This window comes from Haemaphysalis longicornis, unplaced genomic scaffold (genome assembly GCF_048455015.1).
Source record: "Haemaphysalis longicornis isolate Haplotype H1 unplaced genomic scaffold, Haemaphysalis longicornis Haplotype H1 scaffold_1, whole genome shotgun sequence".
NCBI classification, from domain to species: Eukaryota; Metazoa; Arthropoda; class Arachnida; order Ixodida; family Ixodidae; genus Haemaphysalis; species Haemaphysalis longicornis.
This window is the reverse complement of record NW_027526203.1, coordinates 18,507,299-18,568,246: the sequence shown is the minus strand read 5'-3', so window position 1 is coordinate 18,568,246 and position 60,948 is coordinate 18,507,299. Positions and strand designations below refer to the sequence as shown.

The following is a 60,948-nucleotide window of genomic DNA, read 5'->3' as shown; positions in this document are numbered from 1 at the left end:
GAGGGGCTCGTTAGGAAATACAGAAAGAAATGCCGGCAGTCTACAACGCCAAAGAAGGCATAGGGGAACAGTTAGACGATTTATTACTTTTTATTTTTATTATTAATTACGTGGGGAAGAAAGAAAGAAAAACACGCACCCAGAGGGGGACCGAACCCACGCCTTTCGATTAGATCTCGAATGCCTTACCAATTCGGCTATCTGGGCGACTGTGTTCTCCTTCGCTTTCTGGGGTATTTATATTTACTACAACTGTATCTGACGCTTGAGGGTGGTAGCCAGCGCCACTCAGACTACACGGGGAGAAGGGGACCTTCTTTTTAACCCCCGGGGCGTGACGCGAAGGTCTACAGCCTGTCATAAGCAGGTAACTGGCGGGAAACCCTCTTATGCTACGTTGGCATCAAGGCTGCCAGAACCCAGGCCCTCGTTCTGGCAGCCTTTCCCGCCAGTTACCTGCTTATGACAGGCTGTAGACCTTCGCGTCACGCCCCGGGGGTTAAAAAGAAGGTCCCCTTCTCCCCGTGTAGTCTGAGTGGCGCTGGCTACCACCCTCAAGCGTCAGATACAGTTGTAGTAAATATAAATACCCCAGAAAGCGAAGGAGAACACAGTCGCCCAGATAGCCGAATTGGTAAGGCATTCGAGATCTAATCGAAAGGCGTGGGTTCGGTCCCCACTCTGGGCGCGTGTTTTTCTTTCTTTCTTTCCCACGTAATTAATAATAAAAATAAAAAGTAATAAATCGTCTAACTGTTCCCCTATGCCTTCTTTGGCGTTGTAGACTGGCCGCATTTCTTTCTGTGTATATATATATATATATATATATATATATATATATATATATATATATATATATATATATATATATATAGTATAAGTAAAGAGTCGGATACACAGCAAGAACAATAACAAACAATGTTTACTTACGTAGCGGCAATGGGACTTGCCTTCATCAGAGTAAAGTTACATGATTATGGTGTCGCAAACATTGAACACATTTCTTATATAGGTTTGCATAAAACTGTAAGAAGGAATGGAAAATGTTTCGCAAATGGAGAGTGTGCATACAGTCAGGCTACGCCTACGTTACAACATCAACCAACAAAAAAAAAAAGGGGGGGGGGAGCAAGAGAGAGAAAAAGGGGTCGTGTTGAAGGCGGATTTCAAAACGCACCACGACCGCGAGGTTCGGGAATCTTATCTCATTTATAAGTTTGGGTCAGCCACACTTGGAATTAATGAAAGTTACGGAAAATTAACGTGCTTATCCCTCGAATAAACTTAGCGGCTTCATAATTTTTATAACTATGTTCATTATTCCTACCCTCGAGTTTGCCATCAGAATTCGCAGAAACTCTCCTAATACAGCAGCTTTGTTAGCTTAATGCGGCTCAACAATGCCATTTGTCCGGGAGAAGGAGGCCTCGTTCCCACCACCACTTAAGAATGTTTAACTCTTTGTGATCTATTCATGTATAACCTTTTGTGACCCTACCTATCTCCTGTTCGATTGCTAGCTTCTGTGAAATGCTCTTTTGTGCCCCCTATCTATTCTCTTCATCCGCGGGGGGCACATTCATCTTCGCTTTCCCTAGAACCAGTCTCCCCAGCCACTGAATACCTTGCTGTATACTCTTCCCTTTCTTTACAAACCGCGGTTGACCATTATCCCCCATTGTCTGCACTTGCAACCCGCGCGGCATACGTTGACCCGTCATGGTGCAACCTTGAACGCTGCATTGTTAACACGACCCCTTTTTCTCTCTCTTGCTCCCCCCCCCCCCCTTTTTTTTTTTTGTTGGTTGATGTTGTAACGTAGGCGTAGCCTGACTGTATGCACACTCTCCATTTGCGAAACATTTTCCATTCCTTCTTACAGTTTTATGCAAACCTATATAAGAAATGTGTTCAATGTTTGCGACACCATAATCATGTAACTTTACTCTGATGAAGGCAAGTCCCATTGCCGCTACGTAAGTAAACATTGTTTGTTATTGTTCTTGCTGTGTATCCGACTCTTTACTTATACTATTTCTGCGCGCTTTGTGAGTTTATCTTTCTCTAGATTTATATATATATATATATATAAAGGAACGTTCCTGCGTTTTTGCGCCTACCCTTTCCATAGGGGTGATTTCCTGTGCAAGCCGGGTGAACTTCCCAAGCGTTGTAGTCCCACACAAGGGCCGAGCGCCAGGCCGGGGAGTCGCTTGTACCTATTGTACCAGTAGGTGCTCGGCGCCAACAAGGCACACGAGTGCACATGGTGCCTTCCACAGCCACGGTGGATGCTCAACTCGCAACTGCCTGTGGCTGGACATGCCGCCAAACTCTTTCCCTCCCGGCAATGCGGCAACGCGGCATGATGGCCGGGGACCCCGCCAGATGGACAAGGGTCAGAAGACCCTAAAAAGGGTAAAGGCAGCTTTCCTGCCGTTGATTCTCCTTTCAAGGGTAGCACTCGAACAGGGACGCCTTCACCTGTTAAAGAAACCGGTGGGTACCCGGCGGTACGCAGATTCGAGCCCGGTACCCCACGCATACGAGGCAAGTGCTGTACAGTGCACGTCAGGCTTGTCTAGGGCAAGCGAGTGCGCGGCTTGGAAGCGTGCGGGCGACATCTGCTGATAGCGGCTGGGTTAGAGATAGCTTGCCATTGCGCGTGCGCCGATCTCGGACAGGGTCAGGCCGGTCTTCGTTTCGCATGTGCCGCTCGAATTTGCAGACGCCAGCACCCTCGAGGGGCGATTGTCTTTCCCAGTGGCAGCCGGGAGCGTTGACAGGCCAGATAGACCCGTCGTTCGACACGGTGCAATAATTCATCGGGCGGTTACGCAATGCTAGAAAACGACCTCCGCTAATCATCTGAATCTCATGTTTAGCAAACTAAAAGCACGCAAGAAGAACGCACTGCAACGCTTTCCGTCAAAACTTTTGTGTGATTAAGTAACGGCTGCACTCATAATGCATGGCGTCAAATTACGCGCTTACCCCGTGTCACCGCCTACGATTCCCACTTCAGAATAAAAGCGCCCCTTGTGGGGTGTGGTGTCTGTAAGTTTGAGAGGCCCATGCTATAAGATGACCGATCCGAGCCTGTCCGAGATCCACGCACGCGCAATGGCAAGCTATCTCCACCCCAGCAACTATCAGCAGATGTCGCCAGCATGCTCAAAAGCCGCACGTACGCTTGCCCTAGACAAGCCTGACGCGCACTGTAGCTCTCAGCCATCGCTGTGGTAGAATTTTCTGCGTTTTTACAGCCGCCCCTTTCTATAAGGCGATTTTCTGTGCAAGCCGGGTGAACTTCCTAAACGACGTGAACTTCCCAAGTGATGAAATCCCCAACAGTTGCATCTCGGTGGCCAATATCACGAAGCCACCAAGAATGCACTTGTACACTGCATGCTTCGCTCCCTCTAAGATGTCACAATATTGGAGGTGGCCCGGAATTAACGATAGTCTTTTTATATATTTATATATTATATATTATATAGGGGAGATGGCCCGGGATTCGAACCCAGTACCTCCCGCTTACAAGGCGAGTGCTGTACCTCCGAGCCATCGCTGCGTCCGTCCCATGGCGAGTTAACCCGTCGAAGGCCCAGACCTTTGTTCTAAATAACATACACGTGGTTTTCCCTTTCGCTGACCAGTCGTAGGCATCTTTTTGTCTGTGCAACACGCCGACCCAGTCCCATACGGCTCGATTGCGGAGGACAGCTGGCAGGGTGCTTTGAGCAATGAGACTTCCACGTTAAAATTTTTCACCACCACAACGGGTATGTCATCGGTAACCCTGCTATACGTGCATGACCTCTCCCCGCGCCCCTATGCCAGACACGCCTTAAAGGAGCCATGAAGAGAAAATACAACTTCGTTTAATTTGAAAGAACTAGGATTCAGTATCTCACTCAGCTCCATTAGAGCCACAAAAGATGTTTTTTAACGAAAAAAAAGCAAGAAGTATTTAAAAACTTTCAAATTTTGCGCCACAGTGACGTGTTGTGAGCAAGAATGACGTCATACGGGCCAACAATAAAACATAATTTTCAGTGCGTTAACGGCACGTTAGCATTCGAGTGATGCGGTCAAATGGAACTATAGGCCCCATTACAGACGCCAGTCGTGTGTCGTCGCGACAGGTCAGTTAGGCGGCCGCCAATCGCACAAACAAGGTTCCGTGACGTCATAGAAAAGTTGCGGGAAATTGGCTAGGGGGTCGCGACTGCTTCACACGTTTTCTTTTATATCTCCGTTATTTGTTCGAAGATTGCGATAATATTGGTATCATTGTTATCGGGACTAAGCAGTCTTTCTAATAAACCCAACTTGCATTTTGTCTTCATGGCTCCTTTAAGCTGGAGACACATGCCCGCTCGAGAAATCCGGTTTCCATCGGTTTCTAGCAGGTTGGATGCGCGAGAAAGCGGCTGATTCCGCGGGTCATCCGGCAGCCAAACCGGTTCTGAAGCCGGGGACGCATGTGGGTACGCGTGCTTTTGCGTTCATGTCTTCGACCTTTAAACCAAAAACAGGGAATGGGTGCATAACTAGTCGTTACATACACCGGCGGAAGGAGGGAGAAAAAAGCCGCCCGCATCTTCCCACGGGGGGAACTCGAGTAAATGCGTCGCATCTACTCGAGTCAAGCAAAGCGTCACGTCAAGCGAAAGCCAAGCAAAGACGCCCTTGACTGAATTCCGAACGCGCGCTCCGCCGGTTATATACGTTGAGGGGACTGCGTAAGCCGGTCCCAGTCGATGACGACGTTGGCGTACTGGTAAAGCGGCGTGGACTCAGGTGTTTGAGCCAAGCGCGGATGTTGCTTCGCCGGAGAACGGCACCCCGGTTATATGCGCAGTGCGCCCGAAGGAGAGGAAACCGCGGAAGAGAGAGTACTGCACATGCGCCGCCCCCAGCGCGTCTGCCGCGGCCATGACGCAACGTGCCACGGCTATGACGCAACACAATCCAACACAGTCCACTTTAATCCAATTCAATCCAATCCAAATCCAATCCAATCCAATCCAAGCATATCCAAGCCAATCCAATCCAAGCCAATCCAATCGAATCCAATCCAATGCCCCTCGCGAGAGAGTGTTCGTTATCGCCTCGACTCGACGCGCATGCGCAGTGAGCGTGTGGACGGCGCCGACGCCGACGCCGGACATCGTGCGACTAACAAATGCTTTGCATTTAATGTATCAGCAGCTTCTTGACGTAGTTTGAATGAGTCAAAGATATAAGGCGCGTTCGTAGCCTCCCATTCTGTGTCGGCTTTGTAGCGCAGTGGGTAGAGCACCATGTACATTGCGTTCCGCCCGCATGGTCGAGGGATCGAAACCGGGCGCCGGATAGTATTTTTTTATATAGTGTAGGGGGAGGGGTGCGGACTACGACTACGGACGTCAACGCGGGTGACATCGTGAGTTACTGAAATGCTCTGCATTTAATACTTTATATGCGGCCACACTATTCTTCCACCAGATTATTCTTCCACCAGAATAACTATAACCAGCTGGTCAACGAGGTCCGCCGACGCGACGATGTCGCTTGGAATGACTTTCCAGCCGGCGTTCCAACGGGGAAGGAGCTTTCAACCGGGACCAGCAGCTAGTGGGCGCGGTGGAATTTGAGGAGGCAATGGCCGCGACTACATAATGGAGAAAGAAATACAAATAAGAGAGGACATTCCCATAGAAGCCTGCGGCCGAATTGACTGGAGCCCACCGAGCAGCAGGGCAAAGAACTAACTGCTAACTTTCGGTTTCGGTTTTGCGGACAACGATTTTAGCGGGTAGTTTGAATGGCTGGAAAGCGCCGCTCATGGCGAAGGGCATTTCAATGGTATTCCGATGCGTTCATACCTTTGTTAGTGCGTCTGTATGAATATATTGCCGGGAACCATGCATTGGATTCATTTATTTATGTTTTTGCTTTGACCGCTCGGCTGAGCCGGGCTGTGTTATGTGTGTCCCACGTGGAGCGCATGTTCCATTCTTTTGTCTTGCTTAGCGGGGATAATCTCATTTGATAGGGATACTGTTTGGCCTAATGCCACTAGCCTAGAATAGTCTTCTTTCATCTAAAGTGTTTTCGATGTAATTCGACGGTTCAAGAAACACCCGCACCGCAAGATAAATTCTCGCAGAGCAGACGCCACGTCATTCGATTCGCCGACACTCGCCTGCGCACGTCACTTTGTTGGCTGCTGCTTCGCCGCCTGTGTATTCTTTGAGTTGTTAGGGGAGCACAAGTTCGCTCGAATAAACTTCTTTTTTCCATCAAGACAGCTGCGTCGTTTTGGCTAGGTGGCATCTGGTCAGGCCTTCGTCAAGCCGACAAGCAAGCCTAACTCGTGTCAGCCACCGACAGCAAGGTCTTCAGCCCGAGCTTGCACTGTTTCCGGATAAAGAAAAGAAAGAAGACATTGCGAAAACCACCGCTATCCGCGCGGGCACCATGAGAAGCGCTTCCAGTCCTGCCCTGTTCTTTAGCAACCCAGGGAGCCCCCATCATTCCATGGGTTACCTACGGAGGATCCCAAAGACTGCTCGAGCAAGACGAACGGGTCAGGCTGTTCAACCGATCGGACGATGCGGAGACACTCATGCAAGTGTTCTACCTTGAAGATTCAGCACGCATCTGATTTGAAAACCATCAGAGTTCCATGGAGTCCTGGAACGAACTCAGATGGCAATTGTTGACGACGTTTACTACAGTTATGAGAAAAGAGTGGGCTGAGGTATCGCTGCAGACGCGGACACAACACCCTAACGAAAGTCTTGTTGTGGTCATTAAAGAGATAAAAAGGCTTTTCAGGCATGGTCTTCCTTGCATGCCGGAAGAAACGAAGTTACCCTACTTGATGCGCGGTATGAAGGAGGAACTGCTTGCTGGACGTGACCGCAACCCTAAAAAAAAACCGTCGCCGGATTCATGACCGAAGCCAGCAAAATTAACAAGGACCTCGAAATCCGTGCTAAGCAGTATGACTTCAACTTTGTTGGCGCGGCCAATGCGAACTACGTCGACAGCATGCGGTTTCCGGCAGATAGCCTGCGCGAGACTATGCTCGCAGTAGTGAGAGAGGAGCTGCGGAAACTTTTTCCAACGCCACCGCAACCAAAGTCCCTTCGCTTTCTGAAATCATTAGCGAAGAATTGCAGCAGGCGCTGGTAACTACAATGACGCCAGAAGCACCCCGTGAGCCGCAAAACCATGGCCTACGTGACTGCTGTTTGTATACCTCACCCACCTGCACCCTATCGTCACGAGGCTCCGTACCGTCGTCCCCTGTCGTCGGCCCTACCATATGCGGTGCAACCTCCCCACCCAAAGGAAGACCGACGTGTGGGGAACGCCCGATAATCGCCCGCTGCGCTACCACTTTGGAGAGGCTGACCACATCTACCGTCGCTGCCCCTACAAGAGGCTCGTTTTGCGGGTTTGCGAGGGTTTTCCGTCTACACAACATGCCCCCGACACGGCCAGTGGCTTACTGAAATCGAAAAATACCTGTCCATCACCAACCGAGGTCCAGCGCGCTTCAACCGCTCGCCGTCGCCCTACCCATACCGATTGCAAAGCCGTCGAAACTACGCCTACTTAACGCGTGGGAGGTCCCCAAGCCTACGTAGGGGAAACCAAAAGCAGCAACTTCTGGAAGTAAAGTTGCACGATGGCCGAAAAATGAAAACCCTGCAACGACGCAACGATTCGATGAAGACCATGATCTACGACAACCCCTCAGCGCGACGACACAATCTAACCCTGATGCGACTCCCGAACACAACAGCCACACGGGGCGACGCGAACCCGACATGACCTGGGCTGTAGCTGAGAAGGCGAGGACAACAACGACCCATAGTGCCCAACCATTAACACGCGCAAACCGAAATACGACGCCCCGACGCACCCTGAACGCGAGGAAGGTGGCCCGCCGACATAGCTAAGAGTTAACGCGTCCGTTTAGTGTTCTGTAGGTCAATGGTTCGATTCCTCGTCGAACCCGTTTTTTTGTTGTTGTTTTTTTAGGTGAGGGTTTTATTAGCTCTTTTTTTTTACGACCAGGGTGAGCGCCTGTTCCTTGCTTTCTATCACGCCGACATTTACCGCCCTCTTCCTAAACCCAAAGTAGCTCGTTTTCTCGCACCTTCTCTCTTGAGAAGCCCGCCGTGAAAACAAAACCAAAACAAACGTCAAAACCTCTTTACAATATCAGTATATATGTCAATTACTTTATGTGTATTCAATTTTTGTGTTTAAAAACCTTAAATTTAAGTTATAAACACATTTCAGACTTTGAAAGCATAAAGGTAATTACCAACATTACAGTACTAACACAACTTTCGTCAAACATAGACGTGCTGCATTTGAAGTCCGGCAACTATCTCTCACTTTTTTGTGTTTTTTTATGGCGTTTTGTGCCGAGTGGTTGCTGGCGTAATTTGATAAGTTTTATTTATTTAAAGCTTAAATCATAGTTATAAAAGCTTTATGGGTGATGTCTACCCTTCCAACCTACGCGTGTGTTGAACATGGGGACCCCGGAAGAACGATCATCGCCGGATAAAAAAAAATTGCCCCCACCTCCCCGAAGGGAATCGTGAGGAAGTGCGAATGCATTTCTTGCGCCGAGAGTACACGTCGTAGTAATTCTGCCATCGCCTTGAGAGGCGCAGTACCGGCGAGGGGGAGCTGTCAGGCGAGGGGAGAGGCGCGCGCCGAGGGTGAGTGCAAACCTAACGGGGGGAGAGGCGCGCCAGCTGCAGAGCATGTGACGTCACGGCGCGAGGAGAGGGGGAGCAGACGCAAAGGCGCCAGCGATCGGTCACGTGGGAGTGTGACGTCACGGCGCGAGGAGCGGTGCGGGAGCCGGCGCGGGCGCGCGCAGCCACGGCGCGGGAGGTGGAGCGCGCGCGGGTCACGTGGGGTGTGACGTCGCTGCGCCGTTGCTACAGACGCTCCTCTCCGCTCCTCGCGCCGTTGCTAGGGGAGAGGAGGAGGAGCAATGCAGACGGCGGATTCAGGGTCGCTTATAAAGTGCATCGCACTTAATACTGCGCGTCAAAAGGGGATGACATTGCATCAGAACAAAGCGTGTTCGTGTGTCTGCGAGATGAAGACGACAGTGAAGGAGAATTGTACGTTGGAAACATCGTTTTTGCTCGGGTAAGTACGCATTTTTTATTATTCTGTATTTGGTTGGAACGAGTTCTGGTGTTTATGGGTCAGTAATTCGCTAGACCCCCATCTCGTTTGCTCTGAGAGCCTACGTGAGTTAGTATACTTGTGTGGCGCCCAGTCCACCGTTTCCGCAGAAGTCAGCATCAATTTACGCTGAAGCTAGACTTTGGCTACGATGCTCGCGCTGTGGTAGACGGCTGCTAATAATTTCACATCACGCAAGGCTCTTTAACACCGGGGCGTTTGTTTACGTGTCTCTCAAACAGTGCCTTTGCGGTTGCAGATCGCAGTCGCAATTTCGCGTGAGTGGCACAACGCTGTGATTAGTCCTCCCTCTTGAATACCCGCGGTATACCAAGAAATAACATGAACAGGAGGTTCCCTGGAAGTGCGTGTGAAAAAGCGTACACTTGATTCCTTGGCTGGCGTCTCGTAGGTGTTGTGAAATCTCCCCCCCACCCCTCCCCCCCCCCCCCTATACGAATTCCGTGCAGTGCGCTTCGCAGCTATTGCGCTCGCGAGACCGGCGACCGTACGCCTCGCGGTCTTCGGGCCGCGAAGAATTCACATACGTGCAAATTGAAGGTGAAATGCGTGCATGTGGTCTCGCAGGGAGTTAGCATAGTCTCTAGGTAGTGGGGGAGATCTCACAACGCCTACGAGGCGCCTGCCGAATCCGTCAGAGTAGCTCTCGGGAAGTCTGGGGCTTGATATCAGAGGCATATGTATTGTTTAGATTAGTGCAGAAAATTGAGTGAATTCGCAAGTTCTCATTTTCGCAAAACCGCAGGCCATACAGAGACTAACAAGAAAGCAGTAGGCACTCACTCAACTCGATTTATATTGGAGAATTGAACGTGCAGATACAACTCAGACATTGAAATGGAGGAGCCTCAACTATCACACACCAGTTCTGATTGAAAACAAGGGATACAGATGAGCTGCAGCATGCGTTCCATGCAAATTAGCTCAGCAGTGAGCTTTGCATATATCATGCATACCCCACTCACAGTACCTGTGGGTCTAATAAATACATTCTTACTGTGGCCTAAATTTCACTTGGGGTGTTCCGGAAGTGTTCTTATTAGTGCCTTGGAGGTTACTGTCTGTAAGGGTCGGGTGATCCCGTCATTATTGCCCTAATTTCATGCCCAGGCAGGCAACAGGGCAACGGCCTCGCGGGCGTAGAGCCCCCCCGCCCTTGAGCGCCGTGTTTCGGCCTTGCGTGCCAGATGGAGGCAGTCGAGGGAGCTGCTGGGTGGATGACCGCGCTTCGTATTTCGCGCGGCGGATGCAGTGTGCGGCCGGGCCGAAGCTAGCGCTAGGTTGAGGCGTCGGATATCGTTGTGCACGTGCGTTTGGTTTGAGTGGCGCGTATGGTTGCGCGCCCTTGGACGAAGGGCCCGCCACAGTGCAGGTGCGTGGGAACGCGGTCGGAGCGAGCGCGACCTCCTCCCCCGGATGCGAGGTTTCTTCGATTGCAAGCATGCGCTCATCGGACAGACCGGGTTGAGTTGTGGCTCGTCTCTGACGGGGTGCCGCGGGCACATAGCGACCAACGGCCTCAATGTATCCTCTTTGTAACCAACTGTAAAAAGTGTAAATACAAGTTTTCGTTTCGTCTCAACGGGTCGTCGCCTTCATCACAGCCGCAGCGCTGCACTAAACGCAGCACAGGGCTGGCAGGAACTCCAAGGGTCACCAACGCCCGCCTCGCAAGGAGGCGAATTGGAGAAGAACGAGACATTACTGGCGCAGTCGACAGGATCCTGCTGGGCGAGACGACCACGGAACGAGAACGGAGGATAGACGCATCGGCCACGGGCGGAGGGCTCTGCCAATCCAAGGAGCACGGGCCGAAGCGGGAAGGGCGAGTTAACCTGAACTTGCTGGGTGCGATCGACAGCACCGGAGTCGTCACGACGCCGACGGAGGAGCGACGACTGGGTTGCAGCCAGGTGAAGGAGCACCTGCAGGCAACCGGAAACTCCAGGCGACAGCCGAGCAGCAGGGAGAGTTGCGGAGGAGCGGCCGACGGAGACGGCGAGTCTTCGCGGTAGCGAAGGAGGCTGGCAGTCACCGCAGACCGACGGACTGTGAACGACACCGCCTCGGCGAAGGCGAAGGAGCGCCAACAGGCATCGCAGACCTGCCGAATCTGAGGGAGAAGTAGGACAGTCGCGCGGAAACGGCGGACGAAACAGGCGGCCACATCGGATCGACACTGGGTGAGTCCTTTTTGTCTTCCGCTGGGTCGCGATCACTGCCGCCCAACAAGAGCCCGTAAAACGCATGATCACGCGTTTTGCCCACTTGAATCCGGACAAACGAGGGGAGCCCATCATGGGTAACGAAGATGAAGGTGCGGAAGGGCGGAGTCCACCTGAGCCAGTGGCGTCCGAAGCGGAAATGCAAATGAAAAAATTGGAAACTGAACTCAAAATCGAACAGGAGAGACGCTTGGTACTCGAGCGGCAGATCGAGCTTGAGAAACTGAAAAGGAGTTCTGAACCAGGCGTGAGCTCCGGCGACTCAGGCGGACAGGACACACGCAGCGAACTCAGGCATTTTTTAAAACTCGTCTCGGGAGTAGTGCCGAAATTCCCTTCAGAAGCGGAAGTGCCGATCTGGTTTGAGTCCGTGGCAAATACGCTTGAGGCATACGCCGCGCCGAGGGAGTTGTGGGGCAAAATTGTCTTTCCGCTAATAGCGGAAAAGGTTCCCTTTGTTTCGACGCGGCTCACTCCATCCCAGCATAGTGAGTATGAGGTTCTCAAAAAGACAGTGCTGGAGGAGCTGAAATTGTCAGCCGGGGAGTACCAGCGGAGGTTTCTTGGGGCGAGGAAACGCGCGAGTGAAGGGTGGAGACAATTCGCGACGCGACTCCAGAGTTACCTTCATTTCTACCTCGAGGCCAGAAACGTGAAGTCGTTCGAGGAGGTGATCGAGCTGCTGGTGGCCGACCAGCTAAAAAATAACCTAGCCGAGTCCGCGCTGCGCTACGTAACCCTTCAAGAAGGGGAAGGCTGGAAGAAGGCCTCAGCTTTGGCAAGCCTACTGCAGACTTTTGAGGATGCAGAGGGAAGGGATGGCGCAGCTAAGAAGCCGGAAACAAAGGTACGCCATGCACCGGCCTCGCAGGGAGTAACTTCAAGTGGACCGCCGCCAAAACCGGGCGCGGTGAAACAGAGCACCGACGTGCGAAAAAAGTGGGAAGCCTGCTTCGGGTGTGGTTCAAGAGACCACCTAAAAGCGAAATGCCCGCACAATGTCAACAAACTGACGGCAGGGGCCTCGGAAGGAAAAGGAAATAGCTTGTCGGCCAGAGTTGCAACGAATGAAGCGTGTGCAGGCCACAGCGAACTTAAGCCCGTGAGCTTGGGCTGCCATGGCAGGAAGATCGACGCAATTCTGGACACGGGAGCGGAGATAACTGTCGTCAGAGAAAGCGCGCTGCCACCGGAGCTAATCGAGCCTCATGGGACAATCAACTTGACTTCCGCATTCGGAGAGAAGGTAGTGGCAAAGCTCGCGGTGGTTTCGTTGACGATAACGCGCGAGGTCGGCGTGTTTTCGGACATTAAAGAGGTGGTGCCGATACTTTGCGCGCTGACGGACAGGTTGGTTTCTCAGACCGATTGTCTGCTCTCGGAAGAGGCGTGGGAGCGTCTTAGGGCGGGAGCCGAGATGAAAGGGGTGGTATGGGCAGACGGGAGCGACGTAGCGGACCGCACGGAGGGCGAACTAGCAAGGCTGGTAGACGATGAGCGGAGCGCAGAGGGGTCGGTCCAAGTTGCAATCGGTCAGGTTACAACGCGAGCAAAGGGTGGCCAGGACGCGGAAAGCGAGGAGCAGTGCAGTGAAACAACTCACGACGGGAATGGCGAGAGGAGCTCGTCGGAGAGGTTTCGGGCCGAGCAGCAGAGTGATGCGACATTGCAAGCTGCCTGGGAAAATGCAAAACGCGGAAAGGGACGCATGGTCGTGGTAGACGGCATTTTGTACCACCGAGACAAACTTCTGGGACAAGCTGTAATGCAACTGGTGCTACCGGAGAGTCGTAGAGGCGATGTATTGCGAATGGCTCACGAGTCAAACTGGGCTGGTCATCTAGGTTTCCGCAAAACGAAGGCCCGCATAAAGTACAGTTTCTTTTGGCCGGCTATCGAAGGAGACGTAAGGCGCTACTGCGCTAGCTGCCATGCCTGTCAGACAAGATCCGACTTGCGTACTACCGACCGGATCCCGATAGAACTGCTGGCAAGGCCTAGGTACCCGTTTGAGAGAGTTAACGTTGACATCATTGGCCCGCTGCAGCCACCATCAGGTAGAGGGCACAAATATGCACTGTGCATAATTGATTTGTGCACACGGTGGCCCGAGGTAGTGTGTCTCCGCTCTCTGAGCGCTAGGGCGACTTGCGACGCCCTACTGAGGGTATTTAGCAGCACAGGGATACCCGAAGTGATCGCGTCCGATTGTGGGACTAACTTCACTGCTGTGTTAACACAGGAGTTCTTAAAACGACTCGGCTGCTCCCCGAGGTTTTCGACTCCGGCCCACCCGGAGAGCAACGGCGCTGTGGAGCGGTGGAACAGGACGTTTAAGAACATGCTGTACCACACCATCCAAAAGGAAGGTAGAGACTGGGACAAGGCGGTGCCCTTTCTTTTGTGGGCATATCGCGAAGTCCCGCATGATACTACAGGAGTGTCGCCATTTGAAATGGTGTACGGTAGGCCGCCTAGCGGACCGCTAGCTGTCGTCAAACGCGCTTTAACGGGAGAAATGCCTGCGTTAGCGGACCTTGGCCCGTCCCCGTCCGCTTACATGAAAGAGCTGAAAGAGCGTCTAGAGCAGGCAGCGCAAACAGCCGAACTGGTAGGATCCAGACAGCAGAATGCTTACGCAAAGCAGTTCAACAAGCGGGCGACAAGCAAGAGCTTTCAGGAGGGGGACGCAGTGTTGGTGTTTGATGACGACAGGCCGGGGAAGATGTTCCCCAAGTGGAAGGGACCAGGTAGGGTAACCGGGCGGTACAGGGAGCACTCATACTTTGTCGAAATGCCGGAAGGAAACCGACGGCTAGTACATGCGAGCAAGTTGCGACCCTATAACAGTAGGGTAATGCAGATAGGCGTTGCTTTCGAGGAAGATGAGGCGTTCGGGGAGGTGGAGTGCGCGCCCCGATCTGGGGGCGCAGGTTCCGCGGACATGGCCTTGTTGGGGAACTTATTAGGTCATCTCGAGAAGAACGACAGTGGTCAGATCCGCAAGGTGTTTGCGGAGTACAGCGGTTTGTTCGACGACAGACTGGGGGTGGCGAGGGTACGCGAACACGATGTAGTGTTGCAGGAGGGCTTCACGCTAAAACCGTGTAAACCGTATCGCATCCCCATAGCTCTAAAGGGAGAAGTAGGGGCGCAGTTGGACGAGCTACTAGATAGGGATTTAATTTTCCCGTGCGAGAGCCCACACGCGCATTCCATTGTGTGCGTGGCAAAAAGGGACGGATCAGTCAGAATATGCGTTGATTACCGCAGACTGAACGCAGGAACGGTGTCCGACGCGTATCCGATGACACTGCAGCAGGAGCTCATAATGAACGTCGGGCAGGCCAACTATATTACCCTTTTGGACCTGCGAAGAGGCTACTGGCAAGTGCCTCTAGCGCCAGCGGCTCGATCACTCACCGCCTTCACGTGCCATCGGGGGCAGTTTGCGTGGAAAGTCATGCCTTTTGGCCTCAAAAACGCGGCTCAAACGTTTCAGAGGGCCATGAATGAGCTGCTCCACCCGCACTCTGAGTACGCCTGTGCGTATCTGGACGACATAGCGGTTTCAGTGAGACCCTGAGCGAGCACGTACAGCATTTAAGGGCGGTCTTCGCGGCGTTAGACCGGGCGAGGCTCAAGGTGAAACTCGAGAAGTGTCAGGTCGCCCGAGGGTCCATACGCTACTTAGGGCATATTGTCGGTTCGGGAGCGCACGCGCCGGACCCGGACAAGTTGGCTGCAATACGGGGGCTTAAAGAGCCAACGACTAAGAGGGAGCTGCGCAGCGTCCTCGGACTGTGCGGCTACTACCGAAGTTACGTGCCCAACTATGCTGAGGTGGCGAGGCCGCTTACGGAACTGACCGGGAAGGGAATTCCAAACAAGATTCCGTGGTCGGCCGAAGCTGACAGCGCGTTCCAGGGACTCAAAGCAGCACTTTGCGAGGCGACAGCGCTAGCAACACCGAAGCCGGACGCGCCGTTTTTGTTGTCCACCGACGCCTCGGCTTTCGCGGCGGGTGCCTGTTTGTCCCAGCGCGCCGAGGATGGCTCCGAGCGTCCCATAGCGTTCGCGAGCCATAAGTTCACGCCCACTCAAGCTCGATGGTCGACCATAGAGAGGGAGGCATTTGCGGTGATCTGGGGGCTTAAAAAGTTTGACATTTAGCTCTTCGGCGCCCAGGTGACGGTGATCTCCGACCACAACCCCCTTTCCTTCCTCACTTTGTCCATGCCGCAGGGCGCAAAGTTGACTCGTTGGGCACTAGCGCTGCAGCGCTATAATGTTGTACAGCACCGAAAGGGTAGCGACCATTCAAACGCGGACGCTTTGTCCAGAGTACCTAACGCATGTTGGGAAGCGGGTGGCAGTGTTGGTGGCCTGGCGGGCGGCGAGAAGGACCCACTCAAAGAGAAGTGAGGGGTCTCACGGCGGAGAAGAATACCGTGAACGCTCGAACTTGCAGAGGACCCATCAGCCTGAAAACGACCTTTGCATGGGTGTTTGTTTGACACGAGAGTGTGTGTGCGTGTGTGTTGTTTTCTGTACGGTGACGCGCTTTTCCTGAGTGGACACTATGCTTATGGACAAGTGCCTGTGTTGTCTTGGAAAGTGACCGTGGGGAATTTTGTCGGGTTTGCTCCGTGTTGTGTTCATCTTTTCTGATTCAGTTTTAAGGGAGCGGTTGTCGCGATTATCTGTGTCTTGTTGGGATCTCCATAAGAGGCCTTTGGGCCCTTATGTTTATCTTGGGAAGGGCGTGTAAGGGTCGGGTGATCCCGTCATTATTGCCCTAATTTCATGCCCAGGCAGGCAACAGGGCAACGGCCTCGCGGGCGTAGAGCCCCCCCCCCCCCCCCCTTGAGCGCCGTGTTTCGGCCTTGCGTGCCAGATGGAGGCAGTCGAGGGAGCTGCTGGGTGGATGACCGCGCTTCGTATTTCGCGCGGCGGATGCAGTGTGCGGCCGGGCCGAAGCTAGCGCTAGGTTGAGGCGTCGGATATCGTTGTGCACGTGCGTTTGGTTTGAGTGGCGCGTATGGTTGCGCGCCCTTGGACGAAGGGCCCGCCACAGTGCAGGTGCGTGGGAACGCGGTCGGAGCGAGCGCGACCTCCTCCCCCGGATGCGAGGTTTCTTCGATTGCAAGCATGCGCTCATCGGACAGACCGGGTTGAGTTGTGGCTCGTCTCTGACGGGGTGCCGCGGGCACATAGCGACCAACGGCCTCAATGTATCCTCTTTGTAACCAGCTGTAAAAAGTGTAAATACAAGTTTTTGTTTCGTCTCAACGGGTCGTCGCCTTCATCACAGCCGCAGCGCTGCACTAAACGCAGCACAGGGCTGGCAGGAACTCCAAGGGTCACCAACGCCCGCCTCGCAAGGAGGCGAATTGGAGAAGAACGAGACATTGTCTTTAAATGATTAAAAATCTACTTGATGTAAGCATTCGTGCTTTAAGTGTGCTCTTGTATTTCAACAAGTGTCAGCACACTCACAGATTATGCACCTACAGGTGCTGCTGCTGGCTGTCTTGGGTCAGCTGCCTTCCAGTCCAGTTTCAAAGGCTTTGCCAGGGCCTCCCTTGGCCAACCGACACTGCACCTGCTGTACCCAAGTACTGCCTGGCCTTTTGTTGGTGCTCCGTACGATTTGCCGCCAGGAATGGTCATTCATCCATCATCTGGCCGCTTGGACCACCCGTTCAGAAGTCAGCGCATTTGCTCGACACATCGATCCAGGCACTGCTGCCATATCGGTGCACCCACCGATTATGTACTTTCAGGTTAGTTATTGCATGTTGTGGAACCTGCCATGATGTATACCTGTTAGCAGTGCTGTGCGTTTGGAGCGTGTCATTGCTTAGCAGACATATTGAAGAGAATCTGGGGCCGATGACTAAAGGGCAAGAAGAGAAATTGAACTTACTTTGAAGCAAGTATTCCTATGTAATCAAGCCAAGCAAAGATTAAGGATCTTTCGATATGGTGTTGAACTTACAATACAAACTGGTGTACTTCAGATCACACTGGTATTAATCATACTATACCGAAAAGTACATCCCGCAGTCTGTAGAATTCTGACCGCTTTTTTCGCAGTCTCTCATGACAGGCACTATTCTCAATGGTTGGAAGATAGTCGAGGTAGCACCAATCTTTAAATCAGGAGACGGTACTTCACCATTAAATTTCCCTAACAAGCACCATATGCATGGCCGGGAAACATTTCATCCACTCTCAGGTCGCTAATTATTTATAAAATCACAATATCACATTCGAGTATCACCACGGTTTTCACAAGGGTTACTTGAGAAACACAACTTTCAGGATTTGTTCACAATCTACATTGATCCATTGACGCAGGCTTACAAACTGCGGTAGTTTTTCTCGATTTTTCTAAAGCATTCAATCGCATTGCACACCACAGACTACTTCTCAAACTTCACCTTAATGTCCTCCCTTGAGCGAAAGATTTTCATTCTTCTCAAATGCAGTTTACTTATAATAACTATATACTTCTTTTGCTCGTGCCACTTTGTTGTCCCCCCAGGCAGGTTGCTTGGTCCTGTCTATCTTCCATGTTGCATATCCTCCCATGTAGGTCTATTTGCAGATGATGTTGTAATTTATCACACAATTTCTTTCAACTACTACCGTCAATGCTTTCACTCTGATCTTAACACAATTAACTCCTGGTGCTGCAAATGGCTAATGTCCCTTATCTCTAAAACAAAGTGCATGACTTTAACGGTGGCAAGTCTCGAATTGTAAAGACTTACTTCATTAACAACAGCCTGATTACCTCTTGAGACAAAGGTGTTTTGGTAGGCCGGTAGGGGAGCGGGGATTGCATGGTGGATTTCAAAAGGTATATCGATTGGGAAAATAAGACGTGTTATTAATATTTTCATTTGCACTCCAAAACTCAGCTTTATTTCATATGTTTAACCCACTGCAGTGGCTAAGGTGGTGTGCTGTGGAGGCGAATGCCGATTAGATACCGCTTGGTGTGGCCACTTTTCAGATGGAGGCAACACGTAAAGACGCCCGTGTTTTGAGATTTCAGTGCGCACAAAAATACCCAGGTGGTCAAAGTTAATGCGAAGCCTTCCCCTACAGTGCTCCCCATATCCCAAGTGTAGCTTTGGCGTGTTAAACCACCGTTTTTTTCATGTTTTTGGTATATTACCAGCTGCTGCAGCAGCTGCAACATAAAGGTGAAATTATACATAATGTTTCCAAGAGCTAAATATAAAGGCCATATTGAAGTGCGTTTATGGGTCTATCTCATAGCAGTATTGAAAGGTTATATACTCTGGTGCAGGTTAAGAACGGCAATGGCTCATGTGGTGTAGTCCAGTGTTTGACGGAATGCCGTGTAGGCAGGTAAAAGCATTATTGCAGTGATGAAACGTAGGTCACTGACCAAATCAAGAAAGCCATTTAACGGTTTGGTGCTTGTTCACGGTGAGCATGTGTCGTGGAAAACGAAGCTATATATTGGGCATTACGCAGCGCAATGAGTTTGCATAGATATGGCACAGATTGCCATCCATTCTGTTGATAATGTTGGGTGTCGTCTGAACGATGAGGGACTGGAGCAGTAATCGAGAAGATAGATTGCACTCAGTTGTCAGTAATTTTGTCTTGTTCCAGTCGACCACGTGTCCCGTCCTCTCACGGTGCTCTGCCAGTGGACTTGTTTTTGCATGGCCCTTGTTCACTTCGTTCCAGTGCTGCGTTATACTTCTGTGCAGATTGCCCGTTTCGCCAATGTACACTGATTTGCATTCAGCGCATGGAATCTAATAAACAATACCCGGAAGCTTGGGGCGTGAGAGGGGGTCTTTCATGCTGACAATGTCAGAACACAGCTTGCTAGTGGGCAAATGCACGATGTATGCACTGCGTTTCTTGAAAATGTGTGCGAGAGTTTCACCGATGTGTGGGACGTAGGTAATTGCTGCGCGTTTTGATGCAGTCCTTGTGGCTGCCTAAAGCATTATATTCAGAAATAAGCGAAGAGGGCGACTAGCAGGAATCCGCATTGACATTAGCAGGCAGAAGCGTCCACAAGGCCTGTCTCAAAACGTGCTGCAATTCTCGTCCTACACATTAATCAAGCTTTTGCACGCATTTTCAAGAAACACATGGTGCACATCGTGCACGTGCCCACTAGCAAGCTATGTTCTGACATTGTCAGCGTGAAAAAACCCCTCTCACGCTTCAAGCTTCCAGGTGTTGTTTATGTTTTGAACGAAAAAAGTGTCATTTAAAGGTGGCACCTCCTTCCTTGCCGATTTCTGATGCCTGATTGTTCAGTTTGTGGGGATAAGTTTAGCAGATTGCTCACATGTCTAACCTGTATTTGTGCTTGAGCAGTCAAACGCTGATGTTAGCAGTGAAGTAGGTGAAAATTGTAGTTTGATTGTAGTTGTGTGCAGATTACCTACATTGTGTAATTCGTAGAAAAGCAAAATTGAGGTAACCCTGCTAACTGTTCCGCATTGCAGCATTTTATTATGCAAACGTTAAGAAGTTCAGCTGCTTGTTAAAGGTGAAATAAACAGTGGTACAAAAAGGAGAGCATCTACTAAACAAAAATATCTTCACAATCGCAGGATGCCAACGGTCCGCCTACCAACTTGTGTCCTGCATCGTTTCTGCTGGCTGGAGCGGCTCATGGAGCATTTTCCAGCTTCTCAAAGTTTCTGGTCAAGCGCTCCTCCAAGTGAAAGATGCCGCAGAGGGATCTTTTGTTTTAATACCACAATTTCACGTGCTCAGCAGCAAATTTACTCGTAAGGCTTTTTAAATATTCATCACCCAAGAGGGCATGTTACCTTCGTCTTCGGTGGAATGTGTCTGCACTCAGGTTATTTGTGACAGAAACAAGTGGACCATGTCGTGAGAGTCATTGACGCCTTGTTGATTGTGCATGCTTCTGAAATGACATTTTCATTCGGCTGAATACTTTCCAAATATTACGATTTGTGTACAAATTATGGTAAAAGTCATGATTAGTTGTACTACAGTGCAGGAAGGAAATGCCAACATACGTTTTAAGCGCCTCTGATATTTCAGATCGTTGGCTAGTGAGCAATAAAACAAAACTGAATTTTTTTTAAAGTAAAATCAAATATTCGTTGTCACCATTGCATGACCATAGTAAAAGCTATCTAGTCACCAAATTTAGAATTAAACACGAAATACCAAGAAAAATAGGGAAATAAACTAGACAGCTCGCTACAACAAACCAATACGTAAAATTCCTCAATGTCTATAAAGTGATGATTCAGGCGGGTTAGTTAAAGGGATCCTGCAACACTTACAACCGACAGTTTCGAATGCATGTTTGGATAAAGTTTATTGTCTCAGGAATCTCCTGCCGCAAGAATTATTAAAATCCGTTCAGTATCACCGTAGATACGCGCGATGAAAAATCGCGCATAATTGTTCCCTCTCAACTCAGCGTGGACTACGCGGCCAAGGCTGCGCGCTCTCTCCCGGAGAGGGGGGAGCCTCGTGACGTTCTCTTTCGGAGCTTTGGGTATGTCATGGGCCGGCAGGTTTGCTCGTTATCTCGGCAACGCGGAGTCGCTCGTTTCCGGTGCGGAAGGAGCGGTGCGGCAATTCAGGCATAGTTGCCTTCATGTGGGTTATCCGACTGTTGTGTTTTCGGATTCCTGCTTTCGCTACCGTGCGTTTCGTCGTGCAATGGACCCAGCTCTGCGAGCGCGGCTCGAAGCGGCGAGCGCAGACATGGGTTTCGACCCGTATACGGACACTCCTCGCCGCAAAGTCAGGAAAAGAGCCGGCGGCGGTCCCCCGGAGCCACCCCACCATCACGGTATACAGTTTAGTCACGGTACACCCGCGGAAACGTTCACAGCCACAGTACGCGCCGTCGACGGAACTCCGTTTGCTCGAAACAGGGCAACTCATACGCTCGCAAGCGCTCGCGCAGACTCGCTGTACGCCATTTTTCGAACCACAAACACCACAGACAAACACCAAGCAGGTTGCCAGACGTTGTGACCTAGATGAGTTTAGTGCACAGCGCCACCGACGGCAGCGGATTGCACCGGAAACACGAAAGGACAAGATCTTTTTTGCCATTTTGATCATTTTAACTGTGACGTCAACAGCGCGGCCCGAGTGACGTCCCTCGGGCCGCGATTGAGCTGCATAATGGTGAAAATAGAAAGGAGCGCGGTTGATTTTTCCGCGTCTTTCACAGCGATTTGCGCGGTTACCGCTTCACGTACACGTGTAATATTTGGCTCAGGTATTCCTGAGGGTGTAATCTAAATGTCGCGCCGGTTTACTTGCACTGCTCAAATAGTGTTGCGGGGTCCCTTTAAGATGTCAGTGGGTTTACACACCCAACTTGCACGGAAGCACATGAGCTCTCAATATTAACATGTTTTTAGTGAAGACCGTCTTCCTTCATTAAGCTGCTTTGCACATTGATGCCAGTCTAATAAATGTAGTCCTGAATTTTCGTTATGATCAATCTTTGTAATGGAACCATATATTTTTATATGATGTCGCTGTGTATTTATGAAACTGTATCTAGTCACTAATTCCAATTTGTTGTGGTCAGGTTTTTTCAACTAATTCGTAGCTTTTTTAACAATTATGGTATATTTTGTGTGCCTAAAGGAATGCCTCATTGCATGTTTAGCCTATGTAGTGTTGAAAGCGGACATTTTGCTTCAAAGTGGAATGTCGGGCTAGCAACAAGGTACTTCGCGTGCTGCTCACTTTCATTCATGCCATTATTTTTTATATTATCATTTAAAATTAAAAGCCAACCAATTTGCTGTCGTTTTAATTTTGTCACCTACTTTATACTTTCTTTTTTTTTCAACTGTCTGTAAGGATTGATTATCCATATTTTTATGATACCAAGGCGTTGGACTGGGCTAGCTGGTACATGTTTGAATGGATGAAAAACCATAGGAAAACACAACACACAGAAGAGAACGACGGGACAAACTTGTGCCGTCATTCTGTTTTAACTGTTTTCTGTATTTACCACTGGTTTTTTATGCATTCAAACATTTTTTATGAGTTTGTTGAACAGTGACTAGTTTAGGTGCTCAAACAATTTTCGGCTGCGAAGGCTCCCTGTAGCATTTATATAAGTGCTCTCTGCTCTTTTTTTGAGCCAATACCCCATCACCAGTCTTCATGAGGTGGTCTTTTGTAGAAATGAAGTTGAAATAAATATTTGTTTGCATTGCTTTACATGTTTTGAAAGAATTTCTTGTTCATTCTTGTTTCTTTCAACCCTGTTTCAGAATCCTGCTTAAGGCATTTCCTCTGTTATTTTTTTTTTCAGAACCAGGAAGGGTGCTCGTCCTCGGTTCTTGCTGAAGCAGCAGTATCCATACTTCAAACGTGAGCTCTGAACACACAGTAATTATGGTATGAAACATTCTACCAGTATAAGTTGCTTTGTAGACGTCATTGTAGATGTCAAAGCTCTTGACAGTGTAGTCCAACGTCTGGTGTAATGGGCAATGTCTACAACTTGTAAAAATTAATTTTGTGGCTATAATGTTTGAGATTATTTTAAAATGCACGTCAACTACTATTTAGAAACGCTGTCTAAATTGGCAGCCATTTTCCTGGTGGATACAGAAAGTGAAAAAGCGCATGTGTAGAGATTTCAGTGCACCTTAAATGTCCCAAATTTGCTAAAGCTAATCCAAAGCCCTCCTTGTGGTGCACTTCATATCCCATGTACAGTTTTGCGTAAAAAGAGCTAAACATTTATGATCAATTTAAACTTATTTTAATGTTTTTAAATGCAAATATTCTCCGTTTAAGCTGCCATATTTAGAGTAAAATATTTTGTAACAATTATATAGCTACCAAAGGTTTATAGAAAAGCTTTTTGCTTTTGGTTATGCACCTTCTTATCAAAAGAAAAATGTTGTTAAGAAAGGCAGAAGAAACCCAAGTATGGAAATTAGCAAACCCTAAAGCTGCGGATAGACTGAATGTTTCGTAGAGAATCTTTTGCTGATTTCAGTTCTAGTCAACTCTAAAAAAGTCTATCGACGTAGAATGCTTGCCGTGAGGCACCTCGTAATACTAGCCAAAAACTAATGGGCCCTGGCTGTTGGCTTTTCATTTGCAACAGTGACAAATGACCCCACATCCACCGGCAGGGACATAATGCAAGGCACCATGTACAAGCTAGCCTCATGATAGAATAATGTTTTATGAACAATGACATTACATTTCAACCATGGGCTTCACCAGGGAACTTGTATGCATTGTTCTGTGATGTTTGCAGTTCTTGTTATTGCTATGTGGGGTCATTTAGTCTAAAAGTATGCTCATAAAACTTCATATACCACCAAACCTTGCAAGTGCTGTACCATATGAATATTTTTTCGTAAAGCAAAAAGAATAATGCGAACGAAAAGAAATGGCTTGGGTACCCAAATTTTATTAGTAGATTATGAGCCGCAGTACGGAGGGAACTATATAATGAGCCGCATTACGGAGGAAACTATACATTTTGCATTTGGTCGTCCTTCATATTGAACCTTCCTGCTCAGCTCAAGAATAAGGCACTATACATTGCAGGTAGCTACCTTGAGTGGAAGTTTGATGCAATACTGAGAAGCCAAGGGTTTTAAGGTTCAAGGAAGTTTTGTGTGGTTGAAGTGTTGCACACCTAATTGCTTTCACTGCACAGCATGGTTAGGCTGTGCAGTGAAGCTCGAAAGATGTGTACTGCAGTTCGGCAAAGTCAACATATAATTGTTTTTTACGAAGTTTTGGATTATCAACTACCTCTAAAGTTATAACTCTGTACTGAGATGTGGCTCCTGACTCTTTAAATTGATGTTTTAACAATTGATGACACAAGTTCAAGGAAATTATCAGCTGACGTTGAGCTTCAATGGAATGTCTCACAGAACCGAGCTTGGAAAACACGAATGTTTCATACCATTTTCGTGTGTGATATTGTGCAATATGTGGTCTCACACCTGCTGCACCATTTGTGAACCGAGGATGACGCACCCTTTTTGTACCCACCCCTTTACGTGGGTGCTTTTGCAGAAGATGCTCCTACAGATTGGGGTGCTAAGTAGCACCCTAGGATACTTTTAGGCCGAAAAGGGTGTTATAAGGCACCGGTCTTCTGGGGTGCTTCAGAAAGGGTGCTCCTGCGGCGACAGAATCCAAGCACCCTACAGGGTGTAAAATATTCAGTTTTTATGGTGCTCCTGCGGCGACAAGCTGAAGCACCCTTTTGGGCGTAAACATTTTTAGTGTGTGGTCCCAAGGAAGTTGCGGAAGCGGTTCATGCGGTACTTTCATGACTCACCGCTGGCAGGACATGGCAGCGGCAGTAAGACTTACGATTACGACAAGTTATGCCGTGTCGCGACCTGGCCAGGCATGAGGAGAGACGTAATGAGCTATTCCCGCGCTTTCCCTGTTTGCCAGGTAGCGAAGCCGCGCGCTGGGAAGCCTGTGGGTTTCATGAAGCCGGTGGAAAGCAGCTACCCACGGCAGATCGTAGCGTGTGACGTAATGGGACCCCTCCCAAGATCCGCGCGAGGAAATCAGTTCATCCTGGTTGTAACGGACCACTTTTCTAAGTGGGTGGAGTTGTTTTCCCTTAGAAAGCTAGCGTCGGAGCGGATCGTAGAGAAGCTGTTGGAGACATTCACTCGTTTCGGCTTCCCCTCCGACCTGATCACTGACAATGCTTCGTATTTCACAAGCAAATTTTTTTCAGACTGTTGTCGAGCGCTGCACATTCGGCACAGGAAAACGAGTCATTATCATGCTCAGAGCAACATCACTGAGAGGATGAAAAGGAACCTGAAGTGCATGGTGGTTGCGACAACCAAGGAGCATAAGGACTGGGACGCGCGTTTGCCTGAGCTGGCTTTCGCGACTATAGGTCAACAGGTTTGACACCGGGTTACCTAAATTTCGGTAGAGAAATCGCTTTTCCAATGGAAAATGCACTGCTGTACGCGGCCGCGGGTAACGCCCCTTCTCTGTCGCAGTACGCGGCTATAGGCTCCGGGAACGCCTTTGGGCAGCGCAACGCACGGCTCAGGAGAACCTCGACGTGGCGCGCATGGAGCAAGCCGAGCAGTATAACAAAGGCCGTCATCACCTTGTGTACAACATCGGTGACCTAGTGCTAAGGAGAACACACCCACTCAGCAACGCTGCACGCGGTTTCACTGCAGCGCTCGCACACAAATGGCAAGGGCCATACAGAATTACGGCGCAGACGACTCTGCTCACGTATGAGATGCAGTCGCTTGAAAGCGACGAGCTGGTGGGTCCTGTGCACGTTAGCGATCTCAAGGTCTATCACGTTCGCACTGGCGATGACGAACAGGTGGTAGCGGAACCAGAAGGTTTGAGTCCCGCTACTGAAGACAGAACGGCCGGCGATAGAGTTCGCACCCATCGTTACGACCTGAGGGTGCTGTAGTGTCTACCCCCCACGGGTCCGGGTCTCACGTGGTTCTACCACGGAGCAACCCGCAGCGCAACATTCACCGCTTCAAGTTTCATCGCGCCGCCTGTGCGGTGGTGCAAGGCGTGGTTTTGTGCCTGGCCGTTACGATGCCAGCCTGGGCCTGCCGACAGCGGGCCCTCCCGGTGCGACCCGGGAGCTGTTGCCACGGTCCGGGGGTCCTACTGCCCTTCGGAGATGTGAGGCGGCTGCGGTTCGCCTGCTGGTCCACGGCGGAGTCGTGTTCATGGGTTGGAGGCCTGCTGAGCTCATCGCGGAGCTGTAACCCTGGCGTGGAGGCGCCGGTGGGCGCAGAGCCTACAGCTCTCTCTGGGGCTGCGGGCGCCCGTCAACCGGGTTTGCCCCGGGCTCATCACGGCGTCTCCGGTTCCGGCGCAGAGCAGCGGAGATCGGGACACCGGGGCGCTGTCGAGAGGAGCCTGGCCGTTCGGTAGAATCCTGCATCGGGTAGCCGAGAATGCGCTCCCGCGAGCGCCTACATGGTGGCGATGGCGACAGAGCGGCATGCTGCCACACTTCGGCAGGTGCCAGCGTACCCACAGCCGCACAGGGCGGCCCCAGGCGCCGACCAGCGGTTCCTGGTGCACTAGAACCCCGAGGGCGATCTTCAATGATGGACCCGTATCCCGTGTTTGAGGGGGGGAGATATGTGGGGAGCGCCTTGGCACGACACCTTCTGGCCTAGGGGGTGTCGCCCGGAGCCCCTCGCCATGGGCTCCCTTCCCTTGCCCTCCTCGCCTTCCGTGCGGCCGCGAGACCTGGGGACGTCGGGGCCCGAGAGATGGCGCTGGCGGACACGACGGGCAGCGGGCAGCGAGGCGAAGGAAATCCTATACCGGAAGATTTAAACGCGATAGCGTTTTTACTGTACAGCATTATACGTCTCATCCTTCAACCCCCCCCCCACCTCCCCCCCCCTCAAGTTTTATTTCCGGTGAAGCAGGTTGACTCGGCGCGGCTCCGGAGCTCCTCCTCGCCACAGCCGACCCCTCTTTTACAACGGTTGTTACAATGATTATTCCCATCACCACCACTAAAGCCGCTTTCACACTTTGGGCTGTGGGCTGACAGCGGCCGTATTGCCGTTGTAAGGTGATTGCGGAGAATCAACAACAGTGCGAATGGGCTTTCAGACTTCCGAAAGCCGCCTCCACCACCGCCGGCAAGAATGTAGCCGAGGCCGTGGCCGCGCTAAATTCCACCTCGCCCACTAGCTGCGCACCCCTGCCGGTTGAAAGCAACTTGCCCCGTCGTAACGCCTGCCTGAGCACATTTCTTCTTTAGCTTGAAAGCCATTCTGAGAAACATTGTCGTGTCGGCTGCCCTCGTTGACCAGCTGGTTGTAGTTTTTCTGGCAGAAGAAAAATAATAGATCTTAGTCGGGTCGCACATAAAGTCTTTCTCGCTCCATTCGCCAGTGTATTTCACGCCTAATTAGGCCTCTATCCCCCATTGTCGGTTTAGGCATACAGGGGTTGGGGTGATTAGGGGGGGGGGCTGCATGCACGCACAGCAGGGCTTAATGCCGCTACCGATGACATACCTGTTGTGGTGGTGGGAGATTTCAACGTGGCAGGGACTCACGCATCACATATTATGAGCTAGACATCGTACAGCTTGCCGTACCCAAAAATTACCTACACCGAAGAAAACCAAATAGACACTGTCATCAGGACGGTTGTTTTAAGGCAGTCTTCAACCCCCAAATTTCACGCTCCTCGAAAGGCCCCGAACTGGGTCTTTATAATAAATCAGAAAAGCCGCTCTCCTAGCACAAAAAAGCGCATGGAGAAAACAAATTCAAGACGGGCGTTCGTACAGGAGAAACGACTTCATTGACGACATCATGTACTTGTCACCAATCCAGCGACCTTCTTCAAACGTGTCCCCCACCGGAAAAACTGGACACAAGTTCCTTTGACCCGAATTCCCGCGACATGCCAAGATCAAATTCCTTCCAGGAAAGTGCAAAAAACATGACAACGCTGTATACACTAACTCCGAGATGTGTGAAATACCTTGGCAACAATTTTCGTAGGGGACTACCGTTTGTACAATCGTTAGCAGTAAAGGAAGAAGTGGAATGTGGAACCACCCTATTGGATATACCCCTAGCGGAACTACCGCCTTGAAGATTAAACATCTTTACCAACACTCAAAAGGCGATTAGAGTTTTGGCAGATGGAATACCTGCACGCTTCAGAAAGGTTGTCCCATTCACGATGAAGTAATCTGAAATCACAAGGGCACCCGGCAACGAGGGACCATGAAGGGAAAGTGGGATTCGACACAGAAGCATGCTCATGCTAATCCACATACCCCATAATTCTGACGCCACCATATAAAAAAGCCCCTCCTTCAGGAACGTAAGCACCGGCCAGTATTGCGTCACCTGACTAAAAAAGGGTCCATATATTACGGCAACGTTCTCAAAAGCCTTGAAAGTCCTGCGAAGAGGTTCGGTAAAATCCTTCTATAGTACACTAACATAAAACTGTGCTAAACGTGAGAAAACAGCCACCCTCTTCCACGCAGCATGCTCATGCCCAACAATATGCTGAAGGACAACTCCAACATTACACATCCCACTTCTTTCAAGACATCGGAGGCAGCACTGGCTATCTTTGACCTCAAGATCGCCTTCCACTAATTTAGAGAGCAAGGACTGAGCTACTGGGGCTCTGGACTTAAAGTTTCACCCTTTTGCTCCTCAAAATTTGTGAACTCTTTTCCATTCTCCTACGACTTGTTAATCATGTAGTATTTTCTGTATATTCCTCTTTGTCTCTCTCACTAAAAAAACGTAAACGTCCAGTCAGGCCATTCTACTTGAGAGTAAACACTTCAAACACTCACACTCCCGCCTCCGTATACCCGAAACATTTGACGCACACATAAGTCACACAATCGTAGATGGCCTGTGTATTGTGTGCGCCGCGGTGACTAAAAAAAACTGCGAGTAGTCTTTCTCTGTTCGCTTACCTTCAGTATTTGGAAAGCAAAACTGATAAATGCAGCTATTAAAGACGATAGTCTTTCTTTGGCTACTTAGACCCAGAAATTTTGGTCTGTCTGTCTGTCTGTCTGTCTGTGACTCGATTCAGCCACCCGGCCAAAGCAAAATTGGTATTGCGCAATAGTCTTATATACTCACAGCCAAATGTAAACGTCTAAGCCCGGTTTATATGTTCATACTTGTCAACTTTGTTGAACAAGAACAAGACATTACGCTAATATAAGTCAGGAAATTAGTACACAAGGGATATTTACGGTGTTCCTTTATTAAAAAAGTCATGGATGCTTGGCTTTTCGATTGCAAATGATATTCTACACCTACTGCAGAAAACCGACGCCTCCTTGCGGCATATGAAAAATCACGCGGCAACAGCAACGAAAGGTTCCACTAGCTAGGTTCCACGTTCTGGTTGGAACGCACGCGGAGCACGGCCACGCGGTTATATAAACCTTGTAGTCGGCAGCCTCCATTCACGCTCGTCTTTACCGTACTGCAGCGCTGGCATCGAGGAACCAGGCCTGTAGCAGTGGAACGCGGTAAATTCAAATCGGCTTGCGCAAACCTTTAGTGTGTTTACCTTGGGATGAGCGCGACGGTACAGGACCAGCATGAGAGGTGAGCGGGAAAGCAAAAGGTGGCATTTCCTTGGGAAATGTCTACAAAGACTATCGTCTTTTCACGACATTTGCAACGAAAGGAGCAGATACGCGGCCAATTTTTTCGTTTCAAAGCGCCCGCTAAAGGACGTGGAACTAACGCTATTGCGTCGTACATCTTAGACCTAAACGTCCATGTCATTTAGAACTTTTTTGACCAACGGCTGTCCTTGTGTTCCACTTCCTTTGTCTGTAAGTTCGGGCTGGTTTAATCCAAGAATAAGCCTATCTCTCCCCTGCCGCCTATCCCGGCCTCCCGGCCATTGGGCCGCTGCTCCGTGCCGGACGCTTGCGGAAGGGGGTGTGGTTTGACCTCTAGCTCTCAATGTCCTATCCTGTCCTGGTCACCCCGCGTAGACTCCCCGAGGTAGCATTGTGTGACCTTCGCTACAATAATAATCTGTATCTGCCTGTCCTACCTCGGATGAAGAAAAAAAAAACGCGTTTGCGTCACCCGAGCATTCCTGAGACATTGTCTGTACCGATGCCACACAATAATTAGCATATGCAATGCCTATCTTGATGTTCTTCCGCAACTGTTAAATTTAAAGCAAAAAACATTCAAATCGTTTTTTTGTGAAAAAAAAACATTTTCACAATTTGTTTTCATATACTTTCAACATTGGGCTTTTCTGATTCTTCAACGAATATTCATAAATGTACACCATGAATTTGTAGACAGGGTTTTGTTTTTGCTATCACGAATAGGTGGATAACGGGCATCTTCTCATTTTCGTGTTCTCCGGGTTCTATGCCCTGGTTTTGATGTGACCATGCCTTAATGCGAATGAGAATGTACAGTGCGTGTGCGTATATATCAGTTTACTTTTCTGTTTACAAGGCAGCCACCTGGTCAAGCTGTTTAAGACAGCATATTTTTGTGATTGTTACATCATTCGTAGCGAAACGTTGGCGTTGTCCTAAACAATTGAGAAGACAGGTACATTTAAAAGACGGAATTACCGCAAGCTTCGCATAGTTGTCACTGGAGGATGTGAGTAGCAGCCACAAATGTGATCGTTTTCTTTCTTGGCAGGCGAGACGTCGTGGACGGGCAGTGGTTCTTCGACGGCCGCAAGTGCTCACCTGCCTTCCGGCCAAGCACCGCGGCGTCTTCGGCAGTCTGGGCGATTGTCGACGGCAGTGTGTCCACCAGTCGTACCGCAGCTGCGGCGAGGTGCCCCCGGCTGAGACGTGCTCCTTGCAACAGCTGCGGCACGCGTACTTCGCCGACACGCAGGCTAAGGGCGGCGTCCGCTGCGTGAACACGTTCCAACGGACGCTCATGAACCTCCGATGCCTTATCAGAAGCAACCAGTTTCCCTCCCTCGCCGTTTGCCGCAAAACCTGTGGGCGCAAATAGGTACAGAAGTCTCCGTCGGGAAGGCCCGTGGCAATTTTTAACGCTGAGTAACGACGTTTGTGCGCTCTAGAACACCACTCGGTGCGTTTATTTGTGTCATGGTTCTCGTGGCGGTTGGGAACAGACACGTCCTCTCTTTTACCTAAACTAAAGGAGAACGTTCAAAGATGGTGCAAGGCGTAATTCTTAGTGTTATGCTAGATTGGCCGTTTTCACTGGAACTTCAATTCGTGTTTCAAAACTGCAAATCCAAAAATTTTAAAACACTAGCTTAGGTATGGCATGCCCCATTATCCCTTCAAACATACAGGGTTCTTACCAATTTTTTCTTCGAACAGTTTTTTTTTTTTGCTGACTCAGTGTAAAATCTTACAGGGCTTTTTCGGAAAACTATATTCTACAAGTAGCCACGACGTTCTATAAGTTGCCGTACAGTTTCGGCAATAACAAGTTTCCATAACGAAAAAGGAAGGTGGAAGACTGCTGATTTCGCATCGGTAGGGGAGAGTGGTGAGCTTAAAGACGCTCGTGCGCAGGCGTCAGGCGCACGCGGTCCACCCTTCCCCTCCGCGCCTCCTTGCAGCTGCTGCTGTTTCGGGGAACACGGTACCACTCATCAACTTGTGGGATGACGTATCCTCTGGGGGATTGGAAAATGTTATTCATGCGTTGTCTTCGTGCATACTAGAGCTGACAAAAATGCGTCTCAGTAATTGCCGTTGCAAGGTGAGGTGACGCTTGCTGCCACAGCGGCGCCTGAACCCTCCCGGGTCGATGAACTACATGCTCCGGCGGCTTGTATTCATTCTCCCTCGACGACTGCGTGTGAAATATGAGTTACTTTTGGTGAAAGCGGTGGTGTAGCGTCGGACCCCACCAATTGTTTGTTTGGAAGGTAGAACTGACCAATAAGTTTATCGGCGCTGCACACAATATTCCAGAAGTGATAAGTTGGCCCGCAATACGGTTAGCGCAAGACTTGGCTGGACAGCGAGCGTTCGTGTATTCAGCACGTAAAACATTGGTTGATAGGGCGTAACTACTGAAAGGTCAATCGCTAAGATCATGTACCTAGGACGTAACTGTGTTAGTTGATCGCTAAGACTGGAAGCTTCTTGACTTCTTCGATCTACTTTTGGAAGTAACCTTTTTTTATAACTGTAAATACAGCTTTCTATGTCATCTTATCCTATCGTTGTGTTGTTCTCGTAACCTGCTCCATTTCCAACAATGCCGAGTTGTAAAAGCGAAAGGTTCCTTCGCCGAAAAACGGTCCTTAAACCACCAACGAGGGATTACTGAAGAAAAAAAAACAAGCGTTTAAACATGAGCGCCGAAACTAGTTCGTCCTTGTGCAGGTTGGGAAATAGCGCATTGTGTATTCTGAAAAACCTCAATTTGCCAACAAGGCCTTGTCAATTAGGAAACGGACTCACCAATAAAATATTCCGTATTAAAACATTAGGAAAGCTCGGCGAAATTCTCCAAGAAAATTTGAGACATTTAGTGCAAAGAAAATTCCCTCAGCGAAACCCGGCACACTAGGAATTTTAGGGCTGGCACTCGTGCGTAGACACTTCCGCTTAGATGTAGAAAGCCGAATTATTCCGCTGTACCTACTGGGAAATAAAACAAAGCTTTAATATTTCTGAAGCCCACAACTCTGCGCCTGGCACACGATACAACATCTGCGGAGATTGTATGGGTACAGGGTTATGGTGTTACGTGACAACAGAACAAATGAAAGCAACCACGCTAGATGATGAAGTGATCCATTTACCCGATGTCAGCCATGAGCACCAGTCTGCGCCTGCTACGCACCGCACACAACTGTGTCTTCTTCGGTCATAAGTTTGCATGGTGTTGTCCACTTTATCTTCTCGTGATCATATATGCAAGGTTTCTAAGCTCTTTAGTGCGAGAATTAACGCCATGTCTTCCATCACAGGTCACAGTTGCAAACGCAGACTACACTCGCATGAAAGCAAAAAAAATTGTGCGATATTTCCACATCCTTCTAGAGTGGTAGAAAATCACTAGCATAATAACTAGTATATGCGTGTTCTTGGTGCAGCCAAATTTCTTGCTTACGAAAGATTTATACTTAAATGATAGTCTTACTGAATGTTCCAATATTTTTTTCCTCGGTATTCATGGTGTACCGCGCCCTTTGTCTTGCCTTTTCTTGTGAGCCCTGCCTTTAAAACATTTACTGCCCTTCCACTCTGTCAAGAAGGTTGACCTGCAAAGCAGCCTGCCCTCCACGAAGTGCACGCTTGTTTGTAATTTACGGCTGAGCATACTTCCTAGCCAATTACCTGAATGAAATTTGGAAAAGACCCGAGCTTTATCCTAGCGCACAAACCTAGAACTGTCTCTTTCCGTCCCGCGTCGTAGGTATTTTACCCTTTGTGTAACATGCCAGCCCAATCCACTCTACCACAGACGGCACCGGACCGGCCGCATTGGGCTGTTTGACGGCCACGTACAACCTCACGCCAACACAACGCACATGTCTTCAGTAAGGGTACGAAACATATATCTGCGCGTGCCCGCCCCCCTACCACCCTCCTCTCCCAACCCGTGCACGCATAAACCGGCAAGCCCTGATGAGCGGGTGCTTAGAATAGAAAGACACTGTCCAACATACTGTCCAAGCACAACGAGTGATATTGGCCTACATCGGCGTGTCAAGCTGCTGTTCATCTGGGAGGGATTCACAGCTACAGGACCAGCTGGTACTTAAAGCGGCAACAGCTGTGGCAGCGGCTTGCCGTGGCTTTCGCGCCCATTCACGCTTTTGTTCTTGCTTCTTAAGGGACCCCACCACCGCTCCTTTCTTGGGTTTCTTCGCGAAACGGGAGTTCACCTATACTTGTAGCATAGTATTTATGCCAACTGGCATACTATCGCAATTAAAAAAATCGCGCCAATCAACCCCGTGAATGTGGTTGGAAAGCAAAGCTGTAAACGGCCCCCATAACGATTACCCATGCGAAATCACTTAAATTCAATCACACCTCTCTACAAATAGCAAAACCAGAGAGAAGTGAAATGCACTTAACCACACCTTTTATTACTTGAAAGAGATATTCTTGGTAAGGTTAAATCAATGAATGATGCATGAACGGTGTTTGGTTGAGTTGTATTGGTGTAGCACAAGAGTGGAATCTTTTTTATAAAACTAAAGTAAGCTCCAACCCGGTGTTAGACGATCTGACTTCTCCGTCTCTCCGCCGCGGACGGAGGCGACGAGATTTGCGGCAGAGAAGGAGGCGAAGGAGGAAGAAATACTTCTGTTCAGATTTCTGAACGGCCCAGAGTGCAGCCCCGGGGAGTGATTCCTTCTTCTGTGGGGCCCGTATGCAGTCCGCGCGGCCTGTGTTCGGTCCACCCGCTGAAGCTGGGTAGTTAGAGAGGGCCTGGACAGCAGCACCTACCATTGCTCTTGTTGGGTAGTTGACAGAAATAGAGGAGGGTGCTCAGGGCTAAAGTCACACACCCCGATTACGGGGCGGAGAGTTTCTACTTCTGAGCAAAATTTACATTCAGCGTCGTAGCGATTCGGATACATTAAGTGAAGACGCGTAGGGTGTGGGAAGGGGCCCGGATTGTATGAGCCGTAGTGTAGTTTGTTGTTCTCTGGAAAGGTCAGGGTAAGGCGAAGGTACTGTCTGTCTCAGAAGGCGATAATTCTGGGTTATCTCCCTGAACATGACAAGCGGGTGACTGTCCTCGTGCAGCTCCATAGCACGGGAAGTAAAAGCGGAGGCTTGTTGGGTGGGCGTATTTGTTGCCCTCCATTGAAGCGTGAGGGGGTGTCCAGATGAGCTGAATGGAACCGTTTGGGGAGTGGTTTTTTAGCACGCGCAGTGCAGGTCAGGACACCCAACCCTACTGGTAATTCCAGTAGCCTTGCTGGGAATCGATGACTAACCTCCGAACCCCTGGTTGAGCGAGAGCCAAGGTGATGGCTGCCTCTTCTGCTGCCGTCATTTCTTGGGTCCTAAGCGAGGTATACACAAGGAGGTTGGTTCTGGAGGTAGCCACGATGATGGCATATTGCTGCCCTCGATGTTTGGAGGCGTCTGTGTAGATAACTGCATGATCCCCACCCAGGGTGGTGTTTAGCGTTTGAGCCCGTGCTTTTCGGTGACCCTCGAGGGGTTCATATTTCTAAGCAAAGGGAGCATCTTTACTTTTAGTCGCCAAGAGTCTGGGAGTACGTCAAGCGGAGTGACATTCTGGGTTGCCAAGCCAATCTGGTGAAGCATGCGGTTACCCATCGCAGTTCTGAGTCGGGCCTTCTGGTTAGAAAGATGGCCTTCTATCAGCTCTTAAACCGTGTTGTGGAGCCCCTTGCTAAGCAGCGTCTGTGTGGACGCACTCATGAGAAGACCAATGGCCTGCTCGACCGCCTTTCTAATCATTATATTAAGCATCTCTATGTTTTCTTTGTCGAGAAGAAGACAGGGTGTTGTCGTAAGTAACTCTCGAGAGGACAAAAGCTTCAATTAATCGAAAGGTACCGGATTCCTTTAGGCCTCACTTCTTGGTGGCAACTCGCCTGATCATGTGTATTATTTTAATAATGCTGTTTTTGAGGCTCTGCAAGGACACGTCACTCTCGGCGTTAGCCTCGAGATGTAGGCCCAGGATCTTGATGCTGGGGTTTAGAGTGATGGCCTGGCCATCAAGGAGTATTTGAATGTATTCCTTGGTTTGTCGTGAGGTCGGACGACAAGGAGCTGTGATTGTTTACGTGAACACTGGAGGCCACATTGGCGTACTAGAAGTGAGATGCCATGTATTGGTGTGAGCTTCCTTTAATTTTTGTAACTCTTAGCACATGAGCAAATTGTGGACAGGGCCGCTAGACGGGCGTGAGTGGTCGCGTGACGCTTTCACGTGGCATTCAGCGAGAACGCAAAGGGTAAACCCGTCGATGTGCTTAGTTTGTACACCACCTGTCTTCCCAGTCTTTGCGTGGGCTCGTAGCTAAATCGGTAAGACAACGGGCTCTCGCTTTGTTAGTCTATTAGTTCCAGGTTCGGTTCCCGGCGGTGCCAGTAAATTCTTTTGTTTGTTCGCTGGAGTTTTCTGGTGACACCAACGGTCGCGAAAGAACCCTTGGGGGGTAGAGGTAAAAAGCGTTGCTTTAAAAAATTTGTAAGGGGGACTACCGAGCAGCGTCTGAAAGGGTTAACAGGTTTTTCATATGTGAAATCAAGGCCCTGGTACGCAGACTCAAATGCTGCAATGATTGGAGGGATGCTACTTTCAATGTCAGTGCCTGGCTTTAAGCAAACCGAACAATCAATTACATACCGGAAGCATTTCTGCACATGCAAATCTGGTAATACATTTTACAACATGCGGTTGCCTTGTGCCAAAAATATGTCAGAAACACCGGCGCTATACATGAACATATTCCAATTCCGTCGGACTGGACATACACATCATCGTTGTGGTTGATGAGCAAGGACTCGAGGTAGAATTTGATTAAGTGCCCAAAGTTGTTGCTCGCAGTGCTTGCCTCATTTTTAAATTTCACAGGTCCGTAGGAGTCAATAGCCTCCTCAACAGCGATCAGAAGGGGTTCTCGAGGGATGCTGTAAAAAAATCGCGCCAATCCACCCCGTGAATGTGGTTGGAAAGCAAAGCAGTAAACGGCAAACATAACGATTACTCATGCAACGTCCCTTAAATTCACACACATCGCTCTACAATTAGTAAAACCAGAGAAAAGTGAAATGCACTTAACCACACCATTTATTGCTTCAAAGAGATATTCTTGGTAAGGTTAAATCAATGCATGATGCATGAACGGTGTTAAGTTGAGTTTTATTGGTGTGGCACAAGACTGGAAACTGTTTTTGTAAAATTAAAGTAAGCTCCAACCCGGTGTTAGACGATCTGACTTCTCCGTCTCTGCACCGCGGACGGAGGCGACGAGATTTCCGGCAGAGAAGGAGAGGAGGAGGAAGAAATACTTCTGTTCGGATTTCTGTTCAGATTTCTGAACGGCCCAGAGTGCAGCCCTGGGGAGTGATTCCTTCTTCTGTGGGGCCCATATGCAGTCCGCGCGACCTGTGTTCTGTCCACTCGTTGAAGCTGGGTAGGTAGAGAGGGAATGGACAGCAGCATCTCCCATTGCTCTTGTTGGGTAGTTGACGGAAAGAGAGGAGGGTGCTCAGGGCTAAAGTCGCAAACCCCGATTACGGGGCGGAGGTTACTACTTCTGAGCAAAATTTACATTCAGCGTCGTTGCGATTCGGATGCATTAAGTGAAGACGCGTAGGCTGTGGGAAGTAGCCCGGATTGTATGAGCCGTAGGTTAGTTTGTTGTTCTCTAGAAAGGTCAGGGTAAGGCGAAGGTACGGTCTGTCTAAGAAGGCGATAATGCTGGGTTATCTCCCTGAACGTGACAAGCGGGTGACTGTCCTCGAGAAGCTCCTTAGCACGGTGGGTAAAAGCGCAGGCTTGTTCGGTGGGCGTATTTGTTGCCCTCCATTGAAGCGTGAGGGGGTGTCCAGATGAGCTGAATGGAACCGTTTGGGGAGTGGTTTTTTAGCACGCGCAGTGCAGGTCAGTGCACCCAACCCGACTGATGATTCCAGTAGGCTCCCTGGGAATCGGTGACTACCCTCCGAACCCCTGGTTGAGTAAGAGCTAGGGTGATGGCTGCCTCTTATGCTGCCGTCATTTCTTGGGTCCTAAGTGAACTACACGCAAGGAGGTTGGTTCTGGAGGTAGCAACGATGATGGCGTATCTGCCATCGATGTTTGGAGGCGTCTGTGTAGATACCTGCATGATCCCCACCGAAGGTGGTGTTTAGCGCTTGAACCCCTGCTTTTTGGTGACCCTCGTCGTGTTAGGGGTTCACATTTCTAAGCAAAGGGAGCATCTTTTGTTTTAGTCGCCAAGAGTCTGGGAGTACGTCATGCGGAGTGACATTCTGGGCTGCCTAGCCAATCTGGCGAAGCATGCGGTTACCCATCGCAGTTCTGAGTCGGACCTTCAGGTTAGAAAGATGGCCTTCTATCAGCTCTTCCACCGTGTTGAGGAGCCCCGTGCTAAGCAGCCTCTGGGTGGACGCACTCATGAGAAGACCAATGACCTGCTCGACCCCCTATCTAATCACTATATAAAGCATCTCTATGTCTTCCTTGTCGAGAAGGAAACAGGGGGTTGACAGAAGGGACTCTCCAGAGGACACAAGCTTCAATTAATCGAAATGTACCAGATTTTCTTAGGCCTCGCTTCTTGGTGGCAACTCGCCTGATAATTTGTAGGATTTGATTAACGCTGTTTCTGAGGCGCTGCAAGGAGACGTCACTCTCCGTGTTAGCCTTGAGATGTAGGCCCAGGATCTTGATGCTGGGGGCTGGAGTGATGGCATGGCCATCAAGGAGTATTTGAATGTATTCCTTGATTTGGCGTGAGGGCGGACGAGAAGGAGCTGTGATTTTTTACTTGAACACTGGAGGCCACAGGCTTTAGCACATTGGCATACTAGAAGTGAGGTGCCATGCATGGGTGTTAGCTTCCTTTAATTTTTGTAACTCTTAGCACATGAGCAAGGTGCGCACAGGGCCGCTAGACGGGCGAGAGTGGTGGCGTGACGCTTTCACGTGGCATTCAGCGAGAACGCAGAGGGTAAACCCGTAGATGTGCTTGGTGAGTACACCACCTGTCTTCCCCGTCTTCGCGTGGTCTCGTAGCTAAATCGGTGAGACAACGGGCTCTCGCTTTGTTCGTCTATTAGTTCCAGGTTCGATTCGCGGCGGTGCCAGTAAATTCTTTTATTTGTTCACGGGAGTTTTTTGGTGACACCAACGGTCGCGAAAGAACCCTTGGGGGGTAGAGGTAAAAAGCTTTGCTTTAAAAAGGTCCTTTGCGTACACAGAGAAGCATGGGATCACCGGCGAGTTACTCAAAAAAAGCGTCACATCTTATCAGGAATAGGTCGCTCACGTGAAGCCTTCGCAGGTGCATTTGGAGATACCTTGCGACTTCTTTCTGCCAGGTGTTTCGATCCTCGACAATTGTCCTTGAAGGGCATATCTTCCTTGTTGGTCTTTATAGTGAAGAAGGGCTGTAGGCTGAGCTCTTTTGCTGCCTTGACACGTTTTCCAGGCTTTCCAAACCCATGCCCTCACACATGTTTTCCGCTGTGCTCCGTAAACCTGTGAGCCTTCGCTTGTTGCAGCCCTCAACAAAGTCGAAGTTCTTAGACACTGCTTCGTGCACTTTTCATCTGTAGTCTTCCTCGTCGAGCACTGCGAAGCTGCTAGTTTTGTCAGTCAAAATCAGCTTCATATTGTTGCCTTGTAAGAAATCGGCTGTTTGTTTCACGGCTACTGCTTTGCTACTGCTTATTGGATTGAAGGTTTTGACACATTCAATCCCTTCTGCAGTGCATGCGTCCTTCTTCTCGTCCTCTGCACCGCTACCGAGCTTGTGCGCCATTGCAAGAAGGTCAACAGTTCCTGTCTTAGGGTGAACAGCAAATTTCGGCCCCTTTTCCAAGGTTCTTTCGACGAAGAGGCGCCTAATTAGGCGTGAAATACACTGGCGAATGGAGAGAGAAATACATTATATGCGACCAGGCTAACATCTATTGTTATTGTTCCACCAAAACAACTATGACCAGCTGGTCAACGAGGGCCACCGACGCGACAATGTTTCTCGGAATGGCTTTCAAGCTGAAGAAGAAAAAACTCGCACCACCTGTGTAGATGCGATGCACAGGGGGCTCACGTTGCAGCATTGGACAGCGGAGGAACGGCGCTGGAACGATGGAGCGCAGCGGCGCAGGCACCGCGTTTTATAGCGCGCATAACGGTGAGGGGACCAACTCCTTGGAGGTAACATGCCGGTGCCAGTGCGTCTGCCGCGGCTATGACGCAACACAATCCAACACAATCCACTTCAATCCAATCCAAATCCAATCCAAGCCAATCCAATCGAATCCAATCCAATGCCCCTCACGAGAGAGTGTTCGCTATCGGAGAGGAGAGGGGGTGAGCGGCGGAGAGCAGAGCTGGCGCGGCGAGGAGAATGGGGGAGGGGTGGACGCCGACAACGCCGGATGGATGCAGGGACGAGGCGAGTGAATGATATGCGTTCGCATCTAATAATGTGCTCACGCCGGCGTTCCAACGTAGCAAGTTCCTTTCAACCGGCCGGGGCACGCAGCTATTCGGGCGAAGTGGAATATAAGGCGGCAATCATAGAGAGGCAACGGCCGGGGCTACATTTTCCTTTGGGGTGGTGGCGGCGGCTTTCGGGCGTCTTTACACCCATTCGCGCTTGGGTTGATTCTCTGCAATGATCTGATAACGGCGCTACGGCTGCTGTCAGCCGACTGCGCAACTTGTGAAAGAGGCATCTGTGGTGGCGAGGGGAATAATCGTGGGGATTACCGTTGTAAAAGAGAGGCCGGCGGTGGCGAAAAGGAGCCCCGGAGCGGCGCCGAGTAAATCTGCTTTCCCGAAATGAAAACTGCGGGGGGGGGGGGCAGAGGGTGAGATGTTGCAGTAAAATGACCGATAAAGTGCCTCACAGCTGCGTCGTTTAGGCACACCACATGCAGTCCGGCCACTGCCTCAACGACTTTGGTCCACGTTCGATCACAGCACATACTAGAATTTTTGGCATCACGCGTTTACTCGGATTGAACCATTTTGTCTCTCTTCGGATTCCAGATCTAATATTTACGGATTAAAGCCTTCTTCAATATCACAACGAGCTTTCTTTGTGATGCGGCTTAGCAGGGGCGCCAGGCAAAGATAGCCGATGTCGTCCACGCCTTGTATGGAGCATCACGCCCGTGCAATTACCTGTTCATTATGCGCCAACGCCTTTGATGGAGTGTGTCTTATTGCACCGCTTTGCGCATGGGCGAATTCGGTTACCTGCATGACAGGAGAACGGCAGCTAGCTGCACATGCAGCAGGTACTATGTCGAGGCCCGGATGTACTGCATTCTGGGTGACGAGGATGGCGACCCTGGAGCATTGCAGCATGGCGCACCGCCTACGAATGCCAACCATGACAGCCACGCCGAGGCGCGGGACAACAGTGCGCTGTACTGTCACTGACGTACCGTCACAGTGACGTGCTACGGCGTTCGTCGACTTTACGTCGGACCAATAAGCGGCCTTAAAAACGGCGGCCAAAAATTTCTTGACCAATCTCCCAGTCAGCCCGGAAAGTGTTTCCCAAGACCCGCTCGTCTATGGCCATTTTCGGGCATTACTGACCAGCATCCAGGTTCTGGCAGCCAGTTATAATACGTTGAACAGGCAACATTCGTCCACCACCACTTCGGTATTTCTCCGGGAGCCCGTGTTCAGACACAACGGCAGGTACCCGGATGCCAGATATTGAGTTTACTTTGGGCGGGCGATATCCAGAAAAAGAACGGCCGACGTACGGCCTTAGGGCATCCGTTTTAAAGCAAAGCTTTTTACCTCTACCGCCCAAGGGTTCTTTCGCGACCGTTGGTGTCACGAGAAAACAGCGAACAAATAAAAGAATTTACTGGCACCGCCGGGAATCGAACCTAGAACTACTAGACTAACAAAGGGAGAGCCCGTTGTCTTACCGATTTAGCTACGAGCCCACGCGAAGACGGGGACGACAGATGGTGTACTCACCAAGCACATCTGCGGGTTTACCACCGGCGTTCTCGCTGAATGCCACGTGAAAGCGTCACGCTACCACTCACGCCCGTGTAGCGGCCCGGTGCGCACCTTGCTCATGTGCTAAGAGTTACAAAAATTAAAAGAAGCTCCAACCAATTCATGGCATCTCACTTCTAGTACGCCAATGTGCTAAAGCCTGTGGCCTCCAGTGTTCACGTAAAAAATCACAGCTCCTTGTCGTCCGCCCACACGCCAAATCAAGGAATACATTAAAATACCCCTTGATGGCAAGGTCATCACTCCAAACAACAAAATCAAGATAATGAACCTACATCTCGAGGCTAACACCAAGTGTGACGTGTCCTTGCAGCGCCTCAAAAACAGCATTAATCAAATCATACACATGATCAGGCCAGTTGCCACGAAGAAGCGAGGCCTAAAGGAATCCGGTACCTTTCGATAAATTGAAGCTTTTGTCCTCTCGAGAGTCAGTTACGTCAAGCCCATGTCTTCTTCTCGACAAGAAAGATATAGAGATGCTTTATATAATGATTAGAAAGACGGTCGAGCAGGCCATTGGTCTTCCCATGAGAGCGTCCACACAGAGGCTGCTTAGCACGGGGCTCCACAACACGGTTGAAGAGCTGATAGAACGCCATCTTTCTAACCAGAAGGTTCGACTCAGAACTGCGGTGGGTAACCGCATGCTCCACCAGATTGGCTTGGCAGCCCAGAATGTCACTCCGCTTGACGTACTCCTAGACTCTTGGCGACTAAAACTAAAGATGCTCCCTTTGCTTAGAAATATGACCCCTCACATGACGAGGGTTACCGAAAAGCACTGGCTCAAGCGCTAAACACCACCCTGGGTGGGGATCATGCAGTTATCTGCACAGACGTTTCCAAACATTGAAGGCAGCAATACGCCATCATCGTGGCTACCTCCAGAACCAACCTTCATGCGTGTACCTCGCTTAGGACCCAGGAAATGACAGCAGCAGAAGAGGCAGCCATCACCTTGGCTCTCAATCAACCAGGGTTTCGGAGGGTAGTCACTGATTCCCAGCAAGCCTACTGGAATTACCAGTCAGGTTGGGGGTCCTGACCTGCTCTGCGCGTGCTAAAAAACCACTCCCCAAACGGTTCCATTCAGATCATCTGGACACCCCCTCACGCTTCAATGGAGGACAACAAATATGCCCACCCAACAAGCCTGCACTTTTACCCCCCGTGCTATGGAGCTGTAGGGTGACAGTCACCCGCTTGTCGCGTTCAGACACTTAACCCAGCATTATCCCCTTCTGAGACAGACCGTACCTTCGCCTTACCCAGACCTTTCGAGAGAACAACAAACTACCCTACGGCTCATACAATCCGGGCTCCTTCCTACAGCCTTCGCGTCTTCACTTAATGCATCCGAATCGCAACGACGCTGAATGTAAATTTTGCTCAGAAGTAGTAACACTCCGCCCCGTAATCGGGGTTTGCGACTTTAGCCCTGAGCACCCTCCTCTCTTTCCGTCAACTACCCAACAAGAGCAATGGGAGATGCTGCTGTCCATTCCCTCTCTACCTAACCAGATTCAGCGAGTGGACAGAACACAAGCCGCGCGGACTGCATATGGGCCCCACAGAAGAAGGAATCACTCCCCAGGGCTGCACTCTGGGCCGTTCAGAAATCTGAACAGAAGTATTTCTTCCTCCTCCTTCTCCTTCTCTGCCGGAAATCCCGTCGCCTCCGTCCGCGGTGCAGAGACGGAGAAGTCAGATCGTCTAACACCGGGTTGGAGCTTACTTTAATTTTATAAAAACAGTTTCCGCTCTTGTGCTACACCAATAAAACTCAACTTAACACCGTTCATGCATCATGCATTGATTTAACCTTACCAAGAATATGTCTTTGAAGTAATAAATGGTGTGGTTAAGTGTATTTCACTTTTCTCTGGTTTTACTAATTGTAGAGCGATGTGTGTGAATTTAAGGGACGTCGGATGAGTAATCGTTATGGGTGCCGCTTACAGCTTTTCTTTCCAACCACATTCACGGGTGGATTGGCGCGATTTTTTTCTTTACAGAAGCGGGGCTGAGCCGAAGCACGGCAAGGGACCGGCCAAACAATATTTGTATTGATGTGGCAGTTGGTGTTAGGAAGGAGACCGGCCGGAGTGTCGCTGCCGTGCATTCGCTGTTTCTGCGGTCAACCGCGCGTCCGGCGGCAGAAGATTCGTATGCTTCGGGCAACCGGTGTTGTAATGGAGACCGGCCGACGTACACCCCTAAAACGCACGTTTTTCATTCGGTTAGCGGTCTTCTGCCCAATCACGGCAAGGTACGGCTGCACAATATTTGAAACCGAGTTCAGGCGGAACCAACCAACGTAAGGTGTCAGGTTGCCTGCATTCCTTCGGTAAGTGGTGTACAGCCGAACAACGGCACGCGTCTGGTTTTTCTTTCGCAGACTAAAAGCCGTTACGCAGCCGAGCGATGCAGAGGCGTTTTTCATCTGTTCGGTGTTTCTACGCTTCAAATGATCGAACTTCCTGTGTTAAGCAGTAATGAGTGGTACCAGGTGAACCGGGAAGAAGCAAAAACTCACTGAACCTCACCAGTTAACCTTTTAGGACATCGCAATACCATTCATTGCCACAAGACGGCTGTGCCGCACCGACGTGTGAGCTAAGCGTCGCCAGTCATTACCACGCCTCGCCCGCCGGCCTCGTCGGCGCACCAGCTCAAAGTTATTCGCTCCCTTGAGAAATGCTGAGCATTGGAGACATCAACCAGGAATGGATGTTTGACCCGAGGTGACGGTGGTTCACCGGAAATAACTGGCCTACAAGGGCGTCGAGTAAGAGGCCAACACTCAAGAGCTGAACCAGCGCCATGTCAATTACTACCCACCAAAGAAATCAACGGCGCGCAAAAGGACACGTTTTCAGCAATTATTCTGAATATAATACTGCAACAAATGAGGTTGCATTATTTTGTTTGTAATAAAGATAAAAGAGGCTAAACTCGTGCATTTGTACGCTCAGCTTCGTGCCCTGCACAATGTTTCTTCGCCTGATTTTATTACTGCATGCTTAATAATGCCTGGCGATTACGATACTCCCTAATGCGACAATTGGGCGCAGCAGCACTGCGTCGGGAGTTCTCTCGATGGCAGCGATGATAAGCTTCTACGCCGTCGGCGCGAAGTGCGTCTCAGGAAGGGACCGCGAACTGCGTCTTAAGCGAACCCTTAAGCGAACGCCAAGCGTCGCACCGTCGAGCGTCTCGTGCGGGCACAGCGTACTGCCCCCTTCCTTCCCCCACCGCACACTTTCGGAGAGCGCTGGCTCGCGCCGCCACGGAGAACCGCACTCCCCTCTCAATTTCACGACACTCTCCTGCTTTGCTTTCTTTCTTCGTTCACTTTTTCGTTCACTCGTCGGTTTTGCCATCCTTCCCTCGGTTACGTCAAAAACGTGGCTCAGCCCATAGACGGCCGCCAAAGGGCTGTGCCCAAAAAGAAGCATTATTTTAAATGTGCGATAACAGCAAAACCTTGTCAATAACGACGCCTGGAGTTTAATTTATTTGCGTGTTTGAAGGTGAGCTCAGCTACACTTGGGATATCACACATTTGGTTAAGCATTATCTCCAGCATCCTAGTCAACACGGATTTTGTCAAGGTTTTGTCAACGCAGATTCTTGAGTTTCCGCATGATTTGGCTTTAGCAATACCTAAGCGTAAAGCAGTTGACTGTATTTTCTTGTACTTCAAAAAAGTATTCGACCTTATTCAATATGACCATCTTGTTCGTAAATTGCGGGACTATAAATTGAATGTATTCGTTATTGCATGGATAGCCCAGTATCTCTCGTCAGGACAGCAGTCGGTCGTTCTCAACGGTTGCTCTTCCGGATATGTTCCCGTGACCTTAGGAATTTCCAGGGCTCAGTTGTTGGCCCTCTTTTTTCTGTTATGTATAAATGATATTACTATTTGCCTTAAATCTTCGTTCAAAGTGTTCGCCAATGACAGTGTAGTTTACAGGACTACAGAGAACGTGATTCCGAATACCTGAATCATGATTTGAATTTAATAGTATCTGGTGGGCCGATTCAGAAATGTCGATGAATGTGAAAAAGAGTGTTAACGTCACCTGTACAAGGAAACATTCATACGAGTTGGATACGTATAGAGTAAATGACCCTGCTTTAAGAAGGGCCAGGCAATATAAGTAACTAGGAGTTTATTTAACAAGTGGTTTGACATGAACTAGGCACGTTCACAACATAAATGTTAAGGCTGGACGTGTTTTGGGGTCTCTGAGACAAAGTTTCAGCTAACCTCTATCTAACTTAAAAGAACAACTGTATTTCATTCATGTGCGCTCAATGTTAGAGTACGCATGTGTTTCCGGGGATTCGTACACCAAAGAGCTGGTCGATACACTCGAAAACATACAGAATGGGGCAACGCGATTCGTTTTAGGTAATTATGAGAAGTATATCCAAGTGCCATTCTACATATCCCGAACATACCACAATAAATTAACTTTCCTTTAAAGGTGGCGCCTTGCACAATTCATGTGTTCTTAGATCAATACGAGAGTCAAATTATCTTCCACCTATGGTTGTATACATTGTTTGTAATGACGCTTTTGACCGCGCTTGGTTGAAATGGATTGTTATTTGGTCTCAGATTTGATGCTTACGTTTATGTATCCCTCTGCTGTAATCGATGCCAAGGAGAAGCAGGTATAAAAAAATAAATGGAGACCCCGTGAAAACGTGCCTCTTTGTGGCACTATTTAGGAAATGGGAATAGCCGAGCACAAAAATGGTTCCCCTGAGTGTGAATTGCCGTAAGAAAAAATTACGGACAAGCAGTCATTGACGCCCTGTGAAAGTGCGAAAACATGGCCAATAGAACGGTTAGAGTGAAAAGCACGGCTGGCGCTGTTTTTGAGGGATGTGCAAGAAACGCCATGTTACACTCCAGAGCTGGAGGATGGTGTGTATACATAGAGCCGAGCCGCTAATTCGCCTTCGAAGAGATGAGAGCCTTACGCATTCAAACTCGACCAAAGAAATATTAATTATGTTCGTTGCAGTATGCAAGGTTTGCCGCCTGCATACTACGATAGCTATGTTACTGGTTTGAAACAAATTATGAAGCTCTGGTCTTACATCTTTCATTGCGTGAACACAAGCTAGAACTGCTGCCACCAGTTGCGGGGGATCATTCGCAACACATCTACAATTTTTTTACGAAGTACGAAATTAGAGGAAAATTAAGTTCTTTTGAACTATTAGGTGGGGTGCCGTTAACTCGTGGAAACAACATCAAAATAGATTGATTATAAAGGTGCACTTGTTCGATCTCTCGTAGAATCAGCCCTGTAAAAGCTTACTAGAAAAGTTGATCGAGTATAAAAGTTCCTTCTAAGAAAAATGAAAAAAAAACCTGCACAAATTTTTTGTGGGAAGCAAATCATATGGAATGTTCCTGAGTTTTTTTCTGGAGTGCTTAAACGCTTCGTTAAGGTATGCGTGCCGGTTTTATATACAACTAAACTGGTCAAGCAACTGTTCTAAAAATAGTTGATTTAGTCAGACCAAGGACGTGTTCAGGAAAATTTTTCTAAAAGTACTTGGTTAAAGCGGCATTTCCATCTTTGTGCAATACAACCCACTAAAGTAAGTGCGCTCTCCCACTACCCTGTTTATTAAAGCTGGGCCTCCGCACAGGAGATATCAGGACCTGGATAATACAACTATTCCAGCTATCGCAAAGAAATGAAAATTTTCTGCATTACACAGTAAAAGAGGCACAGCAGGAACAACAAGTTGTGAGCTGTGTTTAATAAATGAATTTTGCTGTCAACTGACGCTGATCATTAAGCAAGGCTGCGCTGAAGGCTGGACGGCTGCTGTTGTCGTGCGGGCTTGCTTTGATGTCGGTGCAGTGGACTCAAAATGGTGGGTTTCTGCTGCTGCACAGCGCGACAGAGTGATAGGGTGCCCCTTCACGCTGTGGTCGCCCACCGGCCTCAGTAAAGTTATTGTACTGTGGCTGAACTCCAATGCCCGTAGCATGGCCGAGCTTTCGGCAGCTGTAGTCCGGCTTGAGTCCAACGACCAAACCTCGGCTGACCTCTGGTGGCCGTACTTCGGGCGCACAGGGGTGGCTGTCAAATGTCCGGAGCCGTTGGGCTGGAGTCTGGCTGTATGGACGTAGGCCGGACGACTGGCCGACGGAGACTGGCCGTTGGGTGTCCATGGGAGTACGGCCATATAAGGCCAGAAGGCCCACAATTGGACATGGGCCGAATATGTCTGCCGCAAAAAGGCCGGATAGAGAATCAGGGCCTTAAGTACATCAGCGTGAGTTGGGCCAAAAAGTCCTGTGCTGCCTGGGCTCACTGCAATATTCAATTACGAGCACTCCTTCCAACGGGAGGAAGAAGTTTACGGCATTACTCCAGTTTGCGCGAAACCAATTCAGTGGACGTGAAGCCATTTTCAATTTTGTTTAAACCACCACTCACTCAGGCGCATGACCGTCACTGGCAAGGTGCCCCAGCTCAGACCCTTTCTGTGCTCCTATAAACGGTATTCCCATAAACGTTCTGCGTACAATGTCTTCTTTCGCCAACGGTGAAGGTCTCCATGCCCGTAATCACCCTGTGTACGCGTGCACTCTGGCCTTTCAGAGTGAAAATGAGGCACTTTCGTCTCACCCGCGTTTGTTGTCTGCTGTGTTTCCACTCGATTATCTGCCGTAACGCCAACAGGTATAAATATTTCCACCGACATCGTATGTTGACGCTGCCCTTGTCATTAACTACATGGAATCACCAGAGGATTAAGCCGAGCCTGTGAAGTAAACGGAACGCACAAATTGCCTACGATGCAAATGCGCAGAATTGCGCGCACACCGTAGCGCTGGCAAGACCCCTGGTACTAATTAACGCCAAGTAAAAAAACCCTAACATGGTTTGAAATCAAAACAATGCTACAAGAGAAATGACGGGCGTTGACGCTCACGTCGACTGATGTACGATGGTGGCGTAGCTGAGGCTGCGGTCATTCTTCGTTTCCAGTAGCGGTCAGAGACATCGCAAAGGTTTCTTAAGCTCAAGCGCGGCTTCCGCAGGGCAAAATTGCTGGTAACAGAACTTTTGTTTTTGTCCTGCCTGTACGGTCACCTGCGCTCCAGGCGCTCATGTCATCGGTTTTTCTGGGAACCAGCGCGCACGTAGGCCCCGAAGTGAGAGAGAAGCTTTCAGTCTCTCACTGACATCGTCTGTAGTTCAACCAATACGCACGGCAGGAAACGAAACCACCTTTCTCTGAATATGATGATGGACGTGGTGAAGTGAAGAAAACATGAAATGCTTCCTGTGGTTGGCATAGAATCTGGATCCCTCGCGTTGTGAATCCGACATCTATCCCATTGCCCCATTCCGGCATGGTCGAAGCAGTTTGGATTTGGGGAGAGGTGCATGAACGTGCAATATTAGACAGAAAATGCACCGCTCTGTCTAATCACGATTATGGTTGAACGCTAGGGAAAGCCATCGAATGCCCTGATCAGTAAAGCGCTATAGAGCACGATCCCAGTGCAGTAAATCTATCGCCCACCCCTGGGTTGGTTCATTTGGCGTGTGACTTCATTTTGGGAAGCTTCACGTTCCGCCATCGTTGTGATTTCCAGAAATGGGCACTTGACTTTTTAACCACTCCACTCCATCTTGTACGCAACCGTGTTCGACATACAGTGTAATACTAATATACACTAGAGGGGACACTGGCGCTACTGTATATGCGAGCCGGCGAATGGCGGCTTCTACCGCAGGCGGCCATGTCTGGAGGATGCGTGATTTTCGAACTTTGCTTGACGCAGCTGTCATCATCACTTGACTTAAAACACTTGTTTTTTAAATATAATAGCTATAAATAATTTTGAAGAGTTTGTAAACTATTTGTCGTGTAAACAACTTGTACTTTCTGGTAATTTTAAATTCAAGTTAAGAAAAATTCTTCGTTTAGACGGGGAGAGATTTGTAAAGTGCATACACGGTGTAGTTTAGCGGAGTCAGCAATTACAGTCAAACCTCGATATATCGAACGCGGGTATATCGAATTATTGCCTCTATCAAACACTTTCTATATCACGCGGGAAATCACATGCATTTTTAATTTTTTATTTTGAACTGGGACGGACGTGAAATGGGTATATCGAACTCCGCCACCCCATTCTGCCCAGACCGCTCGCGCTCTGTTGACAGGCGGCGAGCTATTCCGCAGTACCCTCGAGGATAGTGGTGGTGCGAAGGGCGTTTCCGGCTGCTGCGCATCGGTTGCACCGAAGCAGAATTGGACGGTGCAAAAGAAGAATGCGAGCTTGAAGAAACCTGGGGCCAGCTGGAGCGCTTTGTTGGGGCTGAGCCACGAAGCACGTGCATTGATGACTTTGTTGGTTGGCGGTCACGACAGCACCGGAACGACGGCGGAGTTGACGGATGTGGAGATACTAGCGGAGGTTACTACTGAGCGCACAAACGAAGACGCAGCCGAGGTTGTACCCGCAAGCGCTGCTAGTGCCCCGCTCCCGACTTCGAGCGAGGCTTCAGCGGTTTTGGCCCTACCGCGCCGCTACTGCAGCGCTATAGAAGGCACCGGCCTGTCGCTAGTGGAACGTTTGGGCTACGTTGAGAAAGCCGTGTATTTACGACTTTTTGTCGTAAATACAGTGAGTATTTATGGCTAAATTCGTTCATATATTGATTTGTACCAGTTTATGAGTCGTTTTTTACGTAATTTTATATATCGAATTATGGTTATATCGAACTATTTCGCGGGCACCGCACTGTTCGATATATCGAGATTTCACTGTAGGCGGCGAAGCGCTTGTTTTCTTGCGTGCGAGTCGGCGATGGCGTGCGGCTGAGGCAGGGCGGCTGTACTATACTCTATTATAGAGTTTCATACTAATATACGCTAGAGGGGACACTGGCGCTGCAATCGTTCAACCATTATGGGGTGACGTAGAATCGTCTTTTTTCAAACTTGGCTTACATTGATGCTTAGCGGTTGTTACGTGCACTTGGCTACAGTATTCCCTGTGCCATTATTAGCTGATGATTGCGTTATTTTTCGTGGGGTAAATAGCATAATTGATTCGTGAACTCTTCAATCAGACCTTAACACTGTGTCCAACTGGTGCCGTACATGGTTAATGGAATTGAACATAAACAAATGTAAAGTCATGCGCGTTGCCCGCAGTGTTTGCAGTCAATTTACTTACTATTTAAGCGACACACCTCTTGAATTTACTACCTAGTACAAGTACTTAGGCGTCCACATAACAGCCAATCTCTCCTAGGCACTGAACATCGAACAGATAATCAACAACGCTAACTGCACGCGTGGGTATCTATGCCGTAACTTTTCCAAAGCTCCATCTTCATTGAAATTACCCCTGTACAAAACATTAGTACGACCTAAACTAGAATATGCTTCTTCGGTTTGGGATCCCAGCCACGTTAACTTAATTACATCGCTTGAGCTAGTTCAGAATAATTCCATACGCTTCATATTTTCGAACTACAATCGCACTGCTAGTATATCTGCAATGAAAAAAATTCACCCCACCTCCGCGAAGGGAATCGTGAGGAAATGCGAATGCACCGGGATCGGCCCGGCGCCGCTTGGTCTCGGCCTCGCGCCTCCTTACCTGAGGATCGACCGAGCGAAGGGGAGAGTGGGGCGAGCGTCGAGAGGAGAAGCACCGAAGCACCGCGCCTAGCCTCACCTACACTCTTCCACACACGCGGGAGCTCCGGCGAGCTCCCGCGATGCGAGCGCCCTCACACACCCGAGCGCGCTCCTCATCTCCACTCACTCGCCGCTGATCCGCCCGCACCACCTGCTCCGGTTGCTAGGGGAGAGCAGGAGCGCGCGCGCTCACAGCTGTTGCTATGGGAGAGATAACACCTGCGGGCGCGTGGACGCCGCACGGCGCCTGACATGGCTCGACTAAGAAATGCATTCGCATTTAAAAAATCGCGCCAATCCACCCCGTGAATGTGGTTGGAAAGCAAAGCAGTAAACGGCAAACATAACGATTACTCATGCAACGTCCCTTAAATTCACACACATCGCTCTACAATTAGTAAAACCAGAGAAAAGTGAAATGCACTTAACCACACCATTTATTGCTTCAAAGAGATATTCTTGGTAAGGTTAAATCAATGCATGATGCATGAACGGTGTTAAGTTGAGTTTTATTGGTGTGGCACAAGACTGGAAACTGTTTTTGTAAAATTAAAGTAAGCTCCAACCCGGTGTTAGACGATCTGACTTCTCCGTCTCTGCACCGCGGACGGAGGCGACGAGATTTCCGGCAGAGAAGGAGAGGAGGAGGAAGAAATACTTCTGTTCGGATTTCTGTTCAGATTTCTGAACGGCCCAGAGTGCAGCCCTGGGGAGTAATTCCTTCTTCTGTGGGGCCCATATGCAGTCCGCGCGACCTGTGTTCTGTCCACTCGTTGAAGCTGGGTAGGTAGAGAGGGAATGGACAGCAGCATCTCCCATTGCTCTTGTTGGGTAGTTGACGGAAAGAGAGGAGGGTGCTCAGGGCTAAAGTCGCAAACCCCGATTACGGGGCGGAGGTTACTACTTCTGAGCAAAATTTACATTCAGCGTCGTTGCGATTCGGATGCATTAAGTGAAGACGCGTAGGCTGTGGGAAGTAGCCCGGATTGTATGAGCCGTAGGTTAGTTTGTTGTTCTCTAGAAAGGTCAGGGTAAGGCGAAGGTACGGTCTGTCTAAGAAGGCGATAATGCTGGGTTATCTCCCTGAACGTGACAAGCGGGTGACTGTCCTCGAGAAGCTCCTTAGCACGGTGGGTAAAAGCGCAGGCTTGTTCGGTGGGCGTATTTGTTGCCCTCCATTGAAGCGTGAGGGGGTGTCCAGATGAGCTGAATGGAACCGTTTGGGGAGTGGTTTTTTAGCACGCGCAGTGCAGGTCAGTGCACCCAACCCGACTGATGATTCCAGTAGGCTCCCTGGGAATCGGTGACTACCCTCCGAACCCCTGGTTGAGTAAGAGCTAGGGTGATGGCTGCCTCTTATGCTGCCGTCATTTCTTGGGTCCTAAGTGAACTACACGCAAGGAGGTTGGTTCTGGAGGTAGCAACGATGATGGCGTATCTGCCATCGATGTTTGGAGGCGTCTGTGTAGATACCTGCATGATCCCCACCGAAGGTGGTGTTTAGCGCTTGAACCCCTGCTTTTTGGTGACCCTCGTCGTGTTAGGGGTTCACATTTCTAAGCAAAGGGAGCATCTTTTGTTTTAGTCGCCAAGAGTCTGGGAGTACGTCATGCGGAGTGACATTCTGGGCTGCCTAGCCAATCTGGCGAAGCATGCGGTTACCCATCGCAGTTCTGAGTCGGACCTTCAGGTTAGAAAGATGGCCTTCTATCAGCTCTTCCACCGTGTTGAGGAGCCCCGTGCTAAGCAGCCTCTGTGTGGACGCACTCATGAGAAGACCAATGACCTGCTCGACCCCCTATCTAATCACTATATAAAGCATCTCTATGTCTTCCTTGTCGAGAAGGAAACAGGGGGTTGACAGAAGGGACTCTCCAGAGGACACAAGCTTCAATTAATCGAAATGTACCAGATTTTCTTAGGCCTCGCTTCTTGGTGGCAACTCGCCTGATAATTTGTAGGATTTGATTAACGCTGTTTCTGAGGCGCTGCAAGGAGACGTCACTCTCCGTGTTAGCCTTGAGATGTAGGCCCAGGATCTTGATGCTGGGGGCTGGAGTGATGGCATGGCCATCAAGGAGTATTTGAATGTATTCCTTGATTTGGCGTGAGGGCGGACGAGAAGGAGCTGTGATTTTTTACTTGAACACTGGAGGCCACAGGCTTTAGCACATTGGCATACTAGAAGTGAGGTGCCATGCATGGGTGTTAGCTTCCTTTAATTTTTGTAACTCTTAGCACATGAGCAAGGTGCGCACAGGGCCGCTAGACGGGCGAGAGTGGTGGCGTGACGCTTTCACGTGGCATTCAGCGAGAACGCAGAGGGTAAACCCGTAGATGTGCTTGGTGAGTACACCACCTGTCTTCCCCGTCTTCGCGTGGTCTCGTAGCTAAATCGGTGAGACAACGGGCTCTCGCTTTGTTCGTCTATTAGTTCCAGGTTCGATTCGCGGCGGTGCCAGTAAATTCTTTTATTTGTTCACGGGAGTTTTTTGGTGACACCAACGGTCGCGAAAGAACCCTTGGGGGGTAGAGGTAAAAAGCTTTGCTTTAAAAACGGTCAGTTGGAACCACGGAGCAAGATAAAGAGGTGCGCCGACTGTGGCTCAGAAAAAAATCATTTGCTCGGGCCGATAATGTCCACGCGCCGCCGACCGCCCAGCTTCCCTTTTGCTCTCTTCCTCCTTCGTTCGCCCTCTCGTCGCTGTTCCTCTGTACATGGCTCTTCCCTTCTTCGCTCTCCCCACAGGCGTCTTTTCTTTCGCACCGACGTCTGTCGTATGCCAGTCCTACTATGCAGGAGGAATGCCTGCACGCGCGGAATTTAAACGCCCGTGCGCAGCCGGAATAGACGGCGCAGATAATCGCACGCCACCGCATACCTGGCGATTGCTTATTCCCTATTAGGGGGCGTTTATTCTGACATTATGAAGACCCACTAAAAATATTGTACTAACCCAGCAGATGTAAGACGCAACTGAACGACGACGACTTCAGAAGCCCCAAATAATGTGCAAGAGTAATATGAAACGCCACAACATGCAGTCTAGCGTGATTCTGCTTACGACAAATCGATGCAGCGGAGAAATTGCCCTTTGTTTGCCCGCTCTCCGTCCGCGTGCTTAATTATTTATGCTGCTCCTGCGCACGAACAACGCTTACAAGGGTCGCCCGGAGTCTCCATCGGCAAACGGCAATGATACACACATTTCTGTGTCAATGACTGAATTGGATGGCTGCCCTGTTGTAATATGTATACAAAAACACTGTCAGCTTGATAAGGCACCCAAGAATATCAAACGCAACCTTCATTGTACCTCATGCCGCAAATTACCGCCCGATGTTCACTGTCGCTCTACGGTCGTGTTATCTCGTCGATAACGCCGTGGACTCCAAATAAATGCTGCGATTTGTATGGCTGCAATTTTGGGCCTACCAGGGTTCACGGCGTTTTTTTTTTCTTTAAGCGGCTGACCAGCAAAACAACCGGCTCGTCAAATCTTTTCTTTCGGCGAGTCATCACCACAGAGATATAGGGTCCGGTCGAATACAAACATCGCGAAATGAAGTCTTGTGAAAAAAACGCACTCTCAGGGCCTCGATATTGAGCAGATTGCTACGTCGCGGGCAGTCGCGGGCGATGTTACCGCGTTTCTGCTATTTTCTCGTGAGCGTGTGAGTGCCTGTCTGTGTTCTACGCACACTCTGTTTTGGATGCAAGTTGGAGAATGTCGATAAAGCTGAGGGAATTTTAAGTGCGAATGCACTTTATAAGCGACCCTGAATTCCGGTGACCGCCGTCCGTCCACATAGCAACAGCTGCGGGTGCGCGCGCTCCTCGTCTTCCTTGGCAACGGGGGGAGATGGGCGCGCGGTGCCTGGCCGCTGACATGGCACATACCCACGTGGGGGATTGGCCAGGAATCGGGCGTGAGAAGGGCTAATGCACCCGCTTAAAGGAGTACTGCCACGAAATTTCAAAGCTGAGATCCGCTCTAGCAATCAAGTACAACGACAACACAAATAGGTGTCTGTGCAGGGCACATACCCACGTGGGGGATTGGCCAGGAATCGGGCGTGAGAAGGGCTAATGCACCCGCTTAAAGGAGTACTGACACGAAATTTCAAAGCTGAGATCCGCTCTAGCAATCAAGTACAACGACAACACAAATAGGTGTCTGTGAATAAATGCATCTTTCTTTCTTTGTAGTTGTGTGTGTGTGTGTGTGATCTCTCTTTCGCGAACATTACCGAACCGCGCAAATTCAACTCCTGCATTCGCACTTTCACATTCTTCCCCTCGGGGAAATGCGGGGAAAATTTTTTATAATCGCTAGTGATCAGAACCAGTTGCTCCTTTCGCCTTTTGTAAATCCTGTTAAAACACAGCCGAATTGGTGTTCACAAATTTACAAAATGGAGTCACATTTTCGGCAAGCACTGCGTAAAAGGTAGTGTTTGTATAGCAGCCATATGTCGATATGTGGGCTCTACATTTTGTTTTCCCGCCATGCAAACCAATCCTTAACGTATCTTTGCCGTACGACCACTCAATTCCTTCGGGTCCGGGTTACCCAGAAGGTGCTGTCGAACAAGTTAATCAAGCCCTGTGTAAGAGGAGCGCAATAAACGCGAAACGGCGCCAACGCAGGCCCAAAGCACTCCGTGCCCAAAACTACCGTCGCCGAAGCAGACGACAAAAGCCGACGGAATGCGTTCCGCCAACGCGCCCGCCGGCGCACGGGGAACGCCGGCCGCTTAGCCGGACAAGCATATCGGGACAGCGGGAGCGGAACCCTGATTGGTCAATTCTAAACACGCTGATTTGTTGGTTTACAAGCGGATGTGACGTCATTTTTAGGGACCGCCTTTTTTTTTTATGGAAGAAAGACGCGCTGTTCTGAAGACGCGCTGCTGCGACCTCCGGCGTTTGCGGCATATTTACTTTTCTGCCGCATGGCGGGCTCGTCGAATGCTGCTCCCACCGATGAGGATCCTCGGCGCTGCTCTTACTACGACAAGGTGTTTTCGCAACGAAGAGACATGCTTAAACACGAGAGAAACGTGCACCACAAAGAGGGGACAAGCTCAAAAAGCCACATGAAGTGTGACAAATGCGGTCACAGCGTTACAACTTTTGACAACCTCGTCCTTCACCACAGATCTCGAGCGATGCACGGTTTCGACGCTGAGATTGTGCAACTGGTCTTCGGCAGCGCTGAAGGCAAGAAAACTTAGGATAGTTTGCTTTTATTTCGCCTACGTTAATCCGCTTCATCTAGTATTGTGCTCAATTATTTAAGGCCTTTTATCGCGCGTGACCTTGAATAGCTGTGAGCAGCGTTTAGAAGTAAGAAAATGTAACTATGAGCGAAGATATATTTGTATTTCAGTGAATGGACATTAGTGTTAGATAGAAACGATGACTTCATTGTTTTGTTTGCGACTGTGTTACAAATTTTGGTTAGGCCTCAACGTAGGCCTATCAAGTGTCAAGTCCACGCTCAGCGACGTTGCAATTAATGCAGGGCGGTATCTTTCCCGCTGTTCGCTAAACTGAATCAAATGAAATGTAAATGTGAGTCGACGTATATTCGTCACTGTGTAAAATCAACCTCCGCTTAGTTGTTTCATGTTGTGACCGTTCCAAATTTCTAGGCCTAACGTATTAGCATGGTGACGTTCGCAAGTGGCAGTTGCGCGCATTCACCATATTACAACAATATTAGGACGCGGAGTCGTGGTTCTGGGGAGTTGGTACATCACTGCAAGGGTTTAAAAGCGCCGCAAAGACGGCGGACCGAAACGGAAGGAAGACTCACAGCGCACAATTGTCTTTGTCTTTCGGTCCGCTCTCTTGGCGGCGCAAAAAAAAAAAATCTTGGAATCAAGGCAACGTGACGTAACCGTGTTTACGTTACCGTTTACCGTGTTGGCGGGAGTCGACTGCGCATGCGCGAGAGTTAACGTGGACGGTAACTTACCGGCACAGGCTTTACCGTCACCAGCGAGCCGTCGCGTATTGAATAGTGTACCGTCGAAAAAGGTGTACCGTCACGTATTGAATACAGCAAATGCCATGCGCTCGGCGCTTTATGCTTGGTACAGCCTGTGAAAGTAATCTTACATGATGCTGTTTATTACGTGTTTCTTGGTAAATAATGCTCAGGAGAGCGACAAACGACCATTTTTCTCAGATGAGCGAGCAAAATGGCTATCCACACTCGTGCTAAGCCTAAGCGGTGATGAATAGGCTGTATCGGCAAAGATAGCAACCAGTGCTAAATGTACCCTGTCACTGCTCACTAGAAAGTTTAGTGCCCTTGGCCGACATTTTTGTGTTTTGCTACCATTTCGAAAAGCAGCCATGCATGTGTGGACACTACACACAGAACACAAATAAGCCTAAACGGAAGTAAATGGCTTGTGTGATAACTCAGTACCAATTCGGAGTTTTCAAAACTCCTTCCAATGGGAGTTTCGCCTTACTCCCATTATTTCGGCAGTTTTTTCTGTAGCATATGGGAGTTTCATTTTACTGCCACTGCAATGGGAGTTTCCAGGGGTACCATTGGGAGTGTATTGTTTTCTCCAACTGCGAGTTTTCAGGGGGCGCATTGGGAGCAGTGTTTACCTGCATTCGACGTTTTTTAAAGCAAAGCTTTTTACCTCTACCCCCCAAGGATTATTTCGCGACCGTTGGTGTCACCAGAAAACTCCAGCAAACAAGTAAAAGAATTTACATGCACCACCGGGAATCGAACCTGGAACGAATACAGTAGCAAAGCGAGAGCCCGTTGTCTTACCGATTTAGCTACGAGCCCACGCGAAGACGGGGAAGACAGGTGTGTACTCACCAAGCACATCTACGGGTTTACCCCCTACGTTCTCGTTGAATGCCACATGAAAGCGTCACGCGACCACTCACGCCCGTCTAGCAGCCCTGTGCGCACCTTGTTCATATGCTAAGAGTTACAAAAATTAAAGGAAGCTCACACCAATGCATGGCATCTCACTTCTAGTACGCCAATGTGCTAAAGCCTGTGGCCTCCAGTGTTCACGTAAAAAATCCCAGCTCCTTGTCGATCGCCCTCACGTCAAATCAAGGAATACATTTAAATAAACCTTGATGGCCAGGCCATCACTCCAAGCAACAGCATCAAGATCCTGGGCGTACATCTCGAGGCTAACACCAAGAGTGACGTCTCCTTGCAGCGCCTCAAAAACAGCATTAATCAAATCATGCACATGATCAGCCGAGTTGCCACCAATAAGTGAGGCCTAAAGGAATCCGGTACCTTTCGAATAATTGAAGCTTTTGTCCTCTCGAGAGTCACTTACGTCAACCCCCTGTCTTCTTCTCGACAAGGATGACATAGAGATGCTTTATATAATGATTAGAAAGGCGGTCGAGCAGGCCATTGGATCTTCTCATGAGTGCGTCCACACAGAGGTTGCTTAGCACGGGGCTCCACAACACGATGGAAGAGCTGATAGAAGGCCATCTTTCTAACCAGAAGGTCCGACTCAGAACTGCGGTGGGTAACCGCATGCTTCATCAGATTGGCTTGACAGCCTAGAATGTCACTCCGCTTGACGTACTCCCAGACTCTTGGCGAATAAAACTAAAGGTGCTCCCTTTGTTTAGAAATATGAACCCCTCCCATGACGAGGGTCACCGAAAACCATGGGCTCAAGCGCTAAACACCACCCTCGGTGGGGATCATGCAGTTATCTACACAGACGCCTCCAAACATCGAGAGCCGAAATACGCCATCATCGTGGCTACCTCCAAAACCAACCTCCTCGCGTGTACCTCGCTTAGGACCCAAGAAATAACAGCAGCAGAAGAGGCAGACATCCCCTTGGCTCTCACTCAACCAGGGGTTCGGAGGGTAGTCACCGATTCCCAGCAAGCCTACTGGAATTTCCATTAGGGTTGGGTGTCCTGACCTGCACTGCGCAAGCTAAAAAGAAATCGCGCCAATCCACCCCGTGAATGTGGTTGGAAAGCAAAGCTGTAAACGGCACCCATAATGATTACTCATCCGACGTCACTTAAAATCACTCACATCGCTCAACAAATAGTAAAACCAGAGAGAAGTGAAATGCACTTAACCACACCATTTATTACTTAAAAGAGATATTCTTGGTAATGTTAAATCAATGCATGATGCATGAACGCTGTTTGGTTGAGTTGTATTGGTTCTAGCAAGAGTGGAAACTTTTTTTTATAAAATCAAAGTAAGCTCCAACCCGGTGTTAGACGATCTGACTTCTCCGTCTCTGCGCCGCGGAAGGAGGCGATGAGACTAGCGGCTGAGAAGGAGGAGGAAGAAATACTCCTGTTCAAATTTCTGAACGGCCCAGAGTGCAGCCCTGGGGAGTGATTCCTTCTTCTGTGGGGCCCATATGCAGTCCGCGCGGCCTGTGTTCTGTTCACCCGCTGAAGCTGGGTAGGTGGAGAGGGCCTGGACAGCAGCATCTCCCATTGCTCTTGTTGTGTAGTTGACGGAAAGAGAGGAGGGTGCTCAGGGCTAAAGTCGCACACCCCGATTACGGGGCGGAGTATTCCTACTTCTGAGAAAAATTTACATTCAGCGTCGTAGCGATTCGGATGCATTACGTGAAGACGCGTAGGCTGTGGGAAGGAGCCCGGATTGTATAAGCCGTAGGGTAGTTTGTTGTTCTCTGGAAAGGTCAGGGTAAGGCGAAGGTACGGTCTGTCTCAGAAGGCGATAATGCTGGATTATCTCCCTGGACGTGACAAGTGGGTGACTGTCCTCGTGCAGCTCCATAGCACGGGAGGTAAAAGCGCAAGCTTGTTGGGTGGGCGTATTTGTTGCCCTCCATTGAAGCGTGAGGCGGTGTCCAGATGAGCTGAATGGAACCGTTTGGGGAGTGGTTGTTTAGCACGCACAGTGCAGGTCAGGACACTCAACCCGACTGGTAATTCCAGTAGCCTTGCTTGGAATCGGTGACTACCCTCCGAACCCCTGGTTGAGTGAGAGCCAAGGTGATGGCTGCTTCTGCTGCCGTCATTTGTTGGGTCCTAAGCGAGGTACACGCAAGGAGGTTGGTTCTGGAGGTAGCCACGATGATGGCGTGTTGCTGCCCTCGATGTTTGGAGAAGTCTGTGTAGATAACTGCATGAGCCCCACCGAGGGTGGTGTTGAGCGCTTGAGCCCGTGCTTTTCGCTGACCCTCGTCATGTGAGGGGTTCATATTTCTAAGCAAAGGGAGCATCTTTAGTTTTAGTCGCCAAGAGTCTGGGAGTACGCCAAGCGGAGTGACATTCTGGGCTGCCCAGCCAATCCGGTGAAGCATGCGTTTACCCACCGCAGTTTTGAGTCGGACCTTCTGGTTAGAAAGATGGCCTTCTATCAGCTCTTCCACCCTGTTGTGGAGCCCCGTGCTAAGCAGCCTCTGTGTGGACGCACTCATGAGAAGACCAATGGCCTGCTCAACCGCCTTTCTAATCATAATATCAA

At 49.6% G+C, this 60,948-nt stretch overlaps 1 long non-coding RNA gene across 1 annotated transcript; it reads left to right on the top strand.

The window, feature by feature from the left end:
• The first annotated feature begins 9,070 nt into the window (after positions 1 to 9,070).
• LOC144163295 (uncharacterized) lies at positions 9,071 to 20,771 on the top strand. Its single transcript, XR_013320879.1, has 3 exons — positions 9,071 to 9,180; positions 16,982 to 17,251; positions 20,087 to 20,771. It is a non-coding gene; the product is annotated as an uncharacterized LOC144163295 (long non-coding RNA).
• The last annotated feature ends 40,177 nt before the right edge of the window (positions 20,772 to 60,948 follow it).